The sequence below is a fragment of the Mus caroli genome, chromosome 15 (assembly GCF_900094665.2).
Source record: "Mus caroli chromosome 15, CAROLI_EIJ_v1.1, whole genome shotgun sequence".
Lineage (NCBI taxonomy): Eukaryota > Metazoa > Chordata > Mammalia > Rodentia > Muridae > Mus > Mus caroli.
In genome coordinates this window covers 87018032-87082704 of record NC_034584.1, presented here as the reverse complement: position 1 = coordinate 87082704, position 64673 = coordinate 87018032, and the positions used below count along the sequence as shown (strand labels likewise).

The 64673-nt window shown below is 44.0% G+C and overlaps 2 protein-coding genes and 1 pseudogene across 4 annotated transcripts in view; all 3 read left to right on the top strand.

Annotated features, from left to right (window-relative positions):
* LOC110310717 overlaps positions 1-1673 on the top strand; it is a 10917-nt pseudogene extending 9244 nt beyond the window's left edge.
* The window catches only part of Yaf2 (YY1 associated factor 2), a 56548-nt gene extending 44722 nt beyond the window's left edge, over positions 1-11826 (top strand). The window contains exons 3-4 of the mRNA XM_021183236.1: positions 9184-9336; positions 10119-11826. Of these exons, the coding sequence (XP_021038895.1) occupies positions 9184-9336; positions 10119-10353 (388 nt within the window). The 3' untranslated portion in view covers positions 10354-11826. The remainder of the gene's footprint in view (positions 1-9183; positions 9337-10118) is intronic.
* An 8251-nt stretch (positions 11827-20077) lies between these two features.
* Gxylt1 (glucoside xylosyltransferase 1) lies at positions 20078-49607 on the top strand. 3 transcript variants are annotated; one of them, XM_021183799.2, is made up of 8 exons: positions 20078-20283; positions 29160-29252; positions 33194-33365; positions 35912-36037; positions 39197-39448; positions 45554-45677; positions 46004-46176; positions 48821-49607. In XM_021183799.2, the coding sequence occupies exons 1-8, from the start codon at positions 20078-20080 to the stop codon at positions 48980-48982; spliced, it is 1308 nt and encodes a 435-aa protein (XP_021039458.1). In that variant the 3' UTR covers positions 48983-49607. The 3 variants fall into 3 exon arrangements, with proteins under 3 accessions (XP_021039458.1, XP_021039459.1, XP_029325755.1); XM_029469895.1 differs by lacking the exon at positions 20078-20283 and adding an exon at positions 27555-27885; XM_021183800.2 differs by lacking the exon at positions 29160-29252.
* The last annotated feature ends 15066 nt before the right edge of the window (positions 49608-64673 follow it).

Below are 64673 nucleotides of genomic sequence, written 5' to 3'. Positions count from 1 at the left end.
TGTACGATGGGCACGTTCCACAATGCCTTGTCCTTGAGGATTATAAGGAAGGCCAGTTAGGTGAGTGACATCCATTTGATGACAAAATTGCTGAAATTTAGTAGAGGTATATGCTGGCCCATGGTGGGTGCCTAACTCAGGTGTCGCACTGCCTGCCTGTGTGCTCTCAAGCTTCTCATGGACCCCATTGCCTGGAAACCTAGGGTAGCGACAGGAGCATGGGTTCCTAAGACAGTGTGTTAAGTAGTTTCTCATCCTGCACACTATTTATTTAACATTTTTTCATACAATATACTTTGGTCATGTTTTCCCTTCCCTAACTCCTTCCCACCTTCTTACCTACTATCTTCTCTCTCTCTCTTGTTTAACACACACACACACACACTCTCTCTCTCACTCATTTTCACTCTAAAACAAACAAGCAAACAAACAAACAACAGAAAAAAAACCCCACCAAAATGAAACAAAAAGGTGTCAGGTTCCCCCAGCTCCCCTGGCCCACTACTCCTGGACATAGGGTCTGCTCTGATGTGGTTGGTTACCCAGTGACAGCCCCGTGGGAAGAGCTGGTTTCTCTTTGGCCAGCAGTAACAGTTATAAATAGCTTCTTGGGTAGAGGTGGGATCCTCTTCGCCCGGTCTCTGTGAGCTCGTATGTACAGCTGTCCTGTTGTGTCTGCAGGACACGTTTCCTTGGTGCCATCCATTCCCTCTGACTCTAAAGTTTCCAGCTTCCTGTTCCTCATAGATCCCTGAGCCCTCGAGAGGAGGGGAGGGGCTTAATAAAGCCGTCCTTTTAGGACTGGGTGCTACGAGGCTCTCACTCTGCACTGTCCAGTCGTGGGTCTGTTTCTTTCCATCTACTGCTGGAAGCAGCTCCTCTGATGTGGGTTGGGTGAGCCTAGCCTGTGGGTACAACAGTCTGCCATTAGACCTCTGTTGTTACGTTTCTTTAGTAGCATACTAGTAGTTTTCTCCTGTGCAAACTAGATTGGGGTCGGCTTCACCATGTAGCTCACTCAGCCCAGCAGTGTCATAAGCTGGGTCAAAAGCATGTGCTTCCATACTTGTCTCCGTTGTTTACTTTCTTACGTACTTATTCTTGACAATGTTAATTTTGTGTGTGACATTTTATGTTTGAATAAGTGCACTAATTAATTACTTGTTTTATAACAAAATAGTTGAGGAAGGAAGTTTATTTCATAATGACATCCTGTACTTTCTGAGTTAACTGTTTCCACCATTAAAGACCCTGTTCTCAGTGGAGGTGAGAGAAGTTTGTGCTGCTGGACTTCAGGAGTAGATTTCTGGGGCCTGCTGGGAACAGAACTTCTTAAAAAGCAAGTGTGCCTGGAAGGCTGTGGTTCAAGGCCATTTTTGCTGGCTACAAGCGAGGTCTCTGGAACCAAAGAGCACATGGCTCTTCTTAAAATTGAAGGCGTTTATGCCAGAGATGAAACGGAGTTCTACTTAGGCAAGAGATGTGCTTATGTGTATAAAGCAAAACACAATACAGCGACTCCCGGAGGCAAAGCAAACAAACCCAGAGTGATGGGGGAAAAGTAACTCGGCCACGGGAACAGCGGTATGGTTCGTGCCAAATTCCGAAGCAACCTTCCTGTGAAGGCCATTGGACACAGAATCCGTGTGATGCTGTATTCACCCCAGATTTAAACTAATGGAGAGTAAATAAATAAATAAAAGTAAATTTGTGCTCTTGGGGGAGAAAGGCCCTTCTCTCTCATTCAGCAGATTGCTCTTGTCAAATGGAAGAGAGATCACACTTCGTTCTGATCCCTGTGGACAGATAGTACATGCATGGTGGAGTTGTACCACTCTACATTATAAAGGCCTGTGATAAACTGTATCCCCACTGCTGTCATTGAAGGAATTTTAAAGCCTATTCAGTCTCTAAAGAGCAGTAGGGAATTTTATTTCAGTTAATAAATGTGTTCTTCTTAACTCTTTTCTTTTCATTCAAAGTTGAATAAGATTAAATAATCTTAGAATTGTAGAATACAGTTATAGTCTTCAGATGAAATGTAATCCTTATCATTAGAATAAGAATAAAAACAGTGGAGTATTAAAGAATATAGAAAAGCCTATGATAAAAGAAGAAAGATATAATTACTCAGAAACATTTAAAAAGTAATTTACTCTGTGACAGCTTTATGCATATTAATGCATTCTGGTTCCTCTCACCTTGGTCCCTCTTAGGTCCCTCTTAGTGTGTTTCACCTTAGCTTCTTGCTGCAAATCCGTTTCCCACGTTCCTTTGCTTTTCTTTGCTTTGTGACACAGTGCGGTTAACCAAGGCCTTCTGGGTTTGGCACTGTCATTTGGAGCCTGGTAGGCACTGTGGTGGTAAACAACTGAAAGCAGTGACTCCCACCCACAGGAGCGATTGATCACCAGTAGTTCAGCAGTGATGGCTTGGCCTCATGAGCCCCTTTCCCCTCCATGACTGACTGTTAAGAGGCCCATTCTTATACAAGTCTAGTGTACATACGCACCTGTAGCTGCTATGGGACCACTATTGCAGTGGTTGCATTCATACCTAGAAAGTAGTATGTCTCAGCCCTTCTCCCTGTGTTGTGGCTCTACATTCTTGTACTCCCTCTTCTGCAGTGTTCCCTGAGCCTAATGTGGGATTATATCAATGTCCTGATTAGGGTCAAGCAGCCAAACCTTGAAAAGCCGTAAGTCTCTTTAAGGAATAACATTTTTAAAGGCAAGGAATACAATAAAGGACACAAGGTACAGAGGTGATTGTTAGGATTGCTTCCTGGAACACCAGTTCTACGGCTCTGCTTGCCCCATGGCCAGCTTCACGCACAAACCTGCAAACTCAGTGCATTCGTTTGCTTTTCTTGCCACTTATAAAGCAGCTGACAGAGCAACTAAGTAGAATAGAGGCCCATGGCTTCATAGTGCAGGGCATCACCATAAGGAAAGCACCACTGCTTGGCCTGTTGGGCTGAGAGCATGCCTATAGTCTGGTTTTGGGTTTTTTTTTTTTGTTGTTGGTTTTTTTTTTTTTGCATCTGGCAGATCAAGGAGCAAAACTCCTGTCAGAACCAGAAATAGATGTCACGTGAAAGGCCTTCCCCAGTGATCCAGTCCACTGTTTTTTAAAGGTCTCATAGTCTCCCAAAACAACACTCCCAGCTGGAGAACAACTGTTCAAATGCATGACGAGCCAGTGGGAGATTCTACACTGCAGCCATAGTATTCAGCATGCCCCATATCAAGTCTATTGGTTCTCTTACTAGAGAAGGCCACAGTTACCTTCCCTAGATGCCACCAGTCCTTTTCCTTACATGACTGGAGGCTCTTATCTCTCAGTATCCAGGGAGACACTAGAGTTCATTGTTTCACTTACACCCCATCCTGTTGGACCCTAGTATAGATATAATGTCACTTGTTTATAGCCTGATGTACCCTTTTTCTCCTCTGACAGATTCAATTAGTTCTGTTGGTTTTGCTTTGTGGACTAACTATAGTATTCTCAACTATTTTATTCTTGCCATTGATAGTATAGTACTTTAGGAATATTCTGAATTGATAATTCATTTAAAATAAAGGATTTGATTCAGCTTTATGGATTTATGATGTAAAATATACCTTATTAATAGATGTTTACTTTTACATCTATGTGGTTAGCCTGCCTGTCATCTCCTGCCTCCACAAGGAGTAATTGTAGAGAGAGAATAGCTGTTAAGAATGAATAAGACTTCAAAGAATAAAAAAAGAGTAGCAACTGTATTGTAGGATTTGTGAGTTGGAACGCTAGGATTGTTTTCTTCTTGCCTGAAAGTGGGAGTGTGGTGCAGCGAAGTAGTGCTAAGGAGCTGATGGTACTCGCTTAGTGACAACCTACATGGGGTGACAGAGAAAAACATGGCAAAGCTAGGTAACTGCTCTTTTACACTTATAGTGATTATCAGTGCTATACATTGTGAGTACACTGTAGCTGTCTTCAGACACACCAGAAGAGGGTATCCGATCCCATTACAGATGGTTGTGAGCCACTATGTGGTTGCTGGGAATTGAACTCAGGACCTCTGAAACAGTAGTCACTGCTCTAAATGGGTGAGCTATCTCTCCAGCCAAATGTTATACATTGTATTGACAAAAACAAGGCACTTCAATTTGCTAATGGCTCCCTCTGCCATTCTTCAGGTCCCAGTTCTGGCGCNAGGACGAACACGTGTGTGCCTCCAGGCAGCAAAGGCAGGTTCCAGCAGTAGGTAGGCGTGACAGGACGAATGAGCCGTTAGCTCCACCCTTGAGCAAGCAGGTTCCAGGCTGGGGGAAGGGAGGCCACAGCTGGAAACTCCAGGATTTCCACTTTTTAAAGAATTATTTTTATTTTATGTGTATTTGCTTTTCCTGTGGGCATGTATGCTGTGTGTGTGTGTGAGTGTGTGTGTGTGTGTGTGTGTGTGTGAGACAGTACCTGAAGAGGCAAGAAGAGGACACTGGAACCTGGAATTACAGATAGTTTTGAGCTGCCATCTGTGTGCTGGGAACTGAACCCAGGTCCACTGCAAGAGCAGTAAGTGCTCTTAATTTGCTGAACTGTCTCCCCAGCTCTAGGATTTGCACTTTAAATTTTTATAATTTTGTAAGTAATATTTTTATATATTCATTTGTACTAAATTTTGAGGTAAAAGGAATAACAGTACAAAGCACAGTATATGAACATGACAAAGCTATAATTTAATGAAGAGACCCAGCAATTTACAATTTCCTGCAATGACAGTTTCTTAGCTAAACTTTGTATTTTAGAGGACTTACTTCGTTTTAAATGACTCTTTACTGCATTAACCTGATTAAATATATCCCAACCATGCCATATCTTTCTGTTTTCTCTTTCCATATTTTGGTATAACTTAAAAAAAAAAAGAAATAGTGTCTTTACCTGTGTGTAGCAAGTGGCTGATCCTGGCCCAGAAGCTCAGAGGCCGTGCCCAGCTCCTTAAGGACGTCCGTCAGAGATGATCTGCATTGGATCTGGCTGGTTGCACGTTGCACTCACCACATACACACTGTTAGATGTCAGTAAGGAAATAAAACTCACTTGTTATTCATTCCTCCACAGTCATTCTTGGTGTCCAAGGTATATGCAGTAGTACTGTTGTAGCTACAGAGTGCCAGCTCACACCCAGGCTGCCTTTCTGATGGTGTTTCTAGCATAGGTAAGGAGACATAAAATTAATATTATGTTCTTTCCTAACACTCAGTTTGGTTCTTAGATTTTGTGAATTACCAGTACTTAAAAGTCTGGGTTTATTGTTAAATTTGCTTGAGTTTCTTCAGTGAGTATTACTCCCCAGTAGCTCTTACTCCTTAACGTGTGCCCTCTGAAGTGTCTTGGGCCTCCTGCTGCAGTGCAGACGTATTTGCTAAAAGTCTTACATTTCTTGAAGCTTCTTTTCAGAAAGAGACTGAAACATCCTATTCTGCAGGAATGCTCCTTAGGTAAACCACTCAAATAAGCTTCAGGAAGGCTTGAAATTGCTAGGTTTGCTGGGCCCTCCCTGCTGGAGCAAGCAATAAAAGCCGAGAGTCTAGAGCTCAGTGGAACAGAGCTATAAAGAAGACCCCGAGGCCACACTAGCTCCCTGGAAAGAAGAGAAACCAGAGGAGCTGCCTGCAAGAGTTCTAGAGCAACTGAGGCAGGCACCTTGAAAGGACACTCCGACCTGTTGAACTGCCTGAAGGCTGTGCAGTGTGCTCTATGTGGTCCTGCTTGGATGGAAGGGTATCCTGGGAGTCAGAAGCCCAGGAACCACACAGCTGAGGGAGAAGGTGTCCCAAGGGAAGGGTATGCTGAGACACAGGAACTCAGCAATCACACATCTCTGGAAGGAAGCCTGCTCAGCAGAGGTATTACAGCTCCCAGGGGAGGCTCGCCCAGCTGCGCAGAGGAACCCAGGAGCCTCAGTCTGCTCCATTTCTTTGCTTCTTCCCTTCTTCTCATTGCTTCGCAGCTTATTCCAAGGCAGCAAATCCCATAAAAGAGATTTATTGGACGGTCCAGGGAATTGAGAAAAGGCCAGGACTTATATAGAATTTCTTAAGGGATAGAGCTTTTCAGGACAGAGATTTTCAGATTAAAGATTGGTGAGATTTTTTTTTTTTTTTTTAAAGATTTATAATGAGTACACGTAGCTGTCTTCAGACACACCAGAAGAGGGCATCAGATTCCATTACAGGTGGTTGTGAGCCACCATTTGGTTCCTGGGAATTGAACTCAGGACCTTCAGTAGTCAGTGCTCTTATTAACTGCTGAGCCATCTCTCCAGGCCTTCAAGTCCTGTTGGGGAGCTTGGAGATTGGTGGCTTTTCCTGCTCTGGGATTGGTGGCTTTTTTCCACCTCCTCTTCCCTCCATTGGTTCCATTGGTTGGGATGGGAAGTCCTTCCTGGCTGTGGTGGCTTTGGCTGAGGCACACTGGTGAGCTGCGTGGGAAGTTGGAGAGAGATGGCCATGGTGGACAGCGCCAGCTGTTGCAGGCTGAGGCAGGAAAGGAGATACCACCCTTTCACAGCTCTTGTGGAGGCTCCTTCCTACAAAGGCCATCTCTGGGTCGGAAGGGAGGGAGGGCGTGGCTTCTCTGCGAAGGGACTACACCAGGTTCCTGGCTTTGTGAGCTGCCACTCATGCTCTGGTGTGTTTTTGTGATGCAGTTGTGTTTTGAGTCAGTTCTGCTTCTGTAAGTAGCCCTAATAAAACTCATAGGCTCAGTACATTGGACTTTGAGGTATCCATATTGTGTCCTGTTGAGTGTTCCTTATAGAGTAGATTTGTGTGTTGTATCTTCCCAGGAAAAAGTTTTTCACATAACTTACCTGAGTCAGACAAATTAGCATTACTTGAAAACTAGCCAGAAATACAAATTCTTGGTCTCCACTCAGAAGTCACTAAATGAGAACTGTGGCGGCAGGAGTTGACAAGACAAAAACCCTTCTGGGGATTCTGACACTGCTTGGATAATACATGAACTTGACTCAGCCCTTGTGTTCCTTCCTTAGCAGAGCTGACCACGAAACGCAACACCTCCAGACCACTTCCGTAGGTGTGGCTGGTTTTGCATGTGTTGTGTATGCATGTGTATGTGTGTGAGAAGGCACACGCAGACCTGTGTCCATGGAGGTCACAGGAGGATGTCTAGTGTCCTCTAGTGTCCCTCTCCCCTTACCTCCAGCCTTATTGCCTTGACCTAGGATCTCTCACTGAACCTGGAACTTGATGCACTGGTGTCCAACGAGCCTCAGCTGTCATCCTTAGCCCTCCTTGTGCCAGTGCTGGGTTCACAGGTGTGTCAAGAGGCATGCCTAGCTTTTGACCTGAGTGCTGCAGGTTCACACTCAGGTGTACAGAAAGCACTTAACTCACAGAGCCGGCTTCTCCAGTTAGCCTGGACATTTAACCCTGATTTCTGTCAGTTCTGTTTTTAAAACTCTGCCTCTTTATATCCTGCTAGCCTTCAAATGTTTTATGTTTAATTATACAATATTATGCAGTGTTTTCTCAGTTTTTGGTTGTATCCTGCTATTTTTTGTTCTTTTATAAGAAAGTATAAAAGATTTTTTAAATGCTCTATCCAATGTACATGATTTTTGATAATATGCATTTGATAATATGCACTTATCCTCTACTTCAAAAAAAAAAAGATAAAAGACAGAAACCATGACAGGGTTGAAACAGGGGGAACAGTTGGCTTCACATTCTCTTTCATGACTCAAATGCTCGTTCCCTGTGCTCAGCCCTTCCTCATCACCCAATATGTGTTCCTGTTTTTGTTCTCCATTTTACATACTATACTATGCCCACATGTATGTATACACACTGTGGGCTAGGGTCTCCAGAGGAAGGAAAACATGTACGCTTGGTTTTGTTCTGGGGTTGTGTGACCTCAATCAATACTATTAAGGTCTAAGGGTTTTTTGTTTTTGTTTTTTTGTTTTTTCAGGATAGGATTTCCTAAGCAATATAACTAATTGTTATATATCTCCATCCCATGTGTGCGTGTTCGTGTGTGTGTGTGTGTGTGTATGTGTGTGTGCGTGCATGTGTGTGTGTGATTCGTGTGTGTGTGTGATTCGTATCTGTGTGTGTGCGTGTGTGTGTGTGTGTATGTGTATATGTGTGTGCGCGCGTGTGTGTGTGATTCGTATCTGTGTGTGTGCGCGTGTGTGTGTATGTATGTATGTGTGTGTGTGCGTGCGTGCGTGTGTGCATGTGTATATATACAATCTCCCATGTTTTTCCACTCTGTCCTCCTGCTTTTTTACCTTTCTTTCTCTCTTTGTTCCTCTGAATCAAGCTCTGTGAAGCTGGAGGGGCCTTGTCTGACTGATAGGATGCTTGCTCAAGCCAGCATTAAAGGCAAAGCCAAGAAGGCACCCTGAAATGTAGCCACTGGAAATGTCACAGAGTGGAGGATACTCCAGCATCAGAAATGCATCTTAAGATTGTAACCAGAGGCAGAAAGAGTCTCAAGGATTTGGTGATGAGTTTTGGCAGTAAACAATTAATCAGTGAATGAATTAAAGATTTTAAAGAGGGAAGCAAGTGGACGGCACTACAGATGCTTAGCTTTCTCTTGGGAGGAAGTCTAGGGGGCCGTGATGTACCTTAGCTTATGCTTTTGTGTGTGAGGCCCTGTATTCAGCCACAACCCTGATACACAGAAACTATTTAAGTGTAAACACTGGTTAAAAATTTTCAATTCATGTTTGTATTATGTGTGCCTTATTTTCTTGGATATAATTGTCAGCAGTGTTACATGTTCCTTTATGTACAGCTGCATTCTAATGGCCAGAGCATATATCTTGGTCTTAAATTTTAACTGTTGGGGCTGCCGAGATGGCTCAGAGGGTAAGAGCACTGACTGAGTTCAAATCCCAGCAACCACATGGTAGCTCATAACCATCTGTAATGATATCTGACACCTCTTCTGGGGTGTCTGAAGACAGCTACAGTGTACTTACAGATAATAAATTTTAACTGTTATGATAGTTTGTTCTATTTTATTGAACAGAAATAAAAATTTATATTTCATATATGAGAAATCTAAAGTTGAAAATATCACAAACATATTCTCAAGCCTGCTTTTATTTCATAAAGACATGCACCTTTAAGTTGTAGTAAACCCTTTTCATCCTATGCACAGGAAGCCACGCCCTGTCTCCCAGCTGGTCGCACAGCAGGTCACGCAGCAGTTCGTGCCCCCTACCCAGTCGAAGAAAGAGAAGAAAGACCGAGTAGAGAAGGACAAGAGTGAGAAGGAAGCTGCTAGCAAAAAGAACTGTCACAAGAAAACCAGGTAGAGCGGGCTCTGTGGGGTTTCAAAATAGTAGAAACAACCATTTAATATTCCTTTTTAAACTTTGATTGTACTCCGTTATACGACATGAAAGTAAGCTATCTTATCTCAGTATAGAATATTACAGAAGTTTTCTGCACTTGAAAGTTACGTTAGAATCCAGAAAAGGTAAAAATACAAGGTTAAATGTGAAGAGGCTTCTCTTCCTTAGCAGATATTTAGAAGACATTCATGTCTGTTCTCTTTTCTTTTATCAATTAAAAAAATAGGTACTTGAAATTCAGGAAAGTGGTATTCCAAATCATGAGCTCTGAACACGATCACGGTTCTGGGTCATGTCCTAGCAGTGAGGTGGGCAGCAGTGGAGTAAAGAGTTAGCCTGGCCCTAGCTTTAAAGGGTTATTTATTGTTTTATGTGTACAAGTGTTTGTGCACTGTGTGCATGCCTGCAACACTCATGGTGTCACATCTGCTGCCCCTGGAGTCAGGGATGGTGTGAGCCTCCATGTGGGTAGTGGGAATCAAACCTGGGTCCTCTGGAAAAACAGCTAGCGCTCTTAACCATTGAGCAATCTCTCCAGTCCCCAGCCTTATCAGCTGCCTTTGTGGTGCACTTGTGTCTTATTGTCCTAAAACATCTATTGGAATAAAATGATTAAGCTACCGGCAACCTTCAGTATGACTCATTTTGTTATTTTGCTTGTTTATTTAGTATTTACTCAGAAATGTGATAGTGAGAAAAATCTAGTTTAAGAACTCATTGGTTTTTTTTGTGTGTTTAGACCAAGATTAAAAAATGTGGATCGGAGTAGCGCTCAGCATTTGGAAGTCACTGTTGGAGATCTAACAGTCATTATCACAGACTTTAAGGAGAAAGCCAAGTCAGCGCCTGCGTCCAGCGCTGCTGGCGATCAGCACAGCCAGAGCAGCTGCAGCTCGGACAACACTGAGCGGGGCGTGTCCAGGTCCTCCTCGCCCCGGGGAGAGGCCTCCTCCCTCAATGGAGAGTCTCACTAACCGTTCTCGCTCCACTTAGTCATGCCTGTCCTCCATGGAGATGCAGAGTATGCCAACAACTACCACATTTTCATGACAGACACACTCATGCATAACGTATAATTTGAGTTTTACATGAAATACAAATTTGCCAGGATTTATTAGATTTTATTGCAGTATAAGCTACCAAACATTTCCAGAGTTAACATTTTGGTCTCTGCTGTTAAATGCCATGAAAATGTGGTTGAATTATTCATTATGCAGTGTTATTGGTAAGTCTATTTTCACTTATAGTTTAGTGAATTCTAACACATAATTATTGAATTCTCTACTATTGGCATGTAATGAGTTTAAATTTTTTATTACATAGTGCAAGCTGCCTAAATATGTATTATTTGAGAATTGTGAAACAAATAGTTATATGTATGCAAGTCAGAGATCAACTTAATCAACTATTGCTGCAACAGGATTTTCTTAATGGTTATCCTCTTAATGCACCTGCTGGTACTTGGTGTGATTAAATAGGAAGTTGTTATTAAATAAAGAATTTGTATGAATCTTTGCCAATGTTTTTTGATATGTTTTTACTAAATTATTGTTTCTGAGTTATGTTTTATCCATTTTTTGCAGTTTATGTTTGTTAGTTTGCTTATTTTTCAAAGCATCAACTTATTGTACTGTTCACTAGTAGACAGTACGACGTGGCTTGTTTAGCTTTCTGATCAGGGTTAGCGCTGTTGTCGTTGAACACTGGTATTTCCTCTAAGACATTAGAGTTAAAGACGTAAGCATCTGGCAGAAGCAGGAAAGAACTTGCCATACTTGCAAACGCTGTAACTCAATGATAGTTTTAGCACTGTTTCCCTGGTCCAGCCCTACCCAGGGTCACAGACATGTGACTCTAGTTGATAAAAACATGTAACTATCACACAGAACTGAGGTGTCACTCCTGAGTCAGCTTAATTGGCCTTTTACTAAATATAACAATTCATATGGAAACTGCAGTACTCTAGTTCCAGATACAACTTTCAATTTATGCACTTATCAATATCTTGAAATAACAAGTATTTCCGGCCCACTCACGTATGTATAATCACCAATAAAATATTTTTATGACTTATAATTTTGCATTTTGTTTACAACTGAATGGAGTGTGTTATGTTGTATTTGAAAATACATCTTAGAAACTACATGCTCTGTCTTATTCTCCTCAGGTTCTCTCGTTTTCTCTAGCCATTTGCTTAATATATACCTGCCTGGGGGGAGCTGCTGAACTGTAAATGACCCTAAAGACAAAACGTAACTTGAATATCTCCTATCACATAAAAGACATCATGGCAACATGTGAAGGACAATCTGTGGTCCCTGACAGTTGTGATACTTGGTTTCTCATGGCAATGTCACTGTTGAAATGCAGTTCGTTTCATTGGCACAGTGGTTCTCTTGTAACGTGCTGGTTGTGAATAGTTTATTGCATACAGTAAAAACCTGTGATGAAAACGCTGAGATACCTCATTCTTCAGTGTTGTTAAATGAAGGCTTAAAGCTTGTTTTATTCTAGGATCCTTCCATGGAATACCAACTAGCTGGCTACGTTCTTTTTAAAGAGGTTATTTTTACATTGATTTTCATGTATAAATGTTTAGTGTATTCAATTTTAAATACTTGTAGGAAATGCTTTGGTTCCTAAAACACAAAATAAGTAAAGGCAGCATATCTTACAGTGATCGTATGTTTTCATAATATATGTTAAGCTTCTCTGCAGGGAAGAACAGCGTTAAGAAAGGTGCAGCTTTCCTTGAGTAGGTCACACTCATCTTTGTAGTGGTGGGCAGCGTAGTGCGTGCTGGAGAGGCTGAGCGCCATGCTTGTGCACAAGTCTCCACTGTATAATGCAAATGTGAGGAAGTCCCAAGCTTACTTCTCAACCATCAAGCAGGGCTAACATGTTCCTATCACACTCTGGCTGCTTAGCAAATGTCAGCCTTTACTTTTATCATTACATGTAAAACATCTTTAAAAGTACATTTCTGTAACCAGATTGTTGTAATGCTTCCGAGGTAACCCAAGAAGAAGAAGACAGTGTCGTCAGAGTTTGCTTTGGTCCCAGAGAGAAGTCCTTTCTGTGGTGGAGAACCTCACCCTCTACATTGTGAGACTGCAGAAAGGAACGACGCCACCTAGTGCAGGGTTTTGCTTTTTCCTTCATCCGCCTTTACTCATGCTACCTCAGAGAGATGTTCCTATCAGGAAGCCATGCACATTCCGTTAGTGCATGCGCTTAATGTTAAATATGCAAGACTATCCAGAGCCAGGGCCTACGTAGAGCGCATCTGTGGCTGTCTTGTAAATTTGTGATATCGTTTTAGTGGTGGGTTCCTTTTTAGTTTTTTATTTTATGTGTGAGTATTTTGCTTGCATGAATGTGTGTGTACTGTGTGCATGCCTGGTACCTGCAGAGAGTTACAAACGATGGTGTGCTCCTGTGTGACTGCTGTTATTCAAACTCTGGTCCCCGGCAGGAGCAGCAGCTGCCATTTGACCACTGAGCTGTCTCTCCAGCCCCCTCAGCAACCAGACTCCACACTCAAAGACCTTGAGTGTTTTTCACAATAAAAGTAAAGATAAGTAAAAATGAAGGCGCACTGTGAAGCACATAAGAATATACATCTAAAAACCTTTTATATTTCTCAGACTTAAAGGTTTTAATTTAAAGTTTCATTAAATGCTTTCCAAAAATTATAGTGATATATACAAGGTGAAGTACATTAGTAGAAGGAAGAAAATCAACTGAGTTGATGGCAAGTCAACTTCCATTTGGTTAGGTGTCCTCAGTGCCTAAGAGAATGTACTTCTGGCTTACTGTCTACCTTAATGCTTATTGACTTGCGTTTCTTACTACACTGTCTTAGTGACGTACCTCTTCTCTGGAATCTTTGTAAAGATCTAATGTAGGAACTGGTTATAGAAAGGAATCTTTGCTGTGTGATTTGAGAATTAAGGAGAGACAGAGAGAGAGAAAGAGAGAGACAGAGAGAGACAGTGAAACAGAGGGTGTATGTCTGTGTGCGTGTAGGATAGCAGGAAAATAATAATGTGTTGTGGGGCAGTGCTGACACATGCCTTTAGTCTTAGCACTAGGGAGGCAAAGGCAGGTGGCTCTTTGCACGTTTAAGACCAGCCTGGTCTGCAGAGCCAGTTCCAGGATAGCCAGGGCTACACAGAGAAACTGTCTCAAAACAATAACAACACAAAACCAAAACCCCTCCAAAACAAAAAAATAAATAAAAGCATTTCATTACTGTTCTCTCCCTCAGCCACTGCAGGCATGTAGTCTAGAACAAAGAATATAGAAAAGTTGAAATACAGAAAAATGAGTGACAAACATAGCCCAAGGGAAGCAGTGAGGGCACAGAAAGCAAGGGTGTTTTGGAGGTCTTCAACAGCAGAAAGGGAGGGAGGCTTCTGCTCCCCATAAGAGTGATGGGAAACAATCCCCACTGCTAGTAGAGGTAAGGGAGAGAGAGACTGAGGGAGGAAGGAGGAGCAGAGAGTGTCAGGGTGGCCCGGCTTCCGGCAGGAGGCCACCAGGGAGAGAAGTGCAGCCTCTGGGGACATGCCAGTGACATACAGTGAGATGTCATCTTTGTAATTAGTCATAAGCCGTTCCCATAGCACGTGTTAAGTAGGGCATCAATATCTGTAATAGTTTAGTTTTTCATCAAACCTGTTTTACTGTAAGCTACCATAGACAAGTTTTATTTATATAACACATACCTGCTACCCCAGATCATTTAAATGTTGTGACTTAGGCTTTTCTTAGTTGGATAGATCATCTTGTCTTTATGGGATGGGCCAATTCTTGACCACTTGAAGTACCATGAAAAGACCAGATACTTCAGTGAAAAATCAAGTGGAGTTCTGAAGGTTTCAGAGTTTGGGGACATATTTCCTCGTCTCCGTGTTACGTGTGTAAGGAATGTCTATCTGGGTGCTGCCTGCTTCATTCCTCAGGACTTGCTCACTGTGTTTCTCGGTTTTTGTTTTTGTTTTGTCTTGTTTTAATTTTAATAAAACATGTTTGGTTTTGAGACAGGGTCTCTCTAGGTCTCCTGGCTGTCCTGGAACTCACTGTGTGTATCAGGCTGTCCTTGAACTCACAGAGCACAGAAATCAGCCGCCTTCTGTCTCCTAAGTGCTCAATTATAGGTGTGTGCCTATGTTTGTTTGGTTTTACTTTATGAGTGTTTGGTTTCTGCACCATGGGGTACGATCATCCCCTTGGACTGGAGTCATGACAGTTGTCAGCCACCATTTAGGTCCTGAAAGTCAAACCTGGGTGCTCTGCAGGAGCAACAAGATCGGCTCTTAAACACTGGTCTAACTTTCTTGTGTTTCGACTTCAAGGTTTGAAAAGCAGCTTGTCCAGTAGGCTAAGGCTGACTGACTAGTGAGCCCAAGAGACCTGCTTGTCTCCTGCCCCAGCTCAGCGTTACAAGTATGGATCACCGAATCTTTGCTTGCTTGCTCGTTTTATGTTTTAACTGCGGGTTCTGGAGACTCAATCCCAGTTCATTCTATCAGCACAAGAACTTCACCCCAGCCCCACTTTCTCCATCTTTTCTCAGATCGCTTACCAGTCAGTTTTTTCCTGATGTAAGTTTTGTTCACTGCAGGATCTTTATTAAGTATACTTTGGCTTTTAGTTACTGTTTCAAGGGTTGGCTACCAAGTTGCTAAAGATGTGGAGTACACATGTCAGAGATGATACCCCTGCACCAGTGAAAATACACATGAGACATAGAGGTGGCAGAGGAGGGAGTGCCTGAGAGCTTTTTCTTAGAAGATTCACCCAGGCTTTAAACATCCCTGGAAGGCTGCATTGGAATACTGGGACCTCACTTGGGCATTTGCAGCTAATTGAACGACTGACGAGTCGTTTGAGTTAATTGTTTGTGATTTATTGCTCCAGCTTATATGGTCAACACTTTACCTTTCTCAGCATTGTAATTAGAGGGGACCATTTCCTTCTCATTCATGTACTATATTTATTTTTATGCGTATGAGTGTTTTGCTTGCATGCGTACGTGCACCACATGTGTGCAGTGCCCGAGGAAGGAAAGGCTGTTGGATGGCTTGGAACTGGAGTTAGCGATGGCTTCGAGCCACTGTGTGGGCGCTGAAGATCAAACCCAGGCCCTCTGCGAGAGCAACACATGTGTTCTAGGCCACTGAGCCCCCCACCCCACCCCCGAAGAGTCAGTAACGTTTCACGTTTCCTCTTTGTGAAAATGTTGAAGGAAGATTCTGCATTACTGTCCAAAATAGAAAGTTTACTCAGACTGGTTTTTGCAAAAGTTTACTTCATCTGAGAAATTAATTTGCCTTTTTCTTAAGACAATTTAGATGGAGTATTCTCTGCTTTTGTTTTAGTTGTAAGAAGTTTCAGTTAAAATTGGCTTTTTTCTAAAAAGATTTATTTACTTTATGTATATGAGTACACTGTTGCTGTCTTCAGACACACAGACTTCAGACACAGGGCATCAGATCTCATTACAGATGGTTGTGAGCCACCATGTGGTTGTTGAGAATTGAACTCAGGACCTCTGGAAAAGCAGCCAGTGCTCTTACACACTGAGTCATCTCTCCAGCCCCCAAATTGACTGTTTTTAATAGTTTACATAGAACTAGATGGCTGGCCGGGCGTGGTGGCGCACGCCTTTAATCCAAGCACTCGGGAGGCAGAGGCAGGCGGATTTCTGAGTTCGAGGCCAGCCTGGTCTACAAAGTGAGTTCCAGGACAGCCAGGGCTATACAGAGAAACCCTGTCTCGAAAAACCAAAAAAAAAAAAAAAAAAAAAAAAAAAAAAGGGGGGGGGGCTGGTGAGATGGCTCAGTGGGTAAGAGCACCCAACTGCTCTTCCGAAGGTCCGAAGTTCAAATCCCAGCAACCACATGGTGGCTCACAACCACCCGTAATGAGATCTGATGCCCTCTTCTGGTGCGTGTGAAGACAGCTACAGTGTACTTACATATAATAAATAAATAAATAAATAAATAAATCTTTGAAAAAAAAAGAACTAGATGGCTGTCCTTATTCTAACTTATTTCATATATATAATGATTTTGACTATGGGGTTTTTTTTGTTGTTGTTTGATTTTTTTTTTTATTCTTATAAACTGCCTCAATTTTCTTGGGTGAATAAGACTTAAAATTACTAGTTAGAAATATTTTTACCTTATGTGTTTTGCTTGTGTGTTTATCTGGGAATCTTGTGTGTGTCTGGTGCCTGCGGAGGTCAGAACTGAACTGCAGTTTCTGAGGGTTGTGAATCATCGCGTGGATGCTGGCAGCTGAACCCAGCCAGGTCTCTTGGAGAGCAGCGAGCCCTCTCCGTCACTGAGCCATCTCTTCTGCCCTTTAATACTCATATGTTTTTAAAAATGGTTTTATTTCTAAGTGTGAGGATAAGCCAAAGGTAAGTTTAGGGCAAGGATGCAGTACTGCTGCCGCCTTCCCTGAGTTAGGAGGAGCCTAGGCTCTGAGGTTGAATCCGAGTTTTCATCTGATGACTCAGAAGAAAGCTCCCATCAGCTCACCACTTCTCTGTAGCGTTTCATAGAAAAATCCAGAACTAAACTGAAGACCAAGGCCTAATCCTTTAGGCTTCTCCTGTGTGCTGCTTTTGCCTTACAGTTAGAGCAACAGTGAAAAGCATCTGTGCTTATTTGCTGGTGGGGGAGGGAAGTGAAAGCGGGGAGAACTGCACACCAAGAAACTAGCTATCGAGCAGAGAAGCCCAGGCAACAAATGGAAGCGTAGTATAAACCGTAGTATAAACGGTCTCATTTGTAGATGGCCTTTTTTAATTTTTATTTTTTTTGCAACAACACCTTTTGCAATTATAGGATTAAAAGATTGTGAACCCCCCTGTGAAGAACATGATTATTCTGTGTGTTCTTCGCATACATTGTTGGCTGGTTTCCCTTTATGCTTTATGATCTGTGAGTTAAGAGATTACTCTTCATCCTTCCTACATGTAGTTTCTTGGGGAAAAAAAAGTATTGGCAATTACCCGCCCCCTCCACACCCTTTTTTAAAAAATGGGGCCACAGTGTGTTACGCAGTTTGATGTGGAACTCATTATGCTGACCAGGCTGGCCTTGAACCTGTGGTGGTAACCCTGCCTTAGCCTCCAAAGAGCAGAAATTACAGGTGTCAGTCATTGAGACAGCTTTCCTCAGCATCTTTGAAGTGGGCCGTTCTGCCTGAGTCCTCACTCTTTAGCTGGTACCATATCCTCCAACTCTCCCTTCTTGTTAGTGCTCTTGTAATTCTCTGCACACTTTTATCTTTATTTCTCTGAAAATTGTAAGGTGTATTAGAAAGATGTACTATTCTCTTTGTTTTTACTGGCCTGTCTCCTTTTTGAGGGCAGGACACTCCTTTATTCCTGAATACTGTGCATCCGAGCCTCTTGTCTGGCATGTAGAAAGTATTCAATAAATATTTATTGAATGAACAAATGTATGTTTTCTTTCTCCTTATACATCTTCGTTGTTCATTGGATTTTTTGGGGGGGGGGTTAAGGCATGACATTTAATCCTTCTGAGATGGAAACAGCCCATAGTTCATCAGGTGATCTTACCATAGTCATAGAGGCAGGGAATGAGAGCTTTTATGCCTGTTCTTTCCCTCACATTGTCCTTTGTGGGCAAACTTCTCAGTGACCCAGATGCAACTTGAACAATTCAATAGCGTGGTTTTTCTCATGACGTGTGTGTGCACTTTTAAGTGTGCATGTAGTTTTAAGTGTATGCTTTTCCGTGTGGTTTTGTCTGTATATTTTTAAATATGTGCATTTTACTTGTAGTTTTAAATGTTTTTGTTTCAAGTACATTTTTAAAATGTGTTTTAAGCGTGCATTTAAAGCACTTAATTGTTTACATGTATTTAGGCGCATGTGCAGGTTAAGTGTGTTCAAGTATATCTTGTGTGCATTTTAAGTGGATTTTTAAGTGTTTAAGTCTCAGTTTTGGCTCTGGGTTCGCTTACTCCAATCTCTCATCTTTGTCCCAGCCTTCACTCCAGCCAGACTCGCTCTCTAACATGCAAATGTGATCATCTTCCTTCCTTCCTTAAAAACCTTCAAGCAGATCAAGTTCAAACTTCCAAGAGTTTCCAAGAGTAACTGCTATTCCTCTCTGCAGTCTTAACAACTCCCCGTGTCCTTTCTTGCGGACTCATCCTGGCATCGTGCTTCTCAGTCTCCTGAATACAAGAGCCCCTTTCATTGCTCGCTCAGTCTAGAATTCTTTCTCTTAAGAGGGCCACTCTCGCTCAGGAATACTCTTCTATACTAACTGGAAGGTACAAGCGACTGCACTTTGGGTTGTGTCCACACTGGGTGACTATCCTGACTTTGTCCAACAGCCTTCTTTAAAAGGGAATAAGAGCTTTTGCACCAGATATGAATGACCCGTGTATTGCCTGGGAACATGAATTCGGGTTGGGTGGAATAACACGTTCCAATACAGAATAAAAAAAAGTCAGAAGTTAAGGCATTTTCCAGATACCGGTTGGACCATCAGATTGATTATAGCAAACAGGAAAAACTGACCGGTGTCAGATCTCATCTAATGACATTTTTAGCTATCAGAATGGTGGAAACCATTGGTTCGATGAGGTTGCTTTAAAGGGTTTGAGCCAAAAGTATGTTGGGTATGACACGATTGGTCCACGAAAGCCTATTAAGGGACTAAGAATAATCATGAAGTTTAAGCTTTGTTAAATCGTCCAAAAGTCTCCAGCACCAAAGTCCCCGAGCTGCACATTCCCAATATCTGCCTCCCTCCCCCTCTCTAGGTCCCCACGAAGCTTCTGCGTGAGCCCAGCTCACGGCGTGGAGTGTGGCGGGAAGGAAGGGAGGCTGGGTTTGGAGAGGACCAGTTTTGCTTTGGGTATGCAAATGATTCGTCAGCAACGTCTAATAAGGCTGCCTTCCCAGCCTTGTGTGGATGGGCAAGCAAAGCACCATTGCACTACCGCCGCCTGACGACACCCCACGAAGCACAGACGTTTTAGACCGGACGCTGAGGTCCGTGAGGAGCAGGATGGGTCGAGGAAGAGTTAGCAAGTGCGGTAACCACGGTTTCCTTTTAGTCAACGCAGCGATGCCTGAGAATTCAAGTTGCCCAGCGCCACAAACTGCGCAAAGAAAAATCGCAGATTTAGGGCAAGGGCCTACAGCCTTGCTTCTTTCGCTACACTTGTCCACAGCTCAGAGCCGGGCAATGTGTAAAGAGGAACCAGCATCCATCTCAAGGCTCGGCGCGAAGGCCCGGAGAGCGCCAGTGCTCAGCTCCGCTTCCGGGTGCGCTGCGGAGGCGGAGCCTTGGCCGGGCGTTGGGGCGTGGCCCGGAGGCGGGACAATACCAGGCAGGGGCTGTGGTTTGAAACAGAGGCGGGGCCTGCGCCGGATGTGGGCGGGTATGTGAGCGGGGCGTGGCATGGCAGGGCTAGGGGCGTGGCGTATGGGGTGCTGGGCTTGGGCGGGACTGGACCGAGTGGGACCTGGCGGGATTCGGGCGGAGGGGCGGAGCGGGGAGGGGCGGGAACCGGGCTGGTCACGCTGCGGCTGCGCGTTGCGATTCTTCGTAGTTCGCCCGGGCGGGCGCGGCGGCGGCGGCGGCGGCGGTGACGGCGGTGGCGGTGGCGGCGGCGGTGGCGGCAGCGCGGGCCGGGATGCGGCGCTACCTGCGGGTCGTAGGGCTGTGCCTGGCCTGCGGCTTCTGCTCGCTGCTGTACGCCTTCAGCCAGCTCGCGGTGTCCTTGGAGGAAGGAGCTGCCGGGGGCCGCAGGCCGCAGGCCGCGGTAGTTTCCTGGCTGGCGGACGGCGGACGCGGCACCGGGAGAGGCGCGGGCAGCGCGGGCCCGGGCCGGACGGGCAGGTAAGAGCCGCATTGCCGGGAGTGGAGGTCTGGGAGGGCCGGACGCGCCGCTCCCATCACCGAGCACAGGCTGGCTGGCTTCAAGACTCAGTGTTAGACCAGTTAGAAATTGAATCGCTTTGCAACTTTCTGAAAGGTTCGTTGGAAGTAAGTGGTGTCCCACAAAATCCTAATTACACTGCGGCTAGTGGGATTCCCTCCTGTTTCCATGGAGTCGAAGCTGAGTTATTTGAGAATCAGGCTGGCGCTCTAGTTGAGCCCTCCACCTCCCAGGTGTCTAAATTTTCCTCCTAAATCTTAGCTTTTTATCATTAGCCGTGGCTAAAGAAATCTGGATGTGGCATAAAGCGAGCTGTGAATTTTTATTTTGAAAATATTCGTTTTTTTGGAAACGTAAAGGAAGTTCAGAAACATGAGTGATTCTTAATATGCTTATATCTATGGGAGGAGTAAGGTATGAAGAAATCACTTTTTAAAAAAAAATGAATATTTATAACATAGCATAATGAGTTGGTGGATTTGCATAAGTCACTGCCACGGTTAGAGTCATGAAATTTAAATGGAAAACTGTTTGGGCAGTTTACTTAATCGAGCGTTTCGCACTGCCTTGGTGGATTCCTGTGTTTGGGCAGTTCTGAGACCAACTAATTGGAGAGTGGAAGACAGGAATTGTAAAAAGAGACAGTAGCATCCACTTTGAGCTGTTGTCTATGTAGCATCTGAGAGTTGATGGTCTTTTCCAGAGGGAAGTGGGTGCAAAAGAGAAGCCAGCATGGAGATAGGGAGCTATTGGTTTATGGTTTGATTGTAGTCAGAGAAATGTGGGGTCTAGCTGTGCTCTCAGGTTCCACTGCCTACAACCTACACCCCCAGACCCCCAATAGGATTTGCCGAGGAGAGCAGAGGCAGGAGTATCATGAGTTCGAGGCCAGCCTGGGCTACACATTTAAAAGACTGGTGGTGGTGGTCCACGCCTTTAATTTCAGCACTCAGGAAGCAGAAATAGGCAGATCTCTGAGTTCTAGGCCAGCCTGGTCCGCAGAACAACGTTCAGGTTATCCAGGGCTCTACAGAGGAGCCCTGTCTCAAAACACACAAAAAAGTATTAATTGCCCAGAATTACATAAAAGTATTTGGGAAAAAAAAATCCAACTCGGAAGGAAAACATTTTTAAATGGTAAGGACAGTGTTTGAGAGAAATCTCCTTTCAACTAGTAGATCCTATTTGAAATGATTATTTCAAACTAGGCTTGGTGGCCTACACCTGTATTCTCAGCATTCAGGAGGTAAGGTAGGAGGATGGAAAATTAAGTACCTGTCTGGTTTTCCTTGGGAGTTCCAGGCCAGCCTGGGCCGCATAATGAGACCCAGGTTCAACAGACCAAGGACTGAGTTTGTATCCTAGCCATAAGGGACTTGCCTTGTCAGGTGCCAAGTTCAGCCCCTCCAGGAGTTAGTAGAGAGAGTAGTAGAGTCAGTCAGAGAAACCTGTGCCTCCATCCAGTCACTTTTGCAGGCGCCCTTGATCACAGGGTCCCTTCTCTGCTACACTGAAGTATAATCGACAAGAGTTACCTATGTTTAATACCAACAGCTTGATATTTTTGACGCACCTTCTGAAATGATCATCACTTCTTTTCAGACTGGCTAGACCTCCAGTTCATGTTTGCTGAATCGTGTCGACATTGGTAGGATATACGGAGAATGTAAAGACGAGAGACGGAGAGGGCTTTTGAGTCACCAACTTTACTTTGCCACGTACTGGGTGTGTGACTTCCTGATTAGATGTGGAACATTTGTGAGGACTGAAGTGACATAGTTGCATAGATTGCTTAGTACCGTACCTGGCACCATAAAACTAGCTGATACGGTGATTGTTTTAATTTTCAGGTGTAAGCATATATCCTCCCTCCCCCCCCACCTCTCACTTTGGGAAGACATATCTATTCTTTGTGACCTAGTCAGAAACCTGGTAACCACAGTCAGTAATCTGTGTTTTAACCATGAGCTATTGCTACACTGCAGATAAACACTGAGAAGCTCTGACAGTTGAGAGATAGATTTGACCATTATGTCTTTGCATTGCTGTTTCCCCTTCCTCGGATCTGTTTTTGAAGGAAAGGGAATTAGGGTAGTGAATGCTGGAGAAAGTAAGAGTACTTAGGGAGGGAAGGCCCTCACTCTGTGTCATTAGATGAGGCTTGTGCCGCCAGGGCCACACCTGCACTCTAGCTTACAGGATGATGTAGTGGCTTCTCCTCACATCTTTGTTGAGTGCTATTTGGGCTGCTATAGGAAAACTTCAGATTGTGCAGATTGGAAACAACACTGATACATTGTTTCTCATACCTTTTTGCTGTGTGCTCACATGGCCAGGCAGGTCTATAGCTGCTTCTTGTAATCTCATTCTTGGGGCACTGACCCTTATGGTCTAATCACATACCGAAGGCCCCATCTATCCCTGACGTCAGTCGTCACATGGGACATAAGGATTTTCTGGTGAGGGAGGCATACAAAAACAGTCCAAATACTTAGCATAGTATTTAGTAAGAGTTAGTAATTAATATTATGAGCTTTTTGAGATACTCATCTCACTAAACAGTGTAGTTTTGGCTTAGAGATCTTAAAGTATAAATATTCATTTCTTTTCTATGTTTTGGTTTTTCGGGAAAGGGTTTCTCTGTATAGCCCTGGCTGTCCTGGAACTCACTCTGTAGACCAGGCTGACCTCGAACTCAGAAATCTGCCTGCCTCTGCCTCCCAAGTGCTGGGATTAAAGATGTGTGCCACCATCATCTGGCTAAATACTCATTTCTATTGAAATTCTTCTCCCTGCATGGTTTTTGTTTAGAAAGTATATCTTTTTAAAAAACATTATTTTATGTATATGAGTCCACTGTAGCTGTAGAGATGGTTGTGAGCCTTCATGTGGCTGTTGGGAATTAAATTTTTGGGACCTCTGCTTGCTCTGGTCAACCCCACTCACTCAGTCCCTTCTCACTCTGGCCCAAAGATTGATTTATTATTATATCTAAGTACACTGTAGCTGATTTCAGATGCACCAGAAGAGGGCGTCAGATCTCATTACAGTTGGTTGTTAGCCACCACGTGGTTGCTGGGATTTGAACTTAGGATCTTTGGAAGAGCAGTCAGTGCTCTTACCTGCTCAGCTTTTGGAAAGTGTATGATAAAATTGCAGTGGATGATAAAATTTTTTGTTTTCAGATTGGCTATTTTTTCTTTATTGTTCTTAATCTTTACTATGCATAGAATGACTTTCTTCCAGAGTCCCTCCTCTCACACATTAAGGGAAACATTTACATCTGTGATCTAGATTTACTCTTTGTCAGGGGGAGAGTGTGTGCTTTGTGGTCACTTCATGAAATGGCGAGACAGTTTCAACGCCATCTGCTAATGTAACTACCTTCCCTCACTTTCTGAGAGATCTAGGAAAGGGGAAGATCCAATTTAGAGCTAGAAATGAAGTGGTCTAGACACAAAAGCAGTTCCAAGTGAGTTGCCCAGGCAGATTGTAAATCCTGGTAACCTGGTAGCATTCTGAGAATAATCTTTAAAGTGCATGTATGAATTTTGGGCTCCTGCGTGGTCACAGGTGCCCAGGCTTGGGATTGTATAACACTGAGCCTTGTAGCCTAAACTCACTCCTCCATATTCTCACAGTGGATTTGCCTGAAATTTTCCTTGACTCTCAAGAGTCAAGAAAATCTTCTGTTGTATACAGGTTTTAAATAAAGTCTTGTGGTTATTATGGACATTTTGGAAAGAGCAAATACCCTTTTCAGTTTAATAAAGAAGACTGTTGTATCCTATATGACTTGGTCCTAGAAATCTGACTGGAGCAGTGAGGGAGTGAAGAAAGGACAGACAGACAGACAGACAGACACATATATAGCAAAGCTGGGGTGGTGTGGTGGGCACCTACATGCTGGCGTGGTACCTCAGCACAGAGGAAAGAGTTGCCAGTGAGCAGTGTCTGTAGTGAAGTCATAGACTGTAAACCTCGGAGGAGGAAAATGGGGTTGGGAGTTTTAGCACACACTGGTCAGTCTTACTCAGCTCCACTGTCCGTAATTGTACTTGTCTACCCTGTTATAATCACACTCCCCTGAGCCTCATGGGAGGGGGTGTGGCTTGAGGGGGAGGGGCTTTCCTGTTCTCCTGGCTCTGAGGTTAGCTCCTTGACGGGTCAGTGAGGCACATTCACTCAGGACTCCATCTGCTCTTCACACGTTTGCTCAGGGCCTCCTCAGATCCCTGCAGAAGGCATCTGGTCTTGGGTTTGAGTCCAATTCAAGCCTGAGAGGTGTTCCTGAGGAGAGCAGTATTGTGAAGTGCCTCTGTCAGTGATGTCTGCTTGTGTCCTTGGTGCGGTCTCACTGTTACTCACACCAGCCTACATCTCCTAGACGCAGGTTTCAGCCTCCCAAGTAGCTGGTGCCAGGCGGTTTTGTTTTGTTTTTAACCCTGGCTGTCCTGGAACTCAAGGAGATCACCTGCCTCCGACTTTCCATCCAACACAACTGACTCTCCAAAGAAGCCTTACATCTCCACTTCACTTTCTCTTCTTCTGGATTTATTTCTATTTAACTGTGTGTGTGTGTGTGTGTGAGTGTGTGTGTAGGCCAGAAGAGGGTGTCAGGTCCCTGGGTGCTGGAGTTAGACAGTTTGAGCTGCCTGCTGTGCATGCTGGAATCAAACTCAGGTCCTCTGCAAGAGCCGCAGATGCGTTCACCCGGTAGATCCTCTTTGCAGTCTCCTTAGTGTTTCTGTTTTGTGTTTTTCATAATGGTAGGTGCAGTGCATATTCTAACTGTGTTCTTACATATCCAAAAATCTTTCCTGTGTGTGTAGCATATGCGTGTGTATATGTTCATGTATATACTTGTGTGCACATGTGCATATGTGTGTGTCTAACATATATATGTATATATATGTATTATGTATGTGTATGAATGTATGTGTGTATGTGTGTGTGTATGTGGACCAGAGGTTGACATGTGATGTCTTCTCTCAATCGCCTTTTTTCTGAGACAGGTTTCTCACTGACCATGGAGCTGGCCTGGCTGGACAGCAGACCCAGGGATCTTCCTGTCTCCACCTGCAGCACTGGGGTCCCAGGCGTCCTGCCGTGTTTGGCTTTTTACCTGTGCGATGAGGATCCCGACCGGCCTCACACTTGTTTCTCACTTTACTGAGTAAAGTCTCCTCAACCCCCAATGGGAAATTTTAAATCTTGCCTATGTTCTGTGTGTTTTCCAACATGGTGTTAAAACCAAGAAACACCCTAAAACTGTCAAGTTTTATATGTCTGCATTTGCTCTTAATAGAGTTTACTGACTGCCCACCAAGAGCCCCGTATCTGTTAGTAGTACCTTCCCATGCTGATTCTTAGCCCTGCAGCCCTTGATCCCGCAAGTCTGCTGTGGTTGCAGATTTGCTTATCCCGAACATTTCTCGTCCTGAATCCTTGAGAGTAGAGTTTGAGTTTGCCCTCTTTCATTTAGTTTGTCTTTTAGGGTTCACCCAGAGCATGGATGACTACGCTTGGTACTATTTTATTAAACAGATCTAACACATTCCGTTCATTAACTGATAGGCATTTGGGTGGTTTTCCACTGTTTGACTGTTAGGAATAATGGTGCTATGAACACTCATTTGCCTTTACTTTTGTTGTTATTTTGGGGCAGGGTCTCTTGTAGCTAAGGCTAGCCTCACACTCACTCTCTGACCTGAGGTGATCTCCTCCTTCTATCACTCTACCGGGCCATAGACACTTTTCCTATAAACATAGCTAGTGTTCTTGAGTGTTTAGGAGTGGAAGTAATGGAATATTGTGGCTTAAACGTGTACCCTTTTTCTAACTTATTTTGTGTGCGCATATGTGTGTCCTAGTGACTATGGAGGTTGGAGGACAGCCTGCAGCGGTCTGTTCTCTCCTTTCACTGTGTGGGTTCCAGAGTGTTCTCAGGTTGTCACGATGAGCTTCAAGCCGCTTTACCTGCGGAGCCGTGTTGCTAGTCCCTAAGTTAATGCCTTAAAAGAGAGTTGTGGCTTACATTACTCCTGCTTTTTTAACAACTCAAGTTTTTCAGTAGTTTATAAACTAACAAAAACTATAACAATTTCTTTTTTTTTTTTTAAGATTTATTTATTATGTGTAAGTACACTGTAGCTGTCTTCAGATACTCCAGAAGAGGGCGTCAGATCTCATTACAGATGGTTGTGAGCCACCATGTGGTTGCTGGGATTTGAACTCAGGACCTTTGGAAGAACAGTCAGTGCTCTTAACCACTGAGCCATCTCCCCAGCTCCCACAATAACAATTTGTTAAGCATTAAGAGACTGTGGCTATGACTCTACATTGAGCATCTCATTCTGAAACCCAGGCTAAAGAGGTCCAGCCAGATAGGAAATCCTATCTTAGCTCAGAGGGTAGGGGTACACGCGAGTGCTATTGGAGAATTGGGTAGGTATCCCACATTGCAATATCAAAGATGATATTTTCTCATTCCCCACTGGACATGTGTGATCTGGGCCTTTTACTCACTGGAGTTTGCCAGTATATTTGATCATTGAGTTGATAATGTGTTGAATAAACAGGAAGAGAAAGCAGAACTTGGCGTTTATAGGAGGAAGTTGGCCCAGAAGCTGACTGGGAGAGTACCCAGTAGGTCAGCTTGCCACAGAACTGGCATTTAGTGCTGCCTTCTGCTTGGATGGCTACCTTGCACCCGCTCCTGTTATTTCTCCTTAAGTATCTTAAAGTGTGTGTCCCTGGGCTCAAAGGCCAAGAAGCAGGGTTTCAAAGTTGCCATGCTTTAAAAATAAGGGCAGTGTATTCATTAAAACAGTAAGAATATACCTAGATTTTGGATGAGACAAGAAGTCTACCTGCCTGCTGATAGAAGTGCTGTAGAATTTATTGGCATCCTGAACTTTCTGAACTTTGACCTCATTGTTTGACACCAGCAAAATCCAGAGACCTTTGTGTATTTCTAAAATTTTATAAGATTAAAACTCATTAGACGTTTGAGGGGATGAATGGGTACAACAGTTCATATACCTATGCATAGTAGACAAGCCAGTGGCAGTACTTTTGATGAAAAATTCTTCGGTGGGGCTGTAACCAGAGAGTTCTTGTCTCATCCTCTGGGGTTACAGAATTCCAGGCTTGTGCTCCACTCCTGAGTCCTGTGTGGGCGCTTGCTTGCTACACTTGCTACACTGTTTCTCATTCAGGCTTGGCCTTGGTTACTTCAGTTATCCTGCTACTGCTTGGTTAATGAGGTAGAGGCTAGGACCCTGTATCTGTCGGTCTAATAAGTGACCTCAGGACCAGAGAGATTTTGGAAACAATGCACAAATGATTTGTTGTATAAAACAAGTGAGAGCTGCAAAGGAAATGGCATTGTTACACCCAACTTCACAAGGTAATTTTTATTGGAAAACTGAGATTTCTATTTTCATTTCTGTTGTTACCCTGTTGTGCAGTTTGACCGGAGACATGGAATAATCTGGTTAGTTCCAGTCCCCCATGCCCACCCCTCCCACCTCCACCGCTACCCCTGGCCAAGAACAAAGGTACATGCTAGGTGTTGATTGTAAATAAACTGTTAAAATAACACTGAAAATGTCTTTATCTGAAAAGTTTGTGAGGCTTATTAAATGGACCTTCAGGCACTTGAATTTGACACAATTTGAAATATATGTTATTAGTTAGGGTACCACTGAGTTTGGCTGCCTATAAGAAATGCCGTTTCTAATCAAGAGACAAGCATTATTATTAGACACACATTTATTTTCCTGACTAACTTCTTTTTAAAATTAAGACATATAACTTTGTGGGCTTAGATATATCTGTCAGGAAAACCTTGTGTAACAGTATAACTTTTCCTAGTGACCTTAACATCCTATTGCTGTAGTTGTTTATACAGTAGTGTACAGAAATCCATAGGCAGTATTTAAAAGATCACCAGTCAGACCCTGGTCCCAGAATCGTCCCAGAGTCATCATTAGTCCTAGAGATGGTAATATGACTTCCGGCTGAGGACTCCAGTCTTAGATCATAGATCAAGGAGGTTTGTGGGACATTAGACCCAAGAGTTTTGCAAGTCTGACATTTTATAGATGTTTTGATATCAGAATAGTAACTTTTAATTGACTCCATGGAGAAGACAGAGCCCCATGCTGCTAGGATGAGGTGTCCTAGGTCACTGACGTGCCCGACTCTGTCCCTAAGGGTGGTCAGCGTCAGATGGCTGCATTGGGAGGCAGTGACCGTGAGCCATTTTTGCAGCAAGAGCCACCTTTTCTCCGGCCTTAGGAGGAAAGCTGCAGTGTCCTCAGCTCAGCGTTTGGAGCGCAGCAAAGCAGGGGTAGGAGTGAAGGCTGTCTTGTGTCCAGCTTGAAACACCGTAAGAGTAGTTTCAGTCAATCAATTGGAGTGTATTTAATGATTCTTTTCTCCCATTATACCTGCATTTGTGACATTTTATTTTTGTTATAAACAGAAGATGTTGGTGAAATGAGTTTTCTAAGATAGTACCCATAATCTAAGAAGAAAAAGATAAGATGTATGGGCGTCTTAGTCAGAGGGAGGAGACCTTAATGTTCACAAAGAGTTCCTGACCAGAAAACATTTCTATTCATAAGATAGTCTCACCTAGTGGGTTTATTTAAAATTTTGAGCCCTAAGAAGACATTGGTTTCCTGAAAATGCTTCAGTTTTTCTATAGCAATTGGGTTTTCAGTTTGGTTGCTCTAAAGCTGAGCAGAAAGTGATTGTTATTCAGGGAATTCCTTGGCAGTGCCTAATCTGAATGCTCACCAGGCCTGTTATTTCTTCTCACTGTCAGGTGTAAAGAGTTCTCTCTGAGTTACTGGAATCCCTATTGGATGCTGCCCTCTGATGTTTGTGGAATGAACTGCTTTTGGGAAGCGGCTTTTAGGTAGGCCCTTGATATTTAATTAGTAGATGAGAGTGGGTAAGATTAGGTAGTAGATGATCAAACCTTTCGCTGTACAAAACTTTCTTTTCCTGTATTTCAGTATCATATAACTAAGTTGATTTTTCTGGTTGGGTTTTCTCTTCCTTTATCTCATCTTTTACTTATTATTAACTTTAATAATATTATGTGTAAATGCTCAATTTTTCCAAATGTTATTAAGATAAACTATAAATTTTAGAGGAATTTATGATTGAGCTTAACTGATAAATTGATACATAGGTGTGTTCTAGTTTGATAAAATATTCTCACTGCATGCAGCTTGGGAGGAAAGGGCTTATTTGGTTTATACTTCCAGGTCACAGAGTTCATTTCTGAAGGAAGTCAGGGGAGGAACTCAAGGCAGGAACATGGAGGAGTGTTTGCATGCTTACCTCAGCTGCCCTTACAGAGCCAAGGCCCTCCGACCTCTGGGTGGTACCTCTCACACTGTTCATTACGACAGTCTCTCAAACATGCCCACATGCCATTCTGATCTAGGTGCTCTGCTCTCGGATGACTCTTAAGCTGTGTCAAGTGAACAATTTATGTAGACAAGATGATAAAAGGCTTCCACTAGACATTACAGATAGTGTGTGTGTATACATGCAGTTATCTAAAGCTAGAATCGTTAATACTGGGTATTTAGTGCCCAGTATTTATAACTCCTGGGGCTGGTGAGATTGTTCATCTGGTAAAGATACTTGAGCTGACATGCCTCACACTGCGTTGGCTCTCAGGACACATAGTGGAGGAAGATGATTGCCGCCTGCAGGTGACTCTTTGGCATCCATGTGTGTACTGTGTGTGCATACCCGCCTCAAATAAATAAAATATAAAAAAACCCCAAAAGGTAGTGTGCTAAAACACTCTTGGAGGGGATGTGACAGCTAAGGAAGGATTGTGTTATCTTTAGCCTGGAGGTGTTAGGGGAAGAGGAGGGTAAAGACATCCTTACTGAAGGAGTGTAACCTTTTAAGTCACTGCGTGAGGAAGGCTATATTGGATTGTATCCCATCCTGCTCTTGCCTTCATGGAGGAATCAAGTATTGATACGAGTAGGTAAGGCAGTCACAGTCCTGAGACATTGCTAGAGGAGAACCTGGGATGGCCTGACTTGTCCTTTGAGAGCAAGAGCGTTTGAGGCTCACTATGTAATGGTTAATTTAAACTCACACTGTTTGCCAGGACCATGCCAGTTACTGCATTCTCGAGTCAGGATGGGGACACTCTTGTGTTTCAGAGCTTGCCTGGTAATGTTTGCAGTAGTGACCTTGGGTAGAGAATGAGAAGACTTGACATTTCGTGAAGGCCTCATGTCGGGAATTGATGAGAGGAAACTATCACAGTTGAAGGCCAACCTAACCTAGGCAGTTTCCTCCTGAGCCTGCCTTCCCGTTCACTGTGCGTTATGTCAGGTTGACAGTCAAAACCAACCATTACTACTCCAGTCAGAAGCTTAGGACATAGGAAGTGGGAGAGCTTCCAAAAGGACTTGAGGGGTGGCTGGGTAGGAAGCCTGCCAAGGGAGCTGGATCCCTGTTGTCGCAACAAAATCTAACCCCTTTGTAGTCCAGGGCTCCTCTCTTTGTGAGTGGTCTGCGGGATCCTGCTGGGCCCTAGGACTGTGTGCCCAGCTTCCAGTCCCTGCCATGCTGTGAGGTGTCCTTGTGCCCATGGGCAGGCAGTGCTGTGCCTCCCGCTTATATTATTCTCTACTGGATTAGGAGAGCCTGTTGGTGTTCTTTGAATTATCTAGAGATTTCCTCTTGTTATATGGAAAATAGATTTTATTTTAAAACTGTTTTGGTAGCATTTATCTTGCTGTTGAGTTCAGATAAAGCACATTTTCAGAGCATGATGATGATCCTACTGTTCACTTGGGCCAGAGTCACCAGAATGGCTGCTTCCCTCTGAAAGCTTCGTAAACTTCAGCTGTCAGTCCCTGCAGCGTAGAAGATTCCAGTGGATTTCTTTTCATTCTTCTGCAGTTGTTTCTGTTCTTGGTGCTGAGGGGTAGAGACTTCAGTGCATGTTTCATCTTGTCACCTTGTGTGCTGTAGTCTGCATGATGCTACCAGAGTGTGACACCCACAGCTGAGCATCCATAGTAACGTGTGGGGAGTGCGTGAACTGTTTTAGTTTTGCTTTGTTGTTGTCTCTGAGACAGTGTCGGGTCTTGTGGAGCATAGATGACAGATCTCACACTTGCTGTCTAGCTGAGAGTGACCCTGGCCTCCTGACCGGTTGCTTCCAGCTCCCGAGTCCAGGTATTGTAAGCATGACTGCTTCTTGAGTCTGCTTTTAGGCAGATTTCGTTTTCTTTCCTTGAGGAACATCTTTCTTTGCTTCTAAGGTGTAAGTGTTAACATTGTCTGCAGGGTTCTGTGCAGAGCAAAGTGTGACTGTTACGGGTCAGTTAACAGCTAAGCTGCTCCTGACTCCTGAGTCTGGGATGTACTCTATGTGTGGACCAGTTAAGCAACTGAATGTATTGGAGATTCTCAAATTATGATTTCGTTTTTCCTGAGACAGTCTTGTTTTGGAGCCGAGACTGGATCCTCTTTCCTCTGCCTTCCAAGTGCTGAAACTAAGCGTACAGCACCTTGCCTGGTGTGATGTTTTAATTTTGTTGTTGTTGTTTAGACTTACTTTGTGTGTTTGAGTGTTTTGCCTGCATATATGTCTGTGCACCAAATGTGTGGTCTGGTGCCTGCAGAAGTCAGAACAGGGTGTCAGATCCTGGGCATTGGAGTTGCAGATGGTTGTGAGCCACCTTGTGGACAATGACAGTGGAGACCATGTACGAAAGCAGAAATCTTGGATGCCCTGTTAAACAAAACTAAAATAAGTAAAATCTTACCTTGGTTGGTGACATAAGCCTCTCCTAAGTACGTGAGAGGGCAAGGAAGGGGGATGGGCAGCTCCAGCACCCACCAGGCTTCTGCAAGAGCAAGGTGTGCTGAGCCTCAGGACCCGTCTTCCCTCCCTCAGGCTCATGTTTTAGTGAAGACGTTTTTAAAACCACTGTGAGGAGTAGTGAACAGGAGGATGATGTAGAATTCTGTGCCTCAATTGCCTTCTCTGTGACTGTGGCTTCTACTGCTCTGAGATGAACTAAATTTATGTTCCCATGTCACAGCATAAGTGGTACCCATGCAGCTTTCATGATAGGAAATGAAGGACTTAGCAGACATGAGGGCTTGGTATTAAAGGAGCAGTGGGGAGAAGGCACCACTTCTGTCCAGTGCCTTTACTAGAGCAGTGTAAACCACACCAAGGAGGGGAAGGGCCCCCCAGCCTGAATCCACTGCTCTGTTAGACAAAAGTTCCCGCCTAGGCAGGAAGAGGGCCTGAGGAGACCCTTCCTTCCCAAAAGAGACTGATGTGTAAGGTGCTTTCAGAAATGTTTACACACTTGGTGAGTGCAGCTGAATGGGTGCCAGTGGACAGAGTTACACGAACAACTTCCTTGTAATCAGTACGGCTTAAGATGAAATATTGAAATATTTATGGATGAAATCATAGAATACTTGCTTTATAGTGGTCTGATTTTGGGTTGAAGAAGGCATATGGAGGGGTTTTAAATGGAATTAAAAGTTTTATTTTTTTTTTTTAAATGAAGAGTTTGGGTATCTGAAGGGCAGGCCTCCTGTCTTGGCACCAGGGCGAGTGGTGAGTGGAGTTATGTTCTCGGGACCATTGCCTCGAGGAGGGCCGGCTGTGGAGAACTGGAGAAAGGGTAGACATACACGACTGGGTGATTGGGCTAGCATTGCAGTGTCTTGTAGCTTGATATTTCTTTTGCATTTTAAAAAGAACTTGTAAACTTGTGATTTTAAACACAGTAGAATGCCATTAGTTAGTAAGTCCATGCTGAACTGTGGGAAATGCTTCGTTGCTAGGTATGATATGAAAACAAGGCCCAATGAGAAAATGCACCTTGCTGTTGTTGCCTGTGGTGAGAGACTGGAAGAAACTGTGACTATGTTGAAGTCAGCTCTGATTTTCAGCATCAAGCCGCTGCACGTCCACATCTTTGCTGAAGACCAACTGCACCATAGCTTTAAAGACAGAGTAAGTACTTGGAGCTCAGTGACACTGCAGAGCGGACTGACCGTTAGTCTGCTGGGCTACGGCTGTCCTTCAGCAGCGCTCTCTCTAGAGCGTGCTTTCCAGGAGTCCAGGTGCAGTGTCCGGGAGCAGGCCACCTACGGCCTGCCAGGAACCAAGAGTTCATTTCCTTCCTCTGTCCAGGGTGTTTGGACTGAGAAGTGAGATAGAAGTAGGCAGAGTGCCGTATCATGGGCCATCATGTATAAAGAGCGGCTCCTGTTTTGTTGTGGCTGTAGTCAGGACTCATGGTTTAAGGCAGCTGTTCAAGCTCCAACCATCACCACCATATTGTATCCAATATGAGGAGAAGAGCGGAGGCCATGCTTCTTTCCTTCAGGGCCGTTTGCATCATAGGGTGACGTCTTCCACTTTTAATAGGAGCTTAAGCCTTTGGGTCCTAGCAGCTGCCAGAGGAGATGAGACTGTTCACTCAGGGCAGACGTGTCTCCTCCTCAACAACAGTTGCCCACACAGGAACTAGGGATGCCTATCAGAGGGACAGCCTGGTCCACAAAGGAAGATGACTGTGTACCCTGGGGTGGGGAGGTGATGGCTGTGGTGTGAGCCCTCAGCCCAACTCACCACTGCTCAGTCTAAGCTGCTAGGGATTGCTGTATGTGGTTTAACTACTGCTAGGGATTGCTGTGTGTGGTTTAATTACTGAGAAAGACTCTTTGCCTTCCAACTTCATTTCATGTTGAAGGAAAAATACCATTTGTAGCCTTTTTGGTTTTGGCCAAGAGCTTTAATTCTGAGAGCTATAAAAGGTGTACTTACACTTTAAAAGTTTCTGAGTCATCTCTGTTTTTATGCATACTTTATCATCCTTTTCTCTTAATCTAGGTTGTTTGTTAAAGTCTAATTTATTTTTGTTTGTGTTTTGTCATTGTTTTGAGACAGGGTCTCAACTGTTACCAAGCTAGCCCTGGCTTCCTGAGTGCTGTGATTATCCAGGTCTGAGTTCTAGGCCCAGCTCGATACTGTATTTTCAAGTGAAATGTTTGGCTTTGATTTTAATGAAAGATTATCAGATATTTGATGGACCAAATAGCAAAATATTTCAATATGAAATGAAAAATGTCAAAGATTTCATTTTGAAGTATTACAAAGACCTTTAAATGATTTGTAAATTGAAAGGGAAAATGAAATTGCTATTCTTTTTTTTTTTTTTTAAGATTTATTTATTTATTATGTATGTGAGTACACTGTTGCTATCTTCAGACACACACCAGAAGAGTGCATTGGATCTCCATTACAGATGGTTGTGAGCCACCTTGTGGTTGCTGGGAATTGAACTCAGGACCTCTGGAAGAGCAGTTGGTGCTCTTAACCACTGAGCCATCTCTCCAACCCGAAATTGCTATTCTTTAAAATAATGAACAGTGACACCATCAGGGTGTCACAACAAAAGCCTTCTTAAACTAGGTGGGATGATGCTCATGCTTTGAAGAGTCCCTGAGCACAGCTGACTGAGGAGACATTTAATCAGCCTGCTGTCAGCTACCCCGCCTCCCCTGGTCATCGCTGTGTGCTCGTTGGGTAATCTGAACCAGACATTCTAAAGCTAGCCCTGTTGGCAAGTGCTCCTCACTCCATTTCATCCCAGCCTCAGGCAGGAGCCTTGGGTTGAGGCTTGCCTCTGGAGGGGCCATTCCTCAGTTTATACAGCTGCAGTAGCATAAACCCTTTGGGAAGTAACAATGATAAATTATGTTTAACTGAGTCTGGACCAAGGCAGTGCTTTGAATCAAGTTTGGAACACTAAAGAGTAATATTCACTGTAGATTTTCTTTTACGTTTGGTCCTTAATAGTTTTGTAAAATTGGCACTGGCTGTGTATTTATAAGAATAGTGCGTTAGGAATACCAGTCTATGTTTAAACTTTACATAAGTGGACTCAACTGGTGTTGTATTAGTCTGACACGAAATATGGATATTTTATTGTATATACTATGGTATTAAGTTTATTTTCCTGATTTTAATTTGCTTAGAATTAAGAAAATTCATATGAGTGAAATTAAGGGAGGTCAACTTTGGGCCGTTGGCTTAGCAAGGAGCACCTGCATGTGCTCAGCCCTTGTCTGTTCGAGATAAGATTTCTTGGTTAGTCTGGAATTCACTGGTTTCTGGGCGGCTGATGGCCGAGCAAGTGTAGTTGTTTCCCTATCCTACCGAGCACTGTGCTGGGGACCTGAACTCAGATTCTCATTCTTAGCGTTCTGGGTTGATCAGTCTCAGTGGTCTGAACACTGACTTAAAAAATCCACTGCACCTGAGACCGTGATGGAAAAGTGTTTAAGTGTATCATCATGATTCTCAGATTTGAAATAAAAATGAAGGAAGTGAGGAAAAATAATCTTTCAACTGTATAGCATAAATGCGGTTTTACGTTTCAGCATTTTCGTTTTGTAGCTATTATTAGTTTATGATGTTACAGAGAAAGTTGAAAGTAAAACAAATCCAAATTGGCTTATGGTTTTAACGTTAATCCCTTTTTCTGACTTTAGCTTGCCAGCTGGTCCTTCCTCCGGAGATTTGACTACAGCCTGTACCCGATCACCTTCCCAGGCGACAGCGCCGCGGACTGGAAGAAGCTCTTTAAGCCCTGTGCTTCCCAGAGGCTGTTCTTGCCAGTGAGTCGTTTTCCTTCCCAGGGCTTCATTTCTATCTCTTTTTAAATTTGAAACTTAATTTTATACAGAACATGTGTTAGTCAGGATTTCTGTTGCTGTAAAGAGACACCATTAGCATAGCAATTCTTACAGTGGTAAACATTTGATTGGGGCTGACTTATAAGTTTAGAGACTTATTGCATTGTCATCATGGTGGAAGCGTGGTGGCTCACAGGCAGACATGATGCTCGAGAGGTAGCTGAGAGTTCTGTACCTAGACCCTCAGGTAGCAGGAAGAAGCAGCCACCGGGTCTGCCGTGAGCACTGGGAACCTTACACACCTCTTCCAACGAGGCCACACCTCCTGACAGTGTTACTCCATGGTCACCAAACATTCAAATCTATAATCCTATGGGAGGGAGCTACACCTATTTAAACCACCACAGAAGAGTTTCTGAATAATTACATATAAGCCTCGTTAAGTAAACAGGCACATGTCAAATATGAGAAAGAAATTTCCATAGAGCAAGTCCTAGTGATAATAAAGACAATAAAAACGGAAACGGCTGTGGCTCTGGGTCAGTGCAGGGTGAATCTGATCCTCAGCACTGAGAAACATGAGCTGCCTTACCCGAGGGGATGGATAGCAGTCAGGTCTCGGTCTGCAGGCCCTCGGCTGCATGCACAGCCAGGGAAGTCAGACCGCTGCATCCCTGATGACATTTCTGTCGTGGCTACCTTCCCTTTCCTGAGTGATGCCTGAATCAGATGTAAGCTCTGGGGCAGGAGAGAGCAGAGAGGAGCCATTTGCTTACTAGAGCTCTTTGCTGAGGATTTTGGGTAACAAACCCCAATCTAAAGGTACCATAAGTTTGAGTTGATTTGACTTAAAATTTAAAATCCACAGTTATTTTTCTAAGTCCTGACATCTAAAATTCTTGTGGTATACTTGTGTATTTGCTTATGGCAATGAAGATACTCAAGGCAGAAGCATAAGTTCTGCTAGGTGTGGTGGTGCACACCTTTAATCCAGCACAGAAACACACAGGCAGAATCTTTGGGAGTCTAAGACCAGCCTGGTCTACATAGAGAGATAAAGACAGCCAGAGCTACATAACAGAGAAACCCTGTCTCAGAAGCAAACACACACCAAACAGAACAAAGCTGTAAGTTCCTGGAAAATATATGAATTATAGAAAAGCATCTTCAGTTGCTGCGTAAGAGGGTCAAAGCACGGGAGTAAATGAAGAATATAGTTTATTATGCCCAAGTAATATCAGTTGTATTTAAGCTGTGATTACTTTTGTTATTTGAGTATTTCTTTAACATTCCTTGTCAGTTATGTGCACACGTGTATAGGAATGCATGTGCATGTGGGAGTCTTTGGAGCTCAGAGAGGGCACAGGATTCCCTGGAGCTGGAGTTAGCAGTGCTGTGCATGGCCGGATGTGGATGCATGGGAGCTAGAGGCTGGGTCCTCTGCGAGAGCAGGAAGCACTCTTAACCATTGAGCCATCTCTCCAGCCCTGTTGGTTGAGTTTTCTATTTGTTTTCAGATAGGGAGATCTCCTGTAGCTAAGGCTGGCCTCAAACTTGAGGTGATCCTGCCTCAGCCTCCTGTGTGGTGGGCTACAAGGCCAGCTTTCACATTATGATTCTGACAGTCAAGTTGGCTTCACCAGTGATCTTGGATGCTTGCAAAATTTGGATCCTAAAATCTTTCTCAAATTTCCTTTCTGCTGTTAAAACACACATGAAGACTTTGTAAGCTTTTAGTAAGAACCTTATTATTTTTTCAGGCAGGGTCTTACTTCATAGTCCTAGCTGATCAGAGCACAAAATGCTGTACTAGCTAGTCTTGAACTCAGAGATCCACTTGACCCTGCCTTCTAAATTCTGGGATTGAAGGTATGGGCCATGATGCCAGGCTTCATACGAGTCTTACATTGAATTATTGCAGTGTCACAGCTCTTGACTGCGTGACGGCCTTTTTTTTCCTGTCAGCTGAAGTGCTGGTTACATAGCAGTACATTGGAAAGATGCAGGCTTCATGTTGTCATGGAGCTTGTTGTCTGATGGGGGATGGTCAGGGAACAGGCAGGTAGTTACACAGGTCCGTTACCGGCAATCATCCTGGTGAGAGCAAGGCATGAAGGTGTGGATTTCCCTGCTACATAGTGTACTTAAGAAGTTTAACTGCTGATGTTTTGAACTGCATCTACTGGATCATTTGCATGCGACTGGGCTAAAGTCCTAATGGACTTTTAAGCCTTTAGTTATCCTTACACTGTACTGTTACTTTCTCTTTTTAACGAGGTTTAAGTAAATTGGTACTTTTCTCCCCTAATGATAAACTCTTACTGAGCTACCCTTGACGTAGGAGAAGGCACCGGCGTGCCTTGCACCCATACCAGACTCATTCTTCTACTTGGTAACTTGATTGCATGGTCCTCCAGTGTGTGGACTTTGTGGATGGTGTCATATTTCAGATGTCAAAAGGTTGGACACTTCTGTTTCTTTAAAACCTAACCATCGAGCTGTATACCAGGACAAACAACAAATTTAAATTTGCAGGTATATTATTTTAAAAGTTTGTAAGGAAAAATGAAAACTTATCTTTGAAAAAATCTCTGTGGAAGGCACTCTGAAGATTTAAAGTACCACAGAGTCAGTCTTAGTTTTAAAATGAAAGTCTTGCTCTGCCCTTCTTCCTAAGTGTGTGGTTTTGATTTGTTGTTGGTGTGCATAGAAATACGAGTGCAGACTGGATAGCCTGGGCTACAGTTTGTCTCGCACTTAGTAGTGGGCACTGAAGTAGTGCAGTGGAGGGGCTGGGTTGGGGAGACCTTCATTTTTGTGTGCCTGTACTTCGGTGTTAAGGCTCCACATGTGAACCCACCAGAAGTTAGTGTGGTGTGCAGCAAGAACACAGTTTTCTCCCTGACCTGTGATACTTTTTTTTTTTTTTTTTTTTAATTCTCACTGGAAGTGTTGAGGTTTTTATTAGGGCTTGAGTTTCTAGTTTTTAAAAAACTGATGGAAAAATAGCAAAGTATTTATGAATTTTTCAAAAAATGACAAATTTCAGAAAAATTACCTTAAAAGATTTTAAATTAGCGTATCAAGATGTAATTTCTGTTAAATATATTTGTAACTAATTATTCAAATCTCTCCTCATAGTTAATACTGAAAGAAGTTGACTCACTGTTGTATGTCGACACTGATATCCTTTTTTTACGACCTGTTGATGATATTTGGTCATTACTAAAGAAATTTAATTCCACACAAATTGCTGCGATGGCACCAGAACATGAGGAGCCCAGAATTGGATGGTATAATCGCTTTGCCCGGCACCCGTACTATGGGAGGACGGGCGTGAACTCTGGAGTGATGCTGATGAACATGACCCGGATGAGGAGGAAGTATTTCAAGGTAGGTAGTGCACAGCGCAGGCGCTTCACCGAGCTTTCCTTTCTCCTGAACACGTTTGATTTTCTTAAAGCCTAAATTAGACTAGGATGCAGAGATGTTCAGTGGTTAAGAGCTTCTACACTGGACAGTGATGAGATTTTAGCATCCACATTAGGAAGCTCACTACAGCCTGTACTCTCTCCCACAAACCCCAGGGGATCTGAGGTCCTGTTCTGGCTTCTGCAGGCACAAACACACACATAAATAAAAATGAAGCAGTTCTTTAAAAAACACATAGCTGTCGCGTCTCGGCCTTTTGACTAAGATCAAGTGTAAAAAACATAGCTGTGGGGCTGGAGAAATGGCTCAGTCGCTAGCTATACGCACTGCTCTCACAGAGGACCCAGATTCAGTCTCCAGCATCTATGGCTGGCAGCTCACAACTGCAACTCCAGTTCCAGGGGGATCTTATGCCTTTTCTGGTCGCTAAGAGCACCAGGGACTCCTCAGTTACATGTAAGGAAAACAAAAGAAAAATAAATATGTCCTGTGTGTACATGTGTGTATCTAAGATGTGGTGGTGCAGTACTCAGGAGGCGGGGGCAGGATCTCTTTGCCAGCCAGAGCTACATAGATGAGATGTTATCTCACCACCACTCCCATATATTTTATATATATACTAAATTATTTCTTATTACTTAGGATAATTGGAAAGAAGTGTGTTCATAGTGTTCTGTAGAGGTCAGTTCAAGTAGGTCACATCAGATGGTATTTCTCAGAGTGAAGTAAAATAGCAGTGTACCAAGTAGCTCCCACAATCTCTGAACCGTTGATGCAGGAAGCTGTCATCATTTTGTAGCATGGAGAACGTGACTCTAAGGTGACACACAGGGCAGGCTTTGGTTGTCAGGATCCATTCTGCAGCCTATCAGTATGGCTCTACCGTGTCTCCTTAGGAGTGAGTGACTGGGGTGAATTTTGACTGTCTCAGGGGTTTCTTTATCTGTACAGTGGAGGGTGATGTAATACGCCCGTGCTTTAGGCCTGTCTGCTTAGTGCCTTAAATGGTTGCTGATCACCCCCAGGTGACTGCATGAGCACAGCACATATAACATTACTCAGGCACACACACATACTACACAGTTTAACTAAGCAAATAGCCCTACAAAGTCCAGTTCACAGCATGACACCTACTGGTCAGATTTTAAAATAAATGTGAGGTGAAGTTAAGTAAAAACATGGATTTCTGGAGGAAAAAAAAAACTACCACAGGCTTTCCCTCCAATGCTTATGTCTTTATTGTCTAGTTAGGAATAATTAAGCTCTGGGGAACTAAGAGTTTATCTGTATTATATAATTGTATTTGTTTTTCAAGTCTTTTTCAGTGAGTTCTGGCAGATCAGAGTTTACATTGTTTGTCCATTCTATATATCTGTTTAAATCTCCACGTCTTTATGCCATGTAGAATTTTTTCCCCTTTTTTTCCTCCTGTGGTTTTTTTTTGTTTGTTTGTTTGTTTTTTGTTTTGTTTTGAGCTCCTGGCTGTTCTGAACTTGTCTGTCTCCCTCTTCCTCCTGAGTGCTGGGGTGAAAGCCGAGTTCCTCCATGTCAGTGCCGGTGCTGTCTTCAGTGTGGGCAGAGTGTTGCTTGCTGTCGTCACGACTATGCGTCAGCCTTTCCATCAGTACTGTATTACAGGATTCTCTAGAGGAACACAATGGCTAGAATGAGTTGTTTCACTAGATATATATGTAGAGCATATATCCATACTATATACTCACTATATACATACAGGAATTATTAGTGACTTATAGGATGTGCTTCTGATAGTCCAACAATGGCTATCTACCAACCAAGTCTAAGAATCCAGTTTTTAGTGCGCAGGGAAGATGTGTCAGCTGGTCTTCGCGTTGGAATCCTCAGGACGTAGCTGGTAATGCCGGTGAAGGATGGACTTGCCATCAGGAATGAGGTCAAGCCTCCTCCTTCCATGTCCTTTGTATAGGCTGCCAGCAGGTGTGAACCAGATGGAAGCTGAATGGGTCTTCCCACTTCAGATGGTTTCACTAAGAAACCCCCTCCTCACAGGCGTTATTTGCTTGGGTGTCAGTTAATTTCAGGTGAAGTCAAGTTGACCCCAGGAGCCGCTCCCACACTGGGCATCAGCTCCTGCTGAACTGTGGATGCTTTGTTTCGGTGTTCTTAGGTTCTGGGTGGTTCCATCTCCCGGGCCGTAAAGCTTTCTTATGCGAAAGCAGCTTGTCCACCGGCCTGCTCGGCTGCTTGCCAGACTGTTTGCTGATGTCACGCCAGAAGATGGTGCTGTAAGATTCTCTGCTGAGAACTGTTTGACTTCTCACTGACTGCATTTTGAACCTCGTAGAATTATGAATTTAGTATTGCAAAAGAAAGTGGAAATAATTTAACACATTGATTTTAAAACTGGACAATAGAGCTGAAATTCATTACTGTTCTTAAAGTTCTCAGCTTCCTGAGAAGTTCCGCCTCCCCCTTTTCCTGTTTTCTTTCTGGTTTTAGGCCAGCTAGAGACACAGCTCTGTGACAATGTCATTCTTCAGCATTGTCGCACAGGAACTTGCTGAGGCGGCTCTATAGCATTTACTGATTTTTAAGATACATTCATGTACATTTTCCTTCCTAGATTTTCTGTCTTTGTAGCAAATGTTGCCTTGGTTTCCCCTGCTCAGTGACTTTGGGCACAGATTATAAATTTTAGGTTTTTAGCCACTTGGCTCGCAGTCACTTTCCTTACAGATCCTTGGACGTGGCCTCATGGTTCTTACATGCAAACCTAAAGAGAATCTGTGTATAATAAAGGCCAGGATTATTTATTTTCCTGGCTGACACTGTTCTTGCTGTTATGATCATGCAGTTCCAATCTGCTGCATCACAGTAGCAGTAAAAAACAATGAAGCTCTGTTTTGTTCTTTGTATCTCTTACTGCTTGGTAAGCAGGACACTCTGTTGTTTAAACTGTTGGTGTACACTTGTACTTTGTGTCCTGATGGTGATTGCAGCGTTGAATCTTGGTTTTCTTGCATGTTGTGTGCATGTGTGTGGTATGCACACGTTGCATGGATGCAAAGACCTAATGATGTTGAGTGTCTTCTTTAGTCACTCTTGACTGAAGTAATATCTCTTGATGAACTGAGGGGCTTAACCAGTTATGGCTCGGCTCGCCCACTCTGAGCAGCTGCCGTACCTGCCTGGCTTTACCTGCCTCCTGGGGATCTAAAGGCTGCATCTGCACTGTGTGGCAAGCACACTACTCCCCAACTCACCTGCCCAGTGCTGCTCTCCTGGTTGTGAGCCTCGCCTTCAATGGCCGACCTGGCTCCAGCTTTTTTTTTTTTTTTAAAGATTTATTTATTTTATGATGTGAGTCCACTGTAGCAGTACAGATGGTTGTGTGTGTATAGCCTTCATGTGGTTGTTGGGAATTGAATTTTTAGGATCTCTGCTTGCTCTGGTTGACTCCACTCGCTCAGTCCCTGCTCGCTCTGGCCCAAAGATTTATTATTATACATAAGTACATTGTAGCTGACTTCAGATGCACCAGAAGAGGGCACTAGATCTCATTACAGGTGGTTGTGAGCCACCATGTGGTTGCTGGGATTTGAACTCAGGACCTTTGGAAGAGCAGTCAGTGCTCTTACCCACTGAGGCATCTCACCAGCCTCTTTTGCTTTTTAGAGACAGGGCTGCTTTATGGCCATATGTGGCTCAGGGGTGGCTTCCGACTCCCATTAATACTCCTTCCTCAGCTTCCCAAGAACTAGGATTACAGGTATGTGCGATCATACTGAGATCTTTCCTATTTCTTAGAAAATTATGAAAGCTTACTTAACATTTCTTATTTATTAGAAAAAAACTATATTAAGTTAGGATCTGAGTTCTTTTCTTGTATGTATTCTATACTTTGTTATATGTGGAGCAGGTTTTTTTTTTCCTACCTAATGGGTACAAGCTTTATCTCTTGTTTTGTCAGGAAAATAGATGTCTATTCTGATGACAAGCCATAGCACAAAGGTGTTACCAATCCAACTTAGGGAACCAGGATTTATTTGGCTTGCTTATATAGCATAGCTGTAGAGGATTTGTTTAGTTTAGTTTTGTTTTACCAGATAGTGGATGGCTCCTAATAATAGTTATAGCACCAGAAAGTCTCTTCCCAGCATAGATGACAACTTCCTCCTAGCTCCATGTGTGTGATCCCACCTTCAGTTAACCTTCCACAAGGTTGGGTGCAGTCAAGACAGAATTACATGTAAATGGCTCAGAAGGGAGGGAGCTAGCAGAGGAAGTCTCAACTAAGGGGCTCATGACCGTCCTCCTCCTGCTTCTGAGAGGGATATTGTCTTAGTTAGGGTTTTACTGCTGTGAACAGACACCATGACCAAGGTAAGTCTTATAAAAAACAACATTTAATTGGGGCTGGCTTACACGTTCAGAGGTTTAGTCCATTATCATCAAGGTGGGAGCATGGCAGTATCCAGGCAGGCATGGTGCAGGAGGAGCCGAGAGTTCTGTCTTCATCCAAAGGCTGCTAGTGGAAGACTGACTTCCAGGCAACTAGGGTGAGGATCTTATACCCACACCCACAGTGACATACCCATTCCAACCAGGTCACACCTATTCCAACAAGGCCACACCTTCAGATGGTGCCACTCCCTGGTCCAAGGATATACAAACCATCACAGATATGGACAGTCGACAAGGTTGGTGCTCGTTGTCTGATGCAGGCAGTCACAGTACTCTGAGGAGCAGGAAGGCGCCCAGCTTAGAGGACAGCTTTAGGACAGCAGGTGTCCTGCTTCTCTCTCCCTCTCCACCCTATCCCCTGAGTCAAGATCCCTCACTGAACTAGCTAAAGTGGCTGGCTGGCAAGCAAAGTGATCTTCCTGTCCCCTTCCCCTGCCCCTGCCCAGCACTGCAGTCACCTTCCCGCACATTGCTTTTTTCCATGGATACTGGTGATCAGAGTTAAGATTCTTATCTTTGTATATGTACACACAGCTTTATATGTTATGTATGTGCACACATATATGTGCACTCATGAACACACAGATACACACATATTTTATGATGCAGACTGTGTCCTTACAATGGACTCATGTTTGATATCTGTGTGCTTGTGTTAGAGTTGGGGTTGAACTGGTAAGAAGTGCTCAGAATAATGTCTGGCATGTGATGTTTTTTGTTTTGTTTTGTTTTGTTTTCCCTGTCAAAAATCACTCTTATTTTGGAAGTTTAAAGAAAATTATTTGAAATTAATAAATAAAATAACTACAGTTAAAGTTTTAACACTAATAAGCAGTGTGCCTCCCTGGCATTTGGGAGGCAGAGAGAAGCAAAAGCTCATTGGCCATGAGTTCGAAGCCAGCCTGGGTTACATAAGACTGTGTATAAAAAAAGAAAAAAGAAAAGCAAGAAGCTTAACAGAAATAAGTTCATAGAGTATGGAAAATAAAGATAAAAAACCATTGATAAATTTTATGTACTGGTGGTGCTGTAGTCCCCCAAGGTCTGAGAACAGTGCATTGCAGGAGTCTCAGTGAATGCCTCAGTGAGAGGCCGGCTGCTTGGTGATTTGTCCTGGGAAGGTGTGGACAAATCTCTGTGTACACTGAGAGAGCTCCAAGGACATCCGCAGGGACATCCGCAGCAACCCAGCCTCACCAAGCCATGAGCTTTCAAAGATGGCCGTGGCGGTACAGTCTGTAGTCTCTGCTTCCGAGACAGACACAGGAAAATCATTAGTTTGAGGATAGCCCCAGACTACGGTAAAACCTTGTCTCAAGAAACAAAACAAGAAACCACTTTTCATAGCTCTCACTTAGCATGAGTGGGTGAGCTGCCATGCCGCTCTGTGCTGGCCTTTTGTCTGCTTCGTCAGCTTTATCCCTCCTGTCTACCATCAATGCCGCCTTCCCTTCTGGACCAGCAGCCTCCTCATACGCATGGTTGTACAGGACACATGGCTTTTTGTAACTAAGGGGTTTTCTGTTTTCTTTGGGCTTTGCAGTGGTCCTAAGGGAAGAATGGGAGCTGTCATGCTGCCCCTGGAACGTGAATGCTAAAACTTTTCAATGCTTTTATCAACAGAATGATATGACAACTGCGCGACTACAATGGGGAGACATACTTCTGCCATTGCTTAAAAAGTACAAACTAAACATCACATGGGGTGATCAAGATCTGTTAAATATCATGTTTTTTCATAATCCAGGTAACCATCTAAATTCCTTTAATTCTTTACATTTGTAAAACCAATCAGACTAAAAATCAGAAAGCAAGAAACCGTGGGCTGGGGTCAGCACAGTGGTACAGTACTTGGTTAGCAGGTACAGTGTCCTCAGTTCAATCCTTTGTACCATAGGAAACACATTGGTTCGATTTTTGCTTGTATTAATGGTTATCTATATTTTCAGTAAGATTTGGTTGGGAGAAATCTAAATACCATCTATAGTTTTTAAGTGATAGCATAAGTGTCGATTCTGTCGAGTCCTTGTGTGCTTTATCACTCTCCTGCTGCTGCTCTTCTCTTCGTTGTAGAAAGCCTCTTTGTTTTTCCGTGTCAATGGAATTACCGACCAGACCACTGTATCTATGGGAGCAATTGCCGAGAAGCAGAAGAAGAAGGAGTCTTCATTCTCCATGGAAACAGAGGTGTTTACCATGATGACAAGCAGCCGGCATTCAGAGCTGTGTATGAAGCACTAAGAAATGTAAGGCTTGCTCCCCTGAAGTTTTCACTTAAAGTTTACAGTATCATGAGTTTGTAAATATAGTGTAAAGACTTTCCTATCGTTTATTGTAAGGTCACCTGCTCCCAAGATCTGGCTTCATGGTTTGTCACAGGTTCTCGCTCTGCATTTCTGAGCCTGAATTATATAAATTATCTTCTTTTTTTTTTTTTTTTTTTTTTTTTTTTTTTGGTTTTTCGAGACAGGGTTTCTCTGTGTAGCCCTGGCTGTCCTGGAACTCACTTTGTAGACCAGGCTGGCCTCGAACTCAGAAATCCGCCTGCCTCTGCCTCCCGAGTGCTGGGATTAAAGGCGTGCGCCACCACGCCCGGCATAAATTATCTTCTTGACACCTAAGAACTGCAATTCTTTTTTCATTAAGATGAAAGGTATTTATTAACCATTATACGGATGTTAAGCTCAGGTGTATCTGTCACGTGTTCCTAAACTCCTTTGATTGGTAAACATCAAAGCTTCCTGCTAGCTTACAATGGTAGCTTCCTCTTGGAGTTGTGATGTTGTGCACTCTAGACTTTGGGGTACCTACCGTCCATGATTGTATTTCCTTCAATTTGTGTTGATGCAGAAGGTGTTTCTGATTTGGCTTGGAACACAGGTACACCTTCGCTCTCAGATCCACTACCAATGTCTTAGGGTAGAGCTTTGGTTTCTTTTTCTCTTGTTTACATGACTTACTGGAAGAAGGTATCTTTGTCATCCTTTTCCCAGCCCAGGTCACCGTTAGCTTACCTCTTCTACATAGTGCATTGTTAGCACATATAGAACATATAATAGATGACATATATCTATATCTGTCTATCTACATATATCACTCATCTGTTATATCATGACAGGGTGAGGACATCCCCACACATGCACTTTACTGTATTCACCTCTCATCCTTCTGATCCCTTCCTCTACCCAGGTAGTCCCTCTCCTTCCATGTCCTTTTCCGCCCTCCCTCCCTCTCTCCCTCTTACCTACCCACCCACGATTCTACCTTCTCTCCCTTTCTCCTTCCTTCCATTTTACCAGTGGGCACACTACTGAGGAAAAAGTAGAGCTGTAGATAAGAGAGCTTCCACGTCTAGGAACCATTAATTGCCTCTTAACTCCTTAAGGAGGGGTGCCACCACTTAAGTCTGTCCCTCCATGACACTGGTGCTCTGCCCAGTCTTGCCTGACCTCACGCAGGTAATCAGAGCCACTAAGACTTTGTGGGGCAGCCCTGTCATGGCTGGAGGACAGTGTTCCACAGAGATCCAGATCTTGACATGCCCATCCCCTCCTTTTGAGAGGTGGCTCATTTCGTGGTGAGCATTCAGCAGCACTCATTCTCAGCTCTGTTACCACTCATGCAGTCTCTGACAGTTGCTCCAACTGATTTCTTCCCATCCGTCTGCATAGCGCCTTGCAGCCATCCTGAAGCAGGCCGGCAGGGAGGTGATTGGGAGGGCTTCAATCGGTGCTGTGACCGACCCTCGGGATAGCCTTAGTTCACTTTATCTCAGCTCTACATCATAGGTAGAACGTGGCCAAAATATAGCTGATGGTTTCTGGCTTGCTTACTTTCTGGACAGTCATGTGCTATAAGAGTGTGAAGAGTCTGCAGTACTTAGCAGTTCTCATATGTATCTCTCCTTGGGCTCTTTTGTGTAGTATGGCCACAAACTTGCCATTGTATTAAGAAACGCTTGAGTTGGTCAGTTTATGTGTAGTGTTCTTTTGCTCAGTTTCAGAAATTTCAGTCCATAGTCACCTGGTCACATTGCCTGTGGTAAAACATTATATCATGATGAGAGCAGATAGCAGAGGAAGCAAGAGAAGGGACAGGAGCAGTCACCGTTCCGTTTCCCCTCTAAGGAATGTCACCATGATTTAACTTCCTCTATTAGGTCCTCCTCCTAAATATACCACCACCTCCCAGAGTCACTCTGAGTGACCTAGGGTCCAGTCTAGCATACGGACTGTCTGGAGGCTTTCTCCATCATCATCATCACAGCCACACTGTACTAAGTCTCTGAGTTTCTTTGGGAAGTGACTCATTTCACTCTTCCTGCTCTGGCTGTGGTGTTCGTGTCTAACTCAGCATCAGCAGTGTCGCTGCGTGGGTTCAGGGATGGAGTGGGATGGACTGCAGGGGAAGGTGCCTGCCCTTTTCTGTAAGTGAGTCTAGCTTTTACTAGTTTCTCCCAGGTGCCTGTAACAAGTTTAGCCATTTTATGCCAGTTTTTCTGCATCCTTTTGCTTCTTGCTTTGTTTGTTTGAGACAGGGTTTCTCTGTGTAGCCCTGGCTGTCCTGGAGCTCCTGCCTCTGCTGAGCGTTGGGATTATGAGGTGTATGTCCCACCCTCCAGCATTTCTCTGCATCTTTTCTGCTCTTGCGTGTGTTCTTCCCTTGGCTTGGGAAGTCCTTGCATTGCCTCTTTCTAAAGTCTCCCTGTCCTCAGAGATTTGCTATCAACCCCTTCTCTAATAAACAGTCATGTTTAATTCACTGATACCACTGGTTAAGTGTACTTCATGTGAGATAGCAAATGGTAGTTGTTAATGTTTAACTGACTGAAGAACTTACTTGGAAAACAATTAAATGTTTGTACTGTTGCCTGTTATATTTCTTCTCTAGTGCTCTCTTGAGGATGATTCCGTCCGTTCCTTACTAAAACCTTTAGAACTGGAATTACAGAAGACAGTTCACACATACTGTGGAAAAACGTACAAAATATTTATCAAGCAGTTGACAAAAAGCATAAGAAACCGTTATGACACTCCACCGAAGGAAAGGTGACTCATGACTGGAGGAAATGGATGAGACAAGCAACGCCTCAGGAGATGTGAAGGAATAGACTGGGAAAGGATTTAGGGAGGCATTTCTGTCTCCACAGTAATCCTCTTTGGAAGAATTAAAGAGCAGTGTATTCATGTCATGAAGAATAAGTTAACCTCTTGTGCTCCAGTGAGAAGACCGTTGGATCTCTGGTATTTTGTAACGTTACTTGATGTCATTCCAGCATTAGTGAAAGCATTGGACAGTGTGGACTGTGAGCTGGGTTGGCTCTTAATCAAGTAAGGATGGCCTGGGAGGGTGGATGGAGAAAATGTACCTCGACATGGTGGAGACATTCAAGCTGTGAGTGTAGCAATAACTTATGTCAGCACTAACCTCACTTTAAAGTGGGAGAAAAAGTTTACAGGAGCAGAAAGGTTCTGTGTCTTAAGAAATGTGATGTAACCAATGTAACCATTGACAATCTACGCACCCGCATACATTTCATCTCTGCTCTACGACATTTGGTGACAATCATGTTTGAGATGATTTGTAGATTTTAAGTAAGCTGCACATTTAAAAATTAGCTGTATGAGAAAGGAAAAAATAGTGAAAACTTAAAGGAGGCATTGTGTGTGTGTGTGTGTGTGTGTGTGTGTGTGTGTGCGCGCGCGCGCGCGCGCGCGCGCATGTGTGAGAGTGAGTGAGTGCGTGCATGTGTTGACGAATGAAGTGTGTTCATTTTGTATGTATTAAATTGTCTTGCCAAACCTAAGCTCTAAGATATTTGGGGACATTTTAAAAATCACTTTAAGTGAGAAATTTCAGCTTTACTGGGCATTCTGGAAGCAAAATATATTATGCTGAGAATAAAGTAAGAATCTAATCGCAACACTAACAGGACGGTGGAAAATGCAACGGACCAAATACATAAGCCTGTGAGGTTAACAGTGGTCCATTCAGACTTCCCTTCTACCTCAAGTGCATTTCCAGGATCCTCTTGAAGAGAAAATCCAGAGCCTTACTTTAGGTTAGACAGATGTGGTGGCTGGTTTGGAGGGAGAAGATTTTTATATCTAGCTGTAGAAAAAGTTTTGATTTGGGTAAATGTGCATTTCTTATTTTGAACACCATTGAAGACAATTGCCTTGTTAAACTCTGGAAGAGTGCTCCTTGCTCGTGTTGCCTCGACACCTCACGGACTCTGAGCGGGCAGCGTGTGCTGTCCTGGGGCACGTGCTCTCACGGACTGGGGCTCATGTTTCTTCCTACCAGGTGCTCCTGAGTCCTGGTCTGTCTTCTTTTTCTCTTGGCTTTTTAAACCGTACATGAAGAAAGGGAAGTCATGAAGGAACAGAGTCAGTTGTGGTGATCCGTATCCTCTGGGTTCTGTAGTTCAGCCAGAGACAGGCTGAGAAGGTTTAAAATACCATCAAAAGTATCTGCGCCCATGGGAGGACTTGTGAACTAGCTCAGTACTCAGACAGGTTGAAGGAGCAGCAGCTATGGTTCCTTGGCAGAACACCATTGTAAAGGAAGCTCCCGTGGACGGTGTGCAGTGTAGCTCGTTAGGGGGAACGTGAGGGGGAACCTTATCCGATGGCTGACGTGATGTGAGAGAACTTGCCAAATCAGCCGTCCTGCATCTACTGCAGCTAGGAAGGAGTCTTTAAGACAATTTGTAAATGAAGAGATTAAAAACTGACATCAAAGTAGAGTAGGCTATACCTCAATATTCAGGGTGCTTGCTTTATGTGGTCAGGGCCCGGCAGTACTCAAAATAATGGAAGATGAGAAGACGGAAGAGCCTCGTGCAGCGGCTCTCACTGCTCAGCCTGTCACCCGTCATTATTCCTTTCTTATGTTAAGGTCTCCGGTAGGCATCGTTCTGTGTCCCTGCAGTGAATGCTTTGGTACTTACAAGTAACTAGAGCAACTCCATCATCCCCCGCAACAGCAGCAGCTGGCCTTTGGTTCCATCTCCTCACCAGTCCTTAACCCACTTCCCTGCGTGTCTTAACTGCGCGTGGGACATGATGGTTCTGCTTTAAATGAGTTCCTCAGAAGGATTCGATATCAGCGAGTTACAGAAGCGTGGAAATTATTACGCTATCTTTAAGGTGGAAGTTAGGATGTCACAGTTATTGGCACAGTTGCTAAATTGTAAGTGCTGGTTTTGGACAGAGGAAGCAGTTGGGATTTTTGACAAGAGGGATTCATATGAGTAAGTCCCTTCAGATGCCATTTTCTCAGTAGCTGAAGACTCAGCCCCACGTGTTCCACTGTGATTGACAGAGGCTGTTTAAAGAAAGGATTTGAAAATGCACCAAATTTCATTTGTATGAAAAGAATTGGAAAAACTCTAGAAAGTGTTTTAAGAAACTGCAGTTTTCCTTCATGAAGACGTGCTCATGAACTATGCCACACCTGTCAGTGTAATGAGGAGAACAGATGGGGACTGGCCTGGACTCCCCTCTTTGTGGGCTTGGGAGGTGTGCTGACTACAGTGCCAAAGAGGTGAGGCCTGGAAGGGGTGACTGGAGGAACGCGTGGAGCTCCTCAGCCATGCCAGTGTTGATGGAGCCCGGTTTTACTGCACACAGGCTCCCCCGAGGCTGGGAGCTTTCTGGTTTCTCCAGTGTAGATTTGTTGATGGTATGTGGGAGGAACAGATGTTAAGGAAGAGGAAGTAGAGAAGAAAAGGCAGGTGGAAATGAGTAGTCATGGAAGAGGGATAGAGAGAGAGAGAGAGGGTTAAGAGAATGGCGGAAGGCAGAGTGAGAGGAAGATGGAAGGACAGTGGGGAGACAGGTGCACGTGGAGGAAACTGCGGAAACATGGGGTCCCCTGCCTAGGTCAGTGCTCACTGTGCACTGCCAGAACCAGCCTTGTTTGAGTCATTGATGCTAGGCATGTTTCTTGGTCACCTTGTTCACTGATCCTTTAGTGGTAGTTGTCTTATTTTTCCTTTCCCTGTAGAAACACATATTTTCCATTTTAATGTCCTTTAGAGAAGGTCTGCGAAGGGAACTGCATTGAAATGTCTAAATCGCCCATCGGTTTTCCCTAGCATGATAATGAGAGGCCAGGCTGGCCATTTGTTTGTTTGTCTGTTTGTTTTTAAGTCTAAAAGATATTTCCAGCTTTTATATGAAAATCTCCTCTCAGGGAGTACTGAAATGTTATTAAATAATCCTTAGCTTGTGGCGTTACCTGGAATGGTGGCTGGGACAAGGGGTACGTCTGCTTTTTCCTCAGCGGGGATTCTTTCAGCTGAACTGTTTTCAGTGGACTCAGGAGGACGGGAGACTGGAGACACAGTAAAAGAAAAACCTTAAGGAATCGTCACTGTCAGGACAGAGTGGCTCAGTCATTACCAGCACTTGGTGCCAGCACCCACATGGTGGTTGGTCCACAGCTCTCTGTAACTCCAGTGCCAAGGGATCCAACACACTCTTGTAACCTCCGTGGACACCTAACCCCACCCAGGCAACACACGCGTATAACCTAAAAAAGGAAAGAGCACTCAGTGTCCTCTTCAGTTGCTCGTAATAAACAGCACAAGCACAGCCAACCTCTCTGAGATGTTTTTATAAAGATGGTTGAGCAGTCTTTTCAAAAATGTTTCTGGTTTTTTTGTAATAAAGAAGAAAAATAGAGTGTGCAATATGTCAAGTGTGGGGCCAGTTATCCATTTATTAAGTATAATTTCAAGTGTCTTAAGTAATAATCGCCTTACTGCATTTTAATATTCAATGGAGGTAGACCAAGGTGACTGGTTCTACAGCAGTCATCTTTTTCTACATTGCCAAAGCAGCCCTTCTTTTTTCTAAAGCTTGCTAACTTGTTCTAAGGTTTCTTATTTTTTTAATTCATTGAAGATAAGATTAAAAAACAAAACAAAACCCTGAGTTATATAGATTTAAGACAGCTGTCTAAAAGCTGTTGTTATAAGGATCAAAACTGGGCATGGTGGCACTTGACCTGTAACCCAATACTTGGGAACCTGAGGTACATGCAAGGCCAATGTGGCCTTTGCTGAGATCTTGTCTCAAAAAGCAAAATAAAAACAAAAACCCCCCAAAACCAAAAAAAAGCCTCTAAAAGTGTGTGTTAAATCAAATATGTAGTACTTAGAGAATCATGAGATAATGTGTAATTGTATATTGGCCTGGGCAATCTACAGTTGATTACATACCAGTGTCAGGCTTACTTTTGAAAACTTGTCACCTCATCCCGGCTAACAAGTATCTCCTGGGATTTCCTTAAACTTTTCTATAAATTTACGTTTCAAACAGTCAGGAGCTTTGTAGGGAGTGTCTCAATAATACTGTGAACACCAGATATTTTACTATCAAACTTGAGCACTGATTGCGACCTTTGACCTGTGGAGATTACATATGCAGTCAGACTATTAGAGCATCTTCACACAGCAGACCGTGTCCGCTTCTACGCTTCTACTAAAAGTTGATTAAGAGATCGCAACAGCCTGTATGCCATTTGAAAAGTAAACTGTCTCACTGTGGTAGTTCAGTAGGGATACTTCTATTTGAACTGTTACAAGTGGACTTTTTAACAATAAAAAACCTATAATAGCTATTTTCAGCTTTTGTATAAAATCTCTTCAGGGAATACTGAAATGTTACAAAACAATCCACAGCGTGTGGTCTGGTTCTGGACCGTGCCTATTCGGAATTGAGCAGAGCATGCCTTTGTTACGTGAGTTCCCACCGATACGTGAGAGCTGGGTGGGAGGGATTTCGTGAGCTCTGGATCAGGGCAGAGAGATGGAAATGAGAACTCGGAACAGGTGCAAGGGTTCCCTTCTGCCAAGCAGTTTGCTTGGGTCTGTTGCTGTGCTGAGCGCAGTTGTCTGCAGCTGCAGGAAGGCGTCATGATGAACCATGCTGTGTCGACATTACTGCCTCGAAACTGCTTTTACCTTAAACGGTTTTGGTTTATTATAATGTGAATATCTTTTAAGTCACTTGTGTATCTTGAGACTTCTTAACGGGGAGTATAGAAGTGTAGACTTGGGGTCTAGCTTACCAGTCAACACTGGTAAGATGCCTTGTTCTGTTCTGGAGGTTCAGCTCAGGTGTTCCTTGAGAAACTGTATTGCTGTTACTAAATATGTACTCAATAAATGTTGGATTTCCTCATGTGTCTTAATTTTTTTTTTTTTACCAAGCAAAACTATTTTACAGGCTGAAAAGACGACTCAGCACTTGGTGTTCTTGCAGAGAACCTCCATTCCATTCCTGAAATTAGGATCCTAACACGTAAGAGCTGGCAGGCAGGCTGCTGCACACCTGTAACCCTAGCGCTGCTGAAGGTTACAGGCAGAGCTTGCTGGCCAGGTAGTCCAGCCAGGTGAACTCTGGGCTCAGAGAGATTAGCTTATAGGCCTGGATGTGGTGGCACACACCTGTAATTCCAGGACTTGGGAGACAGGTAAGTGGGGCTCTTGAGTTTGATGCCAACCTGGTCTATGTCATTCCAAGCCAGCTAGGGGCTACACAATGAGATGTTGTCTCAGAACAGTGTGGCGTGGCAGAGGAAGGCGCCCAGCATGAACCTGTGTTTTTGGTCTGCAGTGTGCACAGACATACATACCATGGGTATACACACACACAACATCATACATACCATGGGTATACACACACACAGCATCATACATACCATGAGTATACACACACACAGCATCATACATACCATGGGTATACACACACACAACATAAAGAAAGCTAGAGACGCCGTCTCCAGCACCAAAGGAAAAAAGAAATGAAAGCGCCAGTTTTACAGTCTGTAGGTTGGGCTGCTTGGTAAGGGAGTGTCTCGGGGCAGTCCCGACCTGGCTAATTCAGCAACTGAAAATGCCAGGAACCTCCAGCCCCTTGTGTCCCTCGCCTCTTACCTTGTGAACTTGGTGACAGGTGACAGACAATTAGAGGGAGCTTTTACTTGGTCCGAGAGTTAGAATAATTTTTTTTAAAACATTTTTCAAAGAGCATGAAGCTCACCTGATTGGCTTACGATCATGGAGGTTTGCCTCTAGATTTAAAAATGGCTTCCCTTCGAAGAGGAACGGCCACTGAGAGCAAGCAGTGTGTGAGTTCTGGGTAGAGTGGCTAGGGTCAGAGCCTAGGGCTGGGGAGGTAGCTGCTGGGTGGACGCACACACTGTCTTTTATTTGGCTGCTGAGCATTTGTTATAATTTTAAGGGAATGCTAAATGCCAAGCCTAGAGAAGAATACCCCGACTGTTCCAGGGACTGATTTTGTTTTAGCAAGTCTGTTGATGCCGAGATGCAAGCTTCCAGCCTTGTGTATTTTTTTTTTTTTATTGTTTTAGCAAGTCTGTTGATGCCGAGATGCAAGCTTCCAGCCTTGTGTATTTTTTTTATACAGCTGTTTTCTGGGGTGTCACCGTGTGAGTAGCCTTGGGAGGTTGCTGAGTTGATGATGGCTTTTGTTAAGACTTTAAAAGTTCCTTAAGATCGGCAATGAAGGGGCCGGAGAGATGACTGCTCTTCCAGAGGACCTGGGTTTGATTCCCAGCACCTACACCGTGGCTCACCACTTGTGACTATGGTTTCATGAGACTCAACACCCTCTTCTGTCCTTCATAGTTATTGCACTCATGTGATGCACAGACAAGACGTGCAGGCAAACATATAAAATCTAAAAAGGAAATTAAAAAGAAATTTGTGGTGAAAGTATTAGTAATATCACATTTTAATTGCTTTATATGCTATGAAATACTTGTTGAAATTTAAAAAGAAAGAATTAGTATTCTTTCCACCACGTGGTTTCAGGGTTCCAACTCAGGCTGTTGGGTACAGTGAGAAGTGTCCTAACCTGCTGAGCCAGCTTGCCCAGGAATTAAGGCCAACAATTTACAGCTGGAGCCTCTCAAAACTAAGACGTTCCATACATCGAAGGAAACAAGCACGGGAAGAAACCTACAGAATGGGAGAGGGTCTTAGCCAGTTTGATATATGTCAAATACAAATAAGAGAAAACAAATGACCCAATTTAAAAAAATGGGTTAAGAATATAAACAGGCCGGGTGTGGTGGCACATGCCTTTAATCCCAGCACTTGGGAGGCAGAGGCAGGCAGATTTCTGAGTTTGAGGCCAGCCTGGTCTACAAAGTGAGTTCCAGGACAGCTAGGGCTACACAGAGAAACCCTGTCTCAAAAAAAACAAGAAAAAAAAATATATAAACAGTTCTCAAAAGAAGAAATAAAAATGACCTAGAAATATTTCTCAGTGTTCATCAATTAAGGAAATGCAAGTTAAAACAACCGAGATTTCATCTCACCCATCAGAATGACAAATATTAGCAAAACAACTGGCAGCAAATGCTAGCAATGCCGTGAAGAAAACCCCTCATTCACTGTTGATCGGAATATGCATGTGCGGCCACTGTAGAAATCAGCATGGAGAATCTCAAAAGCTCTGAGCTAAGAATAAATTACTCTATGACCTGGCTGTCCCACTCCTAAGCATATGCCCCAAGGATTTGACATCATACTCTCTAGATCCTCGCTCAGCCACGTTCATTGCTGCACTCTTCCTAATAGCCAGGAGATGGAAACAGCTTAAATGTTCCTCACCACAGTGGAATACTTGAAATCTGTGGGTAAATGGCAGGACCTGGAAAAGATCCTATCGGGTGGGATAAACAGAGACAAGCATCACATGTTCTCATCTGAGGCTCCAAGCTTCAAATCCTCAAGTGTAAGTATACAGCATGGAGAACCAGGAAAATATAAAGGCACCAGGGGGTAGGGAGGGGAGAGCAGGATACAGGTGTTAAAGAAGTGAAGACAGGGGTTCTGGCTGGGGAGAGGGGAAGATGTGGGTACAGAAGGAAACAACTCCAGGGTTGTTTAAGAAAGTCTAGTGTGAGGCTGGTGAGATAGCTCAGGAGGTAAGAGCATTGACTGGTCTTCCAAAGGTCCTGAGTTCAAATCCCAGCAACCACATGGTGGCTCGCAACCACATGTAATGAGATCTGATGCCCTCTTCTGGTGTCTGAAGACAGCTACTGTCGTTGGTCCCCGCAGTCTCCGACGGCAACAGGAATGACACAGACACCAAGTCGGGTTCACACAGCAGCATTCCCTGAGCCTTGGTGGGGTGTGTGATAGAGATACCCCATCTTCATCTGAACACCCACAGCCACTTACTTTGGGAATCTTGAACAATAGCAAGTCTCTGTATTGATCACTGCCCATGCAGTAAAATGAATCTCTAAGCAAGGCCGGGAGCAGCACAAACCTGTGGATATAAAAAATTAGAAGCGTCAGACTATGTGACTGTCTTACTTTTCTGTTGCTGTGTTAAAACACAACAGGTAAGACAACTTAGAAGAGAGAGCATTTAATTTGAGGACCCAGTTCCAGAAGGTTAGAGTCCATGGCCATCATGACAGGGAGCATGGTGGCTGGCAGGCATGGTGCTGGAGCAGTAGCTGAGAGCTCATACCTGATCCAGAAGCAGGAGGAAGAAGGACGGTACTGGGAATGGTAGGGCTTGGTTCAACTGGTGGTCAGCATGGAGAAGAATGCAAATCAACCCGTTTTTATCTCCCTGTACAAAGCTCAAGCCCAAGTGGATTGAAGGACCTCCACATAAAGCCAGATACACTGAAACTAATAGAAGAGAAAGTGGAGAAGAGCCTTGAACACATGGGCACTGGGGAAAAAATTCCTGAACAGAACACCAATAGCTTATGCTCTAAGATCAACAATTGACAAATGGGACCTCATAAAATTGCAAGGCTTCTGTAAGGCAAAGGACACTGTCAATAGGACAAAACAGCAACCAACAGACTAGGAAAAGATCTTTACCAACCCTGCATCCAATAGAGGGCTAATATCCAGTATATACAAAGAACTCAAGAAGTTAGACTCCAGAGAACCAAATAACCCTATTTAAAAACGGGGAACAGACCTAAACAAAGAATTCTCAACTGAGGAATATTGAATGGCCAAGAAGCACCTAAAGAAATGTTCAACATCCTTAGTCATCAGGGAAGTACAAATCAAAACAACCCTGAGATTCCACCTCACACCGGTCAGTGTGGCTAAGATCCAAAACTCAGGTGGCAGCAGATGCTGGCGAGGATGTGGAGAAAGAGGAACACTCCTCCATTGCTGGTGGGAATGTAAGCTGGTACAACCCTTCTGGAAATCTGTCAGTTCCTCAGAGAATTGGACATAGTATTATCTGAGGACCCAGCTATACCACTCCTGGGCATATACCTAGAAGATGCTCCAACATGTAATAAGGACATATGTTCCACTATGTTTATAGTAGCCTTATTTATAATAGCCAGGAGCTAGAAAGAGCCCAGATGTCCTTCCGTAGAGGAATGGATACAGAAAATGTGGTACATCTACACAATGGGGTATTACTCAGCTATTAAAAATGATGAATTCATGAAATTCTTAAGCAAATGGATGGAACTAGAAAATATCACCCTGAGTGAGGTAACCCAGTCACAAAAGAACACACATGGTATGTACTCACTGATAAATGTATATTATCCCAAAAGCTTGGAATACCCAAGAGAATTTGGAGAATTTGAATACCAATTCACAGGCCATATGATGCTCAAGAAGACCAAAATGTGGGTGCTTCAGTCCTTAGAAGGGGGAACAAAATACAGGAGATAGAGGGTAGGAGGGACTTGGGAGGAAGAGAAGAAACGGAGGGAGAAAAAGAGGGGCAGAATCAGGTATGGGAGGAGACAGGGATGATATACAGAGGATCTGGAATTTGAACAGAGGTGTGTGGCAATGGAGGATGGGGAACTGGAGGTAGCCACCAGCAAGTCCCAGATGCCAGGAAAGCAAGAAGCTCCCAGGACCTAACAAGGATGAGATTAGTTGAAATGCCCAACAAAGGGGAGGGAGAAACTGTAGAGACCATATCCAGAGGTTAGGCAAGGCCCCTGGTTGGGGGATGGTGTCATGCACTCTCCACAGTTTTAACCTAGAATGGCTCCTGTCTAAATGAAATATGGAGACTAAGTGTGGAGTAGAGACTGAAGGAAAGGCCATCCAGAGACTCCCCCCATCTGTGGATCCACCCCATATACACACACCAAACACAGACACTATTGTGGATGCCAAGAAGTGCTTGCTGACAGGAGCCTAATATAGTTGTCTCCTCAGAGGCCCTGCCAGAGCCTGACAAATACAGAGGTGGATGCTTCCAGCCAACCATTGGACTGAGCACAGGAACCCCAATGGAGGAGTTAAGAGAAAGGACTGAAGGAGCTGAAGGGGTTTGCAACTCCATAAGAAGAGCAAAAATATCAACCAACCAGATCCCTCCTTCCCTCCCCCCTCCCTTCCCCTCTCTCCCAGGTACTAAACCACCAACCAAAGAGTACATATGGAGGGACCCATGGCTCTAGTCACATATGTAGTAGGGGATGGCATTGTCTGGCATTAATGGGAAGAGAGGCCCTTGGTCCTGTGAAGGGTCGATTCCCAGTGTAGGGGAATGCCAGAGCAGTGAGGTAGCAGTGGGTGGATGGGTGGGGGAGCACCCTCATAGATGCTGGGGTGGGATGGGGTGCGATAGGGGGGTTCCAGAGGGGAAACCGGGAAAGGGGATAACATTTGAAATGTAAACACGAAAGGAAATGAAAGAAAAGAAAAGAAACATCAAAAGGCTGACCACAGTAGCACTCCTCCACAAAGGCCACACTTCCTAATTCTTCCCAAACAGTTCCAAACATTGGTGTACACGAGCCTACAGGAGCCATTCTCATTCGAACTACCAGTGGCCAATAGACAAACAATAGAAAGTCTGCTCCAGGGCCTATGGTCTTTTTAACTGGATTTTGACCATGCTTACGGTATGAGGCATGAATATACCCTGCTGTAAAGCAGACCCCAAATCCAGTCAAGAAAGAGCTGGGTACCCTCATAAAGTCTTGCCATTCTTGTACCACGGGCACATCTTGCCTGATGGGTCGGTATTGAAGCATGCAGGGTAGCACTGAATGAAGTCATTGATTTTTTTTTTTTCCGACCGACCCAGAATCATGTGTACCACCTTTCACCGCTGTGAAAGCTAGCTGGTGGGGTGTGTGGGGGGGAGAGGATCCTAGCCATTTCAGGACTACCTTTTCTGTGTTCTGAAACCAAGTTATGTGATGTCTTCAGAAATAAGGACTTCACCATGTGTAGTTATGATAGACAGCCAAGAGTAGTGGCAATAACCGGCATTGGGTTGTGTGGGTATTTTGGGTGCCTCCCTGACCGGTAACTTGTGGAATAACCTGTATTTGGGGACAGCTTGTCTCACCAATGTGAGTGGGGTACTTTTGTTCAAAGTTACTAGAAATTACATATATATTATATATAATTAGAAATTTATTATTGTTATTATTATTTCAAACAAATGAGATCCTTAGGTTTGGTCAGTCTACTCCCTACCCCCATTTCCCACACTCCACTATCTCCATACATACATACATACATACATACATACATACATACATACATAAATCCTTAGATCCCAGTATCCTCCAAACTTGCTCTTCAAATCACATGCGTTCTGCTATTTCTTCTTCTTCTATATTTTATTTGAATCTCAAGATCATCAATTCCCACGTAGCTTCTTCGTGCACACTACCTTTTTTTTTTTTTAAAGATTTATTTATTTATTACATGTAAGTACACTGTAGCTGTCTTAAGACACTCCAGAAGAGGGTGTCAGATCTTGTTACAGATGGTTGTGAGCCACCATGTGGTTGCTGGGATTTGAACTCAGGACCTTTGGAAGAGCAGTCGGTGCTCTTAACCACTAAGCCATCTCTCCAGCCCCCACACTACCTTTTGACGAAGCCTTTTTCCGGCCTCTTGTTTCCCCGTCCCCCCTCATTCTGACTGGTTTGAGCCTCTCTTTCCCCAGTATTTCCTCTTTCTACTTCCATTCACTTCATCCTCCCCCGATGGTTCATTTCTAGTTTCCTGTCTTCTACACCTTCTCTAGGTTAAGCACACAGAACTGTAGGTTTTAAAGCTGGCATCCACATATTCAAGAGGATAGGCAGCATTTGTCCTTGTGGCTGTTCCTATGGCAGCTGGGAAATGGAACCAACCTAGATGTCCAACTGATGAACGGACAAGAAAATGTGATATGTGTATGCAACGGGATAATACTCAACTATAAAGAATTGCATTTGTGGGAAAATTATGGGACTGAGAAAAACTATACTGGCAGTGTAATTACCTAAGAGGACTCTAGACTCTGAAGCTAGAGGTGGCTGAGAAGAATCAACATGGCTGATCCTACTAATTACTTTCATAGTTACCTTCCCACAACTTGCCACCTTGAGATAGCATCTTTCAGTTTATCATGCTTAAAACATCATAGCAACTCTTGTCTTTCTGCCTACTCGTGTCTATATTCCTCTTCCACGAAGCCCTCCATATACATGAAAAGTGAGAATTTGCAACAAAATTTGCCTTTCCCCTATAACTTGTCTTTTGCCGGTTGGTTGGCAGGGCCTAGGACAGCAGAGGAAAAGTGTTCCTCTACAGTTGGAGTACACACCAGAAAGGTAAGAGGGTAGAGGCCTCTTATGGGGAGAGGGCTGAGGGTTGTACCAATTACAAGGGAGGGTCTAGAAGCAACAGTTGAGTTAGAGAATCCCCAAAACTCTAGTTGTCCTGAAGAGCTGCTGTGGGTGGACGGCTTGGCTTAAGTTTTTCAAAACTTATGTTTTATAAGGGTTCTCAAAGGCTTCAACCCCCCTTCTAGCCTACTATCCAAAGGTGGAGGAGAGCAGATGGTAAATTGGACAAGGGCTGTGGACCTGTTTAGAAGTAGTTACCACATTCAAACACTTATAGATGGTCAGTGTGAATGAGAACTAATCTGCTGAATGTCAAGTAAAGTTGCTGAACTGCTTCAAACAAAGTGTCGTTCCTTGGGGGGTTCCAGTCTCCATTTGTCAGGATACCAGCAGTCCAGTTTAATAGAGTCGGGATAGCAAACACGAATCAGCCATGGTGGCATGACCCAGCAGAAACAGCGAGTCGTTGTGAATCAGCAGGAGCAACCAGGACCAGCAGGGACTCCAGAAGTTCTCTGCTGAAGTGGAAACTTCTCATTTCTTTGGAAAGTCAGTGATGTCAAATGATGTTGAGCTGAAGCAGATGGAGGTAAAAGGATGTTTTCCTAAAGCAAGCATGTGAAAGGACATGTGATGAAGGCTTCTTTGCTAACAACATACATCTTGGTTCGTCTTACATTTCGTTGCTGAGCACTGTCTATTGTGACTCTGTAGAGAGAAATGCACCAAAAAAACTTCTGGTGACGTTCTGGTGGCTTCTTGCTGCTTCCACAGACTATGTATGGCCAATTGGCAGAGTGATGTGAGCTGAGATAGACGCAGGTGGTGAGGCAAGGCCTGTGGGAGGTCGGTCATGTGATGTTTGGAGGGAGTATAAATAGGACCCAACAGACATGAAGAGCTGTATGAAAGGGTCAACAGCATTAGGAAGGCTGAGAACCACTGCCCTAGAGACTTGTGTGGTCCAGGTAGCCTGGCTTACTCAGTGGTGAAGAGACCTTGTCTCAGGATGGAAAGGTGAGTGCCACCTGAAGGTTGTCCTGTGACCTCTACACATGCCATACCTGCCTACATACATACATATAAGAAAGAGCATCCATATACTCACTCATTTGTCTCACACATAAAAACGTTTGTACCTTTGTCTGAGGTACTCATGCTAAGTTAAGGGGGAAGATGGCTCCTTTGGGGAGGGGTGACAGTACAGCAGTAATCTCACTAAAGTCACCACCAAGGACCTCGGCACGAGGACATCAGGAGACCAAAGCGGAAGAGAGCAGACACCCTGTTCCTAGATACCCATGAAGCGACTCACTGGCTACTGCTCAGCTATGCCTGGAGGACAGTTAAGGGAGATTGATGTTCAAATTGTAAAGCCAGAAGATGGAGACTGGGGATGGAAGCTTAATTCAGATTGTGGCAAGATATATCACAGTGTATCTTAACAGTACTTACTTGTATTTTGCTTAGCATTGTTCTGTTTTAGAAAGCATGGACCATACTTTGCCATATATCCGGTGTCTGGAATATTGAACTTCATCGTGGCATTGATGGCATTGAGGACCAGTGTATCCAACGAGCCTGGGAGGGTGGGAGAAACTGAGGAGCAGGGTCATACCAGCAACAGCACTAGCCCTAGACAGTTGGAAATGGTACAGTGATTAACTGGCAATAGTGGTGCCCGATACACACAAATACCAGAAAAGATGTAGGAACATGGCATCGAAACTATTAGGAGCTGCATACATGCTCCGTGCAGAATTTCTTAGGGATTATAGCTCAAATTGGCTTTCAAGTTGGTTGTTTGACAAGCACCTTTGAGAGAGTGGGGGTGTGTCAGGGTGATTGGGGCTACTGGAATGGGGCACTAAGTGTAATAAGTATTTGCAAATAGGTGTAAGAGGACAGCACAAGATTTTGGAATGCCCCGGTGCTTAGAGCAGTGGACAGCCATTACCTTTTCCTAACCTATTCTGACGTAGAGAGGGTTCCAGGTTCTAGGCAACATCATCCAGAAGCAAGGAGGACCCCAGCAGGGAGCTCGTGCTATTCAATCTCAGACCTCACAGCTGGTGCGGAATATGGTAGAGAGTGGAGCTGGATAGGGGGCACAAAGAAGCTACCCAGCACAAGTGCCATCCACACGGGTGTGCCCAGAGCTAGACAGTGTGTGCTTGGTGTTTCTATTGTGAATATTAGGTCACTTTTGTGTGGATATTTAAAAGATGAATGATGGGTATCAGGAACTGAACCCAGGTCCTCTGCAAGAGCACCATGCACATGACCCCTGAGCCATCTCTCTAGCCCATTGAAGGGGGTCATGGACTAGTGGAGAGGAGCTGGTAGTGATGCCCAGTGGGTGTGGTTAATGGTGTCTAGTGGGTATGGGTAGTGCTGCCCTATGGGTGTGGGTAGTGGTGCCCAATGGGTGTGGGTAGTGGTGCCCAGTGGGTTCAGGTAGTGCTGCCCAATAGGTATGGGTAGTGCTGCCCAGTGGGTGTGAACCTTCAGTTCTACCAGCTGAGAAGAGCACCAGAGATTGTCAGCAAGATGCGTGACTGTGTTTAACTTAGCAATGGTTAAGATGGATCCAGCTGTCCCAGCCCACTGGCACATGCCTGCCTTCTAGCCCTCAGAAGGCAAGGCAGTGGGGTCATAGAGCCTGTGCAGACTATATAGTCTGACCCTGTCTCCAAAAGCCCAACACAAAAGCCACAAGAGACAATAAGAAAAGAATGAGATGGTAACATTTACATTTGCTGTATTTTGCTTTTAGCTTCCCACTCCAGAATCCAGTTGGGGGAGGGGGTCTCTTCTGCCACCCTGTCCACATAAGGTACTTTAAAAATTAAGTGCCATTTCACTAGCTTAGGTGAAAACCTCCAGGAGGTGGAAGGACTGAACACTGTCATGGTTTTGAAAGTGCTTCCTTCTGTCAGTGTGGAACAGGGACGGCCAGGAAGTGAAAGTAGCAGGGAGCCTTAGATGGCTGAGGCAGTGTAACCCTTATTGCATATTTTCTCTTCTCTTCTCTTCTCTTCTCTTCTCTTCTCTTCTCTTCTCTTCTCTTCTCTTCTCTTCTCTTCTCTTCTCTTCTCTTCTC

What these genes read in the sequence shown, in the direction of transcription:
- Gxylt1 (XM_021183799.2), top strand. Translation starts at nt 20,078, where the DNA reads ATGCGGCGCTACCTGCGGGTCGTAGGGCTGTGCCTGGCCTGCGGCTTC. An exon ending in ACCATAGCTTTAAAGACAGA is followed by an intron (nt 33,366 to 35,911) that starts GTAAGTACTTGG and finishes TTCTGACTTTAG; the next exon opens with CTTGCCAGCTGGTCCTTCCT. An exon ending in TGAGGAGGAAGTATTTCAAG is followed by an intron (nt 39,449 to 45,553) that starts GTAGGTAGTGCA and finishes TTTTATCAACAG; the next exon opens with AATGATATGACAACTGCGCG.